General features: G+C 40.1%; 3 protein-coding genes across 3 annotated transcripts; all 3 read left to right on the forward strand.

The window, feature by feature from the left end:
- Nucleotides 1-21,264: 21,264 nt before the first annotated feature.
- Nucleotides 21,265-22,239, forward strand: LOC114651269 (putative gustatory receptor clone PTE03). Its single transcript, XM_028801211.2, has one exon. It carries the CDS (start codon nt 21,265-21,267, stop codon nt 22,237-22,239), a length of 975 nt encoding a protein of 324 aa, XP_028657044.2.
- Nucleotides 22,240-37,412: 15,173 nt separating this feature from the next.
- LOC127527680 (olfactory receptor 10A3-like) lies at nt 37,413-38,456 on the forward strand. Its single transcript, XM_051927253.1, has one exon. It carries the CDS (start codon nt 37,448-37,450, stop codon nt 38,408-38,410), a length of 963 nt encoding a protein of 320 aa, XP_051783213.1. The 5' UTR covers nt 37,413-37,447; the 3' UTR covers nt 38,411-38,456.
- An 18,525-nt stretch (nt 38,457-56,981) lies between these two features.
- On the forward strand, nt 56,982-62,183 carry LOC114651270 (olfactory receptor 10A3-like). The gene is made up of 2 exons (XM_028801212.2): nt 56,982-57,053; nt 60,689-62,183. The coding sequence occupies exon 2, from the start codon at nt 60,725-60,727 to the stop codon at nt 61,685-61,687; it is 963 nt and encodes a 320-aa protein (XP_028657045.2). The 5' UTR covers nt 56,982-57,053; nt 60,689-60,724; the 3' UTR covers nt 61,688-62,183.
- Nucleotides 62,184-72,089: the final 9,906 nt, after the last annotated feature.

Consider the following 72,089-nt stretch of genomic DNA (forward strand, 5'->3'; position numbering starts at 1 on the left):
CAGTGGTAGTGCTGCTGCTTTGCAGTAAGGAGATTGTGGGTTCACTTCCTGGGTCCTCCCTGTGTGAAGAGTGCTTTGAGTAATGAGAAAATTGCTATATAAATGTAAAGAATTATTATTATTATGAACTTTTCAAGTTAAAAGACGGCGGAGTCTTGTCAAGAGGTTTGGAGTAATTTTCACTTGTTTAATAATCAAGGCTGTACACATTGATGTTACTCACACATGGATTCATTTCCAAAAGAGAGCAAGTTAAATTTATGAGCCCACATAGTGGAACAAAATTTGGTGAAGCTGAAAAGAGATACATAAAGCAATTAAAAGGCTTGGCCAAGAATAAGATTAGCAGTGTCATGATGAAGAAAGAGATCAGACAACCAAAAGACAACCTGTAGCATCTGCTCTTTGTTTTTTTTTATAATCGGGTGAGAACTGTCCATCCTTTCCGAGATGATGCCAGCGATGTCTGCCAATTGAGAGTCCCGTTAAATGCTATCTTTCCCTGACCGCTCTCTCTCACTGAGAAAATACACCTTTATTTCCCTTAGTCCTCATGTGTATGCTCCTTAGACAAGTGTGTTTCCTCCTGAGAGCAGGTAAACCAGCCTGCACCTCCTTGAGCTCTTCATTTCACTATTCTATCTTTTCTCAACAGATCCTTTTCCTTGCTGGGTTCAACTATACTCATTGCAAACTTCTTCCTCCCATAGTAGTAGTTTGATACTGGCATGTTGGCACATTTGCCTGGAGCACTGCTGTTATAAAGAGTATCTCTTGTTCCTCCTTGAAAATCCAAGGTAAGTCATTCCTATTACCGTATATACTCACGTATAAGTCAGGTCTTGAAACCCGAAAAATTGATTGTAAAATCAGACCTCGACTTTTGTGCCCGTTCAAAAATGCAACGCTTACATTTTTTTTATTACATCTTCTTGCCTCCTCCAATCTCACATCAGTTTCTCAGGTGCATAGAAGTTTGTTGCAGCAGCACAGTTACCAATTTCTTTCGCTACTTCAACAATGTTTAATTTAATACCGGCTTCATATTTTGTTCTGATCGAACGCTCCATCGTAGATAAGGGATGCTCTTACGATAAAGGTGTATGAGGGTGTGAGATACAAAAACACAAATCAGTGCAAATGTTGCTTCGGAATAGTTCAGGTATTACCGTGTGGTCAAATAGGCACAAGAGAGAGAGAGGTCAGGAGCACACGCTGATACAGCGCATTGCCGCACCCACATACAAAAAAAGAAGCCGTGTGCTCCATGGTTACTCTCTCAGGTGGGCATTGGCATATCATAATCTCTTGAACCAATAGTGTGAGTTTTCCGCATTCGACTTATACGACCGACATTATAAAATACCAGAAATTATACAGTAAAATCAACTCCTGACTTATCCGCGAAAGAAGTTATTCGCGAGTATATATGGTAACTATTTAATCTAAGTTAAAGAAAGTTCGTTAAACAAATAAAATGAAAGCCTACTGACATTGCCCATCATGGTTAATTCCCTGGCTGGGGTTCAAATACCATTTTTATGTCTTTTTTGCACGTTTTTGATTTCTTTATTTAGGTTAATATTTTAGGTTAATTAGTTTAGATAGATTGATAGATCTTTATTTATCCCCAGTGGGAACTTGGCTTTTTACGAAAGTTTTTTAAATTAATAAATACATAAATAGATAGATAAATTAATATGTATACATACACTATTCTCTGAACACACACCAAAATGACTAAAAAGGAAGACAAATTGTAAAAGAAAGAAAACTGCCTTGGCAGTCCCAGTCTCGGTGAGGCCTAAGGTGGGCATATTGCTGTTTGATATAAAGGAGCCTCCATGGCATTCCTTGGCACACTTCTGCTGAATAATTTGTTGGCTGAAATTCCTCAGTGTTAGTGTGTCAGAAAGATGATGCTGTTCATAATAACACTCAGTTTTGTTTTAATTCTCTCCTACTCTAGGAGGTCCAAGGTACATCCCATAACTGAGGCTCCCTTTTAAATAGCTTGTTGATTCGGTGGGCCTCTCTTGAAGTGACACCACAATGTAGAAAAGGCCATCACCAAGATGTGAAGGATGTCACTTCCCACATTAAAGGACACCCAGTGTCTTAAGTAAGATGAGCCTGCTCTGTCCTTTCTCAAACAGTTCCTCTGTGTTATGAGACCCCTACGTACTTGTAGGAATTTCTTGGTTTTGCTGATGTTAAGGTGCAGACAATTCTTTTTGTACCAAGGGACTGTTCTCCACCTGATTTCTATACTCCATCTGATTCCCCTTATCAATACACCCCATAAGTGCAGAATCATCTGAGAATTTCTTCATGTGACATGACCTGCTGTTATATTTATAGTCTTAAAGGTGTACAAAGTGAAGAGTAAAGGAGACAGGACTGCTCCTTGTTGTGCTCCAGTATTGCTCACAGTTGTTGAGTCTCCCAAACTGTAGTCTGCCCAGCAGATCGTCTCTTATCCAGGACACCACAGGCTCTTCCACCTACATATCTCTGAACTTACTCCTTAAAAAGGATGGTTGGTATCTTCTTTTATATTCTGTGTTTTTTGTGGGTAGTTCCACTTGCCCATCACCATCAAGGGACTGCCCTCCACCCTGTAAAGGCTTAGAAAAACTCACAGTCTCTTGTGGTTCATTGTGAATGCGCTCGTGGTGTGGTGAGTTCCTTTAGTGCCATTCTCTGTTTTATAATATACAGGATTTTTGTGAATTTTTTTTCTTTCTTTTTACTTCATGTCTTGAATTTTGCATTGGGACCTTGGCATTGCCTGTTGAAGGCATTGCCTTCTGTTTCTTGGTGCTCCTCAGGGCTTATTTTTGTAAACAGAGCTTTGGTAAAGATAAATAATCTATTTTATAAGAGTCTTCATTTCCCTTGTGTGTCTACCCTGGTTCTGATGGTTTTATCCACACTAGTGGGAATTTTGAGTTATTGTTTGGAACCATCATGCTTAGGAACTCAGCTAGTCGGTGTTTCTCAAATGTTTTAGTGTCGTGATCCACTTTTCTTCATTCAAGTGTCTTTAAGAGCCACCAAGCGCTTATAAACCCCATACTAAATCGAGCACGATTGTCAGAGTGGATGGAAGGGTGGATCCTACAGTACTTATTGAATTCAGCGGGATTGTCAAAGCGTGGTTTGAATGTGATTGTCAGGGTAGCCACCAACTGCCATTATAATCAATTGCAACTTGCGACCGAGTGATTGAGAAACATCATAACATCAGCCTTACAAATTCTGGTTGGAACACCGGAAGAAAGATTCTTCACTGTGTCAAAACCAAAACCTCTCAGCCAACCCAAGTTCACTTGAGCCCATAGAGGCTTAAGATGTGGGGTGTCATATCAATTGCATGAGTTTGCCACAATCCTTTTGCTTCTTTTTTCATAATGGCATTAGATGGGGATTTGCTCATCTTGAACTTTCTACCCTCCTCACATTTATGTGTTACTTCTTCTACAAAGAATGCTGTTAATATTAGAATTACCAAAGCCTATGAAAAAACAGCAAAAGGAGCAAGAGACTGCTATCCCATCCTCCCCATCACTGCAGAAAGGGCAAAAAGCTCTCCCAGCTCAAGCCTTGTTTATCTGGGAGTGAGGTACCAGGAGCTGTAGAGGGTAAATAATAGATTGTTATTTGGAACACATGCATTTCATTCATGTTCCCTGTCTACAAAGATCTATGAAAGTGTAGGATGAAAGGAAATGCAAGTTGTTGAACACGTACTTAAAAGACAAACTTTTTCCATGTTTTAGTACTAACGACAAAATTTTGACATGAAGTATATAATGTGTGAAGACTGAAGTCCAAATATCAAATAAGCACTTTCACAAAAGGTATAACAAAACAAGTGCACCTTTATACAAGACTATAACCGAAGAAAAAGAAATCAGGTTAGTGTGGGTCATTGTCATGACTTCTTTGGTAGTACAGCAGTAAGAACTGTTGACTACTATTCAAAAGGTCATGGGTATGAGACTTTGCCGCGTACCAAAATAAACATTTTGAGTAGTGAGCTGCTCTTATTGTTACTATGTATATATATAATTCACTAAAGCAGCCGACCATGGCAGGCAAGACACAAGACAGAGCCCCGCCTGCCAACTCACAGAGCCCCGCCCACCAACAATTCACTAAGCAGCCGACCATGGCACACAAGACAGAGACCATTAGATACACACGACAGAGCCCCGCCCACCAACTCACAGAGCCCCGCCCACCAACTGTAAGATCATGGGATCCTTAAAAGAAATGTGAAAGTTTAAAAAACACAACAATAGAAAAACAATCAATCCTTTAAAACTGAGGTTAAAACACAATGCAGGAAGCAGTCTTTAAAAACCAATAAGCCCAGTGCTTCTTTTTCATTAGCGTCTCATCTGCTTCACCCATGCGGGCCCTGCAACAGGCGAGACGCTCTCTCAGCAGCTGACCTTCTCTGTGCCTGACAGTGACTTGGGATTCCCCAACGACCAAGGCTCTCACGTTGGGGACACCACGTCCCAAGTCCCGACTCCTGTCTCCCACCTTCCAGTCACTCCCGCTCTCTGAAGTAATCTCAGCGAAAGCGACCACAACTATTACTCCCCCGGGTGTCAGCCAAACACCCAGGCTATCTGCTCACCTGCCGTGAGCCTGCTCTTGCTTGCTCTACCGTACCGGCTTTCTCTTTCTCCTCACTCGCTCGCTCACTGCATAGGTGAGAAACGCCCACAGCACGACTGCACCCGGAAACCGCTTCAGCCACACTACCACACCCCTCACTATGCCGCGAGCGCGGTGATTATTTATTTAAAAATGGCCTTTTGAAGGGGAGCTGTGGACCCACTATACCACAGGAACACCTGTGACATTGCCTTCACATTGTTTTCCTTTTATTTCTGATCCCGTTCAACAACTATATGGCGACATCGACTTCTCAACTGTCACTCTGGAACAACTCCACACGCGAGCTATATTAAGCGTCACCAACGAAGACTCGCTACACCTTAATGAACAAGTGCTGAAACTTATCCCTACCGACGAAGTGACTTTTACCAGTGTTAACTCCATCGTCACAGACGATCCTGCAGATCAACTTTCATTCCCCGAAGAATTTCGTAATAGTCTTACTCCCACTGTCATGCCTCCGCATAAACTCAAAATTAAAATTGGTTCAGTCATCATGCTTCTCAGAAACCTCAGCTGCTACCTCACAAACTGTCCTTATTCCCCGGATATCCCTGACCCCATCAGATTCAAATTTGCCTTTTACTTTTACATGCAGACAATTTCCTGTTAGATTTGCCTTCGCAATGACAATTAATAAGGCACAGGGCCAAACTTTCAAAAAGATATGCCTGTATTTGCCAAACCCAGTTTTCAGTCACGGACAATTGTATGTTGCTCTCTCCAGAGTTCCATCTTTTCATTCATTCACAGTTGTATCCTCAAACCCACCCCATTTGGACAACTCTGTCTTTCAGGAAGTGTTCAGTCATCAATAAATAATTATGCGGCGTATGCTACGCCGCGGGTTGCCTAGTTATACAATAAAAACATACATTTGATTTGAGTCTGTAACAGCTGATGTAAATATATGGTACTTGTAAAGGTTAGGGTTTTTTTAATTCACTTTTATTCTCTCAGCCACGTTCACGCTCGCCCCAATCTGACACTGCTGTTTTTAAATAAAGACATACTATAACAGAGGTGAACTCAGATGAGGATGAGGGTTCTACATTGGAGAAAGAGAACAGAAGCCCCCATCCCCACAAGAAACGTCCACTCACATATAAGAACAACGCAGCTGCACCAGGCGTAAAGGTGAAAGATGGCACTGTTTGGATCTAGCAAGAGATCGGGCGTCATCCTGCCAGTCAGTCTGCCCCACACCTGTCCTTCAACCAAACTGCACAGCTTACAGAGCTCACCAAGGAATCATGCAAAGTCCTGTTTGTGATTATGTTTTGTGATGGTCTTTATATAAAAACATTTATATGTTACTTATATAAAAGCCAGATTGAATGTTATTTACCTAGATTTATTTATGTATCTTCCTACAGCGTAAAGTCACAAGTAAACTGTAGAGCTTCCTCTGTTTGATCGACACGGCCATGCTGACAAAGTACATGTGTACTGAAGTCACTTCAGCTGCAGGTGGAAGCTCCACACAACTGTCTTTATGGCTCTGCCTTTGTCCAGAAACGGTTTCATAAGCTTTATGACCTTAGTCTTGGAAAGTCTTTCTCCCGCGGGGCAACAGGGATCTTTTCCTGAATGAGATTAAACACAGTTGAGTAGGGTGCGACAGAAGCTTCCACCTCCTTGAAATGTTTTGTGACAGTCAGTAGAAAGTGACCCAGCTTAGTTTAATGTGCAAGATGATTCACGTGGAAAAGGTAGATTTTCATGATTAAACCATAAACTAATAATTTTATTTTGCAGCAGTACCAGGCACACTATTCTTAACCACTAAACACTTACGAGCGTCAATACACATAAGCCAGCCATGGCCTTTGAGGAGTCCATGCTGTTAATGAATCACGTTATCGCAAGACATTTGATCACTCCTGTGTTTTCTGCAGGGACTTTGCTTTAATGTAGTCCATAGTGATTACACTTCACTGTGTTTAGGTAATTGAGATGGGAGCTTTAATTAAAGCTGCAAAGCCCCACTGACTGCTGTGAAGACTATAAATAAACCTCATTCTAGTGGAAACAATTTCATTCTGAAGGATCCTTTCAGTGGGTAAGTACTGGAAACTATGGCAGAACGAACTTGGTCTTCACTGATTTGTGAATTATGTCTTTACTTGGTACAGAATATGCTGTAATAATATATTTTGATCACTCACATAGTTTTCAATTCAGGTATCTGCTGTTGAGATGTGTCTCAAGTGTTATAATTTTGAAGATTTAAAAAAATAAGTTGCACAGGTAGTATGTGTCTAGAGCAAACTAAACCACACAAATTATTCTGACTACAGCAAAAGAATAGCGATACTGTTTGCATGAGCCTTCACATGCTAAATGATTTTTGTCTCTTAATGTTTTTTCATATGGTTAGTCCTTTCTTTGCTAAAGAACAGACATCATGGTATTCTGTAGTGTATTTTTTTCATGCTCCATTGCCCATGATGCATTGTTTTTGGACTCTGAATTTCTTTAAGATTTCTATTAAGGTGGTTTAGATTTTAAAAGATTATGGAAGCTGTAACATGAATGACAGAATTAAAACAAAACTAAGTGCCATTTTGAACAATGCTGCACATCCTCCCTGTGACACACCAACACTGAGGACTTTCAGCCAATGAATTATTCAGCAGAAGTGTGTCACGAAACATGACTGGGGGTCTGTCATACCAACAGCAATATGCCTGCATAAGGCCTCGCTGGGACTGGGACTGTCAAGTCAGAAGTTATCTTTCTTGTAAAATGTTTCTTCCTTTTTAATCATTCTGGTGTGAGTTCAGAGCAAAGTGTGTGTGTATATATAAATTTATTTAATAATTTAGGCACTTATTCATATAAAAAGCTTCTGTAAAAAGCCACATTTCCCCCTGGGGATAAATAAAGATCTATCTATCTATCTATCTATCTATCTATCTATCTATCTATCTATCTATCTATCTATCTATCTATCTATCTATCTACTGTATATTATAAAGTGCCTTTCATTTCTATCTTTATTATATAGTGCCTTTCATTTCTATCTATCTATCTAGGCTGGGGGTCTGTCAAGAGGCAGGGCCTGTTAAAGCCCATTGCGGCACTTCCTGTGTGATTTTGGGCTATACAAAAATAAACTCTATTGTATTGTATTGTATCTGTCTATCTATTGTGGCCTGTAGGGTGTGTCACTGAGCCCCAAAACTCCAGAAACAACCACACACACAGACAGTCTGGGTTTCAAGTGAAGTTATTTTTATCTAACAAAGTAGCTTTCCACAGGTCTTGTTTCCTCAGTCACCACAATCCAATCCTTCCTTCCTTCAATACGCCGCACAGCACAGAGATGAATAACCCATCTACTGGTGTTTAATAAGAGTCATGAAGACCAAAAGAAGCTTTTGTTAAAGTCTTGTTACATAAGAGTAAATAAGTGATAGATGTTTTCTTACAGTACCTAAAGTGTTACCCATGCTTTAATTCTGCAGGCACCTGTCATTAAGTATATAAATAATAATCTCTAATAAAAAAGTAAATAAAAATCACTGAATGTGTCCATATTCTAAAATAGGAAAATGCAGTTGGATCCCCCGATGGTTAAGTGAAATGGAAACCCCTTATGAAAAAGACATATATGTAAAATATATATTTTTTAAATATATTATTACCTCTAAGAATATATTTACAATGTTATAAAACACTTCAAGGATAAATATATTACAGTATCTTGCAGTATACTAAAATGTGTTGTAAAATATGTCAGTCATTGCAGTTATTGTATGCTGCAATATAATTTCTAAAATATAAAAATGTATTTCTTAATTAAATTTTAAAACTAACAATTGTATATCATAAAATATATTTTAGGAACTATTGCAATATCCATCCATCCATTTTCCAACCCGCTGAATCCGAACACAGGGTCACGGGGGTCTGCTGGAGCCAATCCCAGCCAACACAGGGCACAAGGCAGGAAACAATCCTGGGCAAGGTGCCAACCCACCACAGGACACACACAAACACACACACACACCAAGCACACACTAGGGCCAATCTAGAATCGCCAATCCACCTAACCTGCATGTCTTTGGACTGTGGGAGGAAACTGGAGCGCCCGGAGGAAACCCACGCAGACACGGGGAGAACACGCAAACTCCACGCAGGGAGGACCCGGGAATCGAACCCAGGTCCCCAGATCTTCCAACTGCGAGGCAGCAGCGCTACCCACTGCGCCACCGTGCCGCCCTCTATTGCAATATATATTTTTAAATATACTGTAAATTCAAGTTATAATATTCTGTGTCATATATTTTAAAATGGATGTTCCAAGATACCTGTCATTTTTGTATACTGCAGTATATCCTATAGATATATTAAGCGGGCATTGACAATATCATCCAATAGATATCTCATTGGTCTTTCTTATACTGAGATCTATAAACCATATTGTGACAGTGCAACTTCTAAATGTATTATTAACCGAGTGTAAGTAAATAATAAGGTAGTAAATTTAAGCCTACATAGGCTGACACATCTGCCTAATGAGTTACGAGGAATTCAAAACAAATTGGAATTGTTGGAAGACAGAGTTTAGGTTTTTCCGGCAGGTTAAAAGTCATGAATGATCTTCCATGGTTCTCGACACAAAGCATATTGCATGTCTTATGTACAACACATTTTGAAATGTCTTTGTTATTAATAAATCTAATCTATATCTAATGTAATAATATATAAGCTGTGTTACACAGCTTTGCCTGAGAGAGAAAAAGTTTTTGGGCTCTGGTTATAGTGTCGAGAGTTAATCAGGTGCATCAGAAGTAAGTAACTGACTCCTTTTCTGTGAAGTAACTGACTCCTTTTCTGTACAGAATAATTATATATATGAAATACCCAGTGGAGCCCAGGACAGAAAATAAAGTTTTTTTTAAATTGTTTGAGAAAAATATAATTACGGAGCATACCATAAACGTTCCGAGTGTCAACTGGATGATAAAAAATATAATTACGTGACAGATTTATAACGTGACAGATTAATTTTTGTTTTGTGGTGTAGTAATAAGTTTTTACATGCAGAATTTTTGACGACGAAAAAAAAGTCAATTAAATTGATATTAGGTTGAATTAATTCTATCCTACAACATTGTTACAGTAAGAATAATGCAAGAAGAAAATATAGTTAACAAAAACAAATATTAAACGACAAATAATACTACGGATTTTTCATGATAAAATTCCGAGTGTCAACTGGATGATAACATACATACAAGACCGCAAGATTGTTACAGTCTGCTTTATATATAAGATTGTGGCTAATTGTTAGAAAGGTGTTCATTGGAGGGTGCTTTGTGGAATTAAAACTGTTTATTGTATTTATCTATCTTACTAAACCACACTTAATATATGCACGGCGGACACACCGAGGCACATGCGCACTGCGGCCTTGGCGCCTGCCCCAGAGTCCAGAGTCAAACGCATTGGCTTTCCAAAACGCGGCAGCTTCCCAGAGTCAGTAGGTGGCGCCCGAACAACACAACCTCTGAGCGCCCAAACAACACAACCTGTACAGTCAAACGCAGCGGCTTCCCAAAACGCGGCAGATTCCCAGAGTCAGTAGGTGGTGCCCAAACAACACCACCTGTAAATTAGACTTGCTCTAATCCACTGTACCAGTAATGTAGATCACATAACGGTCATTCAGTTTGGCGCCCGCCCCAGAGTCCAGAATCAAACGCAGCGGTTTCCCAAAACGCGGCAGCGCCTGCCCCAGAGTCAAACGCAGCGACTTCCCAAAACGCGGCGGCTTCCCAGAGTCAGTAGGTGGTGCCCAAATAACACAACGTAATGCACTGTGGCACCCGCCCCAGAGTCAAACGCAGTGGCTTCCCAAAACGCAGCGGCTTCCCAGAGTCAGTAGGTGGCTCCCAAACAACACAACCTGTGAGCTACACTTGCTCTAATCCACTGTGCCAGTAATATAGATCACATAACGGTCACAAACTCTAACCCAGCGGCTTCCCAGACTTAGTGGCTGGCACACGAACACCACAACCTGTAAACTAAACTTGCTGTGCTCCACTCTGCCAGCAGTCGGTGTCAGCAAAGGCAGAATCACGTCTCCACAAAACGAAACCGCTTTAGTACAGATATGCTTATTTAATTAAATGACATTTCCCCAGACGCACCCACCCTCCATGATATGTCATCCATCCAGATATCGGACGGAACAGAAACTGATTGCCATTCTTGGATTTCCGATTCGCTAGCGAATCGCGGGCTTACTTGTATTCTTATATTGTGGACTGTATTGCTGTGTCTGGGGCTCTCTGTCACCCCCTTGTGGTTACTAAGCATCAACTGGATGACAACATACATGGTTACATTCTGCTTTATATACATACTAGCTGTACCCCGTGGCTGCGCCCATATAGTAATGAAACAGGACAAACTTTAAAAATCAATAGACGTAGGCGCTGTACCTGATCGTGTTCAGCTCTGATGGGAGAGTGTTCCCAAACGTGGGGAGAAAAGCACATGGCCGTGATAACTCTGGCAATCAGCAGCTACCCTCTAAACCACACATAGCTGTGATCTCTCTCTCAAAAACATCAAACGTTACTCCTTAACAATCTGTAGATGATAATGTCTGTTGAACAAACAGGTATCGCTAGCTAAGCGGAGGCAAGGTGGCCTCCAACACGTGATGAGATGTAGACCAACTCGAACAGAGGCTGGCAAGTGAATGAGGAAGGCCCCGTCCCCCTGCTCTCAGCCCACAGCCACTCTGTTGGATTTGCATAAATACATCGGAACCGCAAGCAAACTATGGCACTTAGCTTGATGAGAGAAGTCGCAAAATCAACCAGAAAGTTGAAGCAAATTATAGAAAACAACCAGATCTAAATCTGTTAAGTAATTCTCTCATGAAAATCGGACAGACATACAGACAAAACGCACTTGGACTACGAAATTTTTTAAATTGTTTCTTAGCGAGCACCTATGGGCCAAGGGTAACCTACATTCCAAATTTCAAGTATCAAAGTCCTCATGGTTTGGACGATTTCGTGATGAGTGACTCAGTGGTATTTGACTTTTATATATATATATATATATATATATATATATATATATATATATATATATATATATATATATATATATATTTACCCAGGCGTCAGTATTATTTGTTTACTGGAGCTTGTCACTCCTAAACATGCTACGTACAAGTCCATGAGTAAAACATTTCTCTCGTTGATCAATTCTTGCTTTTTCTACTGACTTGGCGTTTGCTGATGGGTCATTACAAAACATCATTTTACAGAAAACTGTAGGCAGCTAGTAGAAATAATAGAACTTTTGGGATTCAATTTAATTTCTCCCTGTAGCAGATCCTGTAAAAGTGGTAGCGTCAGTCAGATTTGAATATAACTGTTTAATCTGTAATCTTGTACCATTGCAATATTTTGAAGGGTTTAGATCCAAACAATGTACCCTGAATTGTGGTTTCTTTTAACTTACTACATACAGTGTTGACTTTTACATGCTATACACATTTACAGTTGTGCGTGAAAGTTTGTGAACCCTTTAGAATTTTCTATATTTCTGCGTAAATATGACCTAAAACATCATCAGATTTTCACTCAAGTCCTAAAAGTAGATAAAGAGAAACCAGTTAAACAAATGAGACAAAAATATTATACTTGGTCATTTATTTATTGAGGAAAATGATTGAATATTACATATTTGTGAGTGGCAAAAGTATGTGAACCTCCAGGATTACCAGTTAGTTTGAAGGTGAAATTCGAGTCCGGTGTTTTCAATCAATGGGATGACAATCAGGTGTGAGTGGGCACTGTGTGTTATTTAAAGAACAGGGATTTATCAAAGTCTGCTCTTCACAACACATGTTTGTGGAAGTATATCATGGCACGAACAAAGGAGATTTCTGAGGACCTCAGAGAAAGAGTTGTTGATGCTCATCAGGATGGAAAAGGTTATAAAACCATCTCTAAAGAGTTTGGACTCAACCAATCCACAGTCAGACAGATTGTGTACAAATGGAGGAAATTCAAGACCATTGTTACCCTCCCCAAGAGTGGTCAACAAAGATCACTCCAAGAGCAAGGCGTGTAATAGTCGGTGAGGTCACAAAGGACCCCAGGGTAACTTCTAAGCAACTGAAGGCCTCTCTCACATTGGCTAATGTTCATGTTCGTGAGTCCACCATCAGGAGAACACTGAACAACAATGGTGTGCATGGCAGGGTTGCAAGGAGAAAGCCATTCCTGCCTGTCTGCAGTTTGCTAAAGATCATGTGGACAAACCAGAAGGCTATTGGAAGAATGTTTTGTGGACGGATGAGACCAAAATAGAACTTTTTGGTTTAAATGAAAAGCATTATTGTTGAAGAAAGGAAAACACTGCATTCCAGCATAAGAACCTTATCCCATCTGTGAAACATGGTGGTAGTAGTATCATGGTTTGGGCCTGTTTTGCTGCATCTGGGCCAGGACGGCTTACCTTTATTGATGGAACAATGAATTCTGAATTATATCAGAGAATTCTAAAAGAAAATGTCAGGACATCTGTCCATGAACTGAATCTCAAGAGAAGGTGGGTCATGCAGCAAGACAACAACCCTAAGCACACAAGTCATTCTACCAAAGAATGGTTAAAGAAGAATAAAGTTAATGTTTTGGAATGGCCAAGTCAAAGTCCTGACCTTAATCCAATTGAAACGTTGTGAAAGGACCTGAAGCGAGCAGTTAATGTGAAGAAACCCACCAACATCCCAGAGTTGAAGCTGTTCTGTACGGAGGAATGGGCTCAACGTTTAGTTGCAGTTATTGCTGCAAAGGGGGGTGTCACACCAGATACTGAAAGCAAAGGTTCACATACTTTTGCCACTCACAAATATGTAATATTCAATCATTTTCCTCAATAAATAAATGACCAAGTATAATATTTTTGTCTCATTTGTTTAACTGGTTTCTCTTTATCTACTTTTAGGACTTGAGTGAAAATCTGATGATGTTTTAGGTCATATTTATGCAGAAATATAGAAAATTCTAAAGGGTTCACAAACTTTTAAGCACAACAGTACATGTTCCATGGAATGAACTCAACACTTTAAAGCACTGTACAGATAAGAAGAGGTGAAAAGGAATAATATGGTAGACTATGTACGATGACCAGCTCTTCTATGTTCTGCCCATGAGCTGTGCAAGCGTTTAAAATGACAAAGGTGTGCCATCACTCCTAGCTTGTGTTGTACACAGGGCTTTATGGGGGCTGTACCAGCAGTTCTCCATTTCTGCTCTGTGAACATAGTGGCACATTGTGGTCTTACCTACAAGGGGACACCTTATAGTTTTCAACAAGAGTGAATACGTTTTACCGGCAAGCCACCCCCTCCCAACTCCCCTGTTCTTTGAAATTTAAGTATATAAGAGCAGTCAATAATCCAATCCGGCTTGAATTTGTGTGTATTTTATACCTCAAAATGAGAAGCTAGAAGAAGTCGACAGAATAGGGAGTACTCCATGTACCCAAGGGGTAACCACATCTTCTTTAAGTTTCACCTAACTTTTCTCTGTCCACTTCATATGTCATCTTCCATGCAGATCACCACCTTGTCTGTTTTTTCCCCTGCACTCACTGCAGCTCCATTTCTCTACGCGACTGCAGCCACAGATTATACCATGGCACTGTTCTGCTTGCAGCATTTATTTGCATGAACTGCATGCCCCATTTCTCTAGGCAACAATAGCTGAAGCGAAAAAAGGATATGCTGTTTATGAATACCCTATTCGCTAACGTTTTATTTCTAACAAATACAGAGAAAATAAAACAAAACAAAAAAAAACACGCATTGGCTAATTTCTTTTTTCTTTAACATCACCAAGTTTCAATTCAATTACTCAACGTGTTTCTGGGATTTTTGGGCATTTAATTTTTTTATTATAGGAGGGCTTTACCCCTAAATATTGATATGCTGAAATGTAGTTTCTTAGCTGATACGTACTGTACTACCACTCTGCCAAATTTGAGCTGTTCAGCATTTTAACTTGTAAGGTTTCTGAACCCTTTTAGGACCGCCAACCCAACGGGACAATACACCGAAGCACAACTGCCGCTTCTGTGAAGGACTGCTTGTCTGTTGCAGAGGCAACCACAGGTTCGCAGCGCAGCAGCATAGCACCACGGAAACAACTAAAAGCCGATCGAAATCACACTGTACGCGCCTGTCACCGATGGGTGATGCAAGGAACATTGTAAATGCAGGGAACAAGATTACTTGGCCACTGGCCTGGTCCCGACTCTGCCTGTTTGCTGTGTCTGTGTACAGTAGAGTGGTAGATCCTGCTACAATAAATATCCGAGCTGTTCCTGTTTCAAGCTAATAAAGCTATTTTAGCTAAAGTACTGAGCCTCAGCCTCGTGTTTTGGGGTGTAAGACAGGAACTCACGCGTCACAAACTAGTGTTTTTTGGTTGATTACTGAGTTGGTGGTGCAGTGGTAGTGCTGCTGCTTTGCAGTAAGGAGACTGTGGAAGATTGTGGGTTCGCTTCCTGGTTCCTCCCTGTGTGGATAGCGCTTTGAGTACTGAGAAAAGCGCTATATAAATGTAATGAATTATTATTATTATTGTTATTGTGAGTGGATAAGACGAAGGAAAATATGTTTCCTTATATTTCACATATAACCTTAACAATATACATTTCAACTACATACTGTATATGTTAGATTATATTGCAAGATTTCTGAGTATATTGCAATATATTTTATTTTAGCGAGGGACATAAATAGAATTGATTTTACTGGTGTGACATGGAATACATGCTTTATGCAGATGTGGAAAAGAACTCAGGTAAACATGAATGTTTGCACAAGGCTTTAAGGAGGAGTACTCCATTCTTTCCATCAAAAAAAAAAACTTTAATAAAAGTAATAATAATACATTTTATTTATATAGCATCATTCTCATGATAAAGGTGCTTTAAAACACTTGTGGACCACCGGGACCACGCTAACCCAACTCAGACAGGCAGACACAAGTTCCACACCAGCACACACGTTTTATTTACAGCTGGGGAGCACTTTTCTCTGCTCCCCACATCATCTCTCTCTCTCTCTCTATATATATATCCATCCATCCATTTTCCAACCCGCTGAATCCTATATATATATATATATATATATATATATATACAGTGGAACCTCTAGATACGAGTTTAATTCGTTCCAGCACTGAGCTTGTATAGCGAATTTCTTGTAACTAGAACAAACGTCCCCATTGAAAATAATGGAAATCCAGTTAATCCGTTCCGCATCCCAAATATATTAACATAAAAATCAATTTTCCTAACAAATAACACTGATAAATTATATATACTGTAGTCTACCTTTAATAAATAACACTGGTAAATAATATAACTGATTATTAAAAGAATCAAAACAGGTGTCCAAAGTGCAGTAGAGCATTCAATAAATCTTTAATCCTTAAAACAGTTGTGAAGTGGAGGTTTAAAGTACATAAGAATAACAATCCTTTAACACGAGGTTAAAACGTCAACAGGAAGCAGTCTTCAAAAAACAGATGACAATCCCCGGTGCTTCTTCTCTGTTAGCGTCTCACCTGCTTCTACCATGCGGGCTCTGCAACAGGCGAGACACTTAATGCAGCTGACCTTCTCTACACCGTCCTGCTTCAGCTGTTTGGCTCGCCTGTTCAGCTACACGCGAGCCTGTACTCGCTCGCTCTCTCGCACCGACTTCCTACTGCTGCGGATTCCTGCCTCCTCCTGCAACCTCCATTCTCTCTCCTCTCCTCTCCTCTCTTTTCTTTGACTTCTTCTCCCCCTTAACCGGCTCGCGCTTCTCTATATATGCGGGGAAGACATGGCAGCTGCTAATGTTACCACTTTTAATACAAAAAAATAAGGGACGCATACGTATTGATTCAAAACGGGACGCGCAATTTCATTCTCAAATACTGGACGATTCCGTATTTTAAAGGACGGGTGGCAACCCTGCCCAGCCCATCAGCCACAGGACAAATCATGGATGTGGGCAGTTTCCCACCTGTGCACTTAGGTGAGAAACGCAGACACCGCAGATCGCCCTGCGGCTCGCTACAGCTACCACGCCCCCTCGCTAAGCCGCGAGCTATACCCACAGCCTGGCTCGTGGCTCGTTACGTGAGCCAATGCTCGTATTTAGATCTGAATTTTTCGCTCATATTTTGAATTTCTCGTATACAGAGGTGATCGTATCTCGAGGTTCCACTGTATATATATATATATATATATATATATATATATATATATATATATAAAATCCAACGTCTGTCTGTCTGTTCACTTTTCACGAGAGAACTACTTAATGGATTTAGATCGGGTTTTTTTTCTATAAGTTGCTTGAACATTCCGGTTGATTTTGCAACTTCTCTCATCACACTAAGTATCATAGTTCTCTTGCAGGAGCGATTTATTTGCTCTAATCCGAGACAGAGGATGTGGGCTGAAGGGGGTGGGGGGAGGGGGGGGGAGGGGAAACTGTGACGTCAGGAGTGGGGAGCCAGGCGGGGCCCACCTTACTCACGCGCCAGCCTCCGTTCGAGTCGATCTTTCTCTGGCCACATTTTGGAGCGTACCTTGTCTCTGCTTATCTAGCGATACCTGTTTGTTTATTGATTTTTAAAGTTTTTCCTGTTTCACTACTACGCGGAAAGAGCCGCAGGGGACGGCTAATAGTGCATAAAGCATAGCATACTTCTTCTCTCTTCTCTCTTCTTTCTCTCTTTCTCTCTTTGTCTTTCCCCTACGCTCCTCCAGGAAAGCTTCATCCACCTCCTCCTGACTCTAGCTCCCCGAGTGGAGTGAGGCGGCTGCTTTTATGTTGGCCCTTGGAGTGTTCCAGGTGGCTCATTAATCAGACCCAGAATCACTCCCAGGTGTGGTGAAAGCCAAAAGTAGGGCTCTGCAGCTCCCCTGGTGGCTCTCAAGGAACCCAGCAGGGCTCTGCCAAACTCCAACTACCAGCGTGCCCTGTGGGAATCCATGGTGTCACAGTCGCCCAGGGGGGGCTGCCCTCTAGCATCCCAGGGAAGGTATTGCCTTGTAGATGCTCTCTCCCCTAGTCCTTCCATCCAGCTGGCGTCCCAACCAGGTAATGGCCGTGGCCACCCACCACACACTATTTAGTGAGATTAATAATTTGCAATTGAGAAATTGCCTGTGAAACAAATCTTAGTGATGATTTTCACAATACTATGCGAATTGAAATTTGTTCCGCTTATCGCTTTGCATCTCATTTCAGATGGTCATGGCTACTGCCTCAGAGCTCCAGGTTTCTTCTTTCACATGCCAGTTTAGCCAGAGTCTTTACATTCGGTCCACAACTTTGCAGTTTTTAACAAAATACTCCAGTTTTCCCTTATTCCTCAAAGATGCAAATGTAAAGTTGACTAGCAACTCACAACTGGCCCAGTATTCTTCAGCGTTTTCATCTTCTTTCATCACTGGTTGGTTCATCCATCCTTTGGGTACATACACACTACTACATTTAGCCTCTGTTTTCGCTTTTTGTCCACACTACCAATGAAACTGGAGACTTTTGATGGTTCATTGGGGGGCAAATTCATTGGGGGCTTCAGATCACAAAGCCAGTTAAACACACTTTTGTTTCATGTGAGATGGAAATCCACTTTTGGTGTATCTCAGCATAGAAGTGTATATTAGGGTTTACCTAGTTAAATCAACACACATGTGGTGTTTGACACTTGGTAATAATAGTGCTGGACAGATAGATAGATAGATAGATAGATAGAAAGATAGATAGATAGATAGATAGATAGATAGATAGATAGATAGATAGATAGATAGATAGATAGATAGATAGATAGATAGATACTTTATTAATCCCAAGGGGAAATTCACATACCACAATTATAAAAAATAAAATTATAATTAATAAAATTATATAAATTATATTAAATTTATAATTTTATAAAATTATAAAAAATAGATGACCACAATTTAAATGTCTTTGGTTTCTATAATATTTTGTTTGTATTATATTTTACATTTTTGTTTACCTTTTTTTATTAAAATAATTTTGGGTACATACACACTACTACATTTAGCCTCTGTTTTCGCCTTTTGTCCACACTACCAACTGGAGACTTTTGATGGTGCTCTCAGACCAATATATTTAAGAAAACGCTGGCTCATCATTGCAGTAAAGATGGGTGGAAACACTAACCCATCAAAAAACATCGAAAAATGTTAGTGAACATTATGCTTGTTGCATTGCTCATTTCTGTGCATCTAAACTGCATTTGAGATGAGATGTTTCTACACCTTGTTGGAGTCTACATTTGGACCAGTGACATGCACTGAGGTTCATGGCTGGTGAGGCACTGACTTCTTCAGAGTCAGATTTACAAATATAAGAATGCAAAAAAGTAACTTATTCACTATTCAGCTGGCAGCCAGCATGCACATTGACTACTGGTTATGTGTCATATCTCATCAGCATTCTTTACACACACTCAGATAGGTAAGGTACATATTTGGCTAATAAAGAACATTACATTTATAGTGGTGTGAGAGCGCATTTGCTCTGCACCCTCCCATTTTTTATAAAATTGAAAACCGTTTATGGTCTTCACCTTTATTTGTAAATAAAGTCCATATGTCTATCCTTCTCAAGGAAAATCTTGATCAGTTTCTTGTTAAAGTCCTCCTTATTTTACTTTAGTTTTAAAAGTCTTCCATTTTGGTAGTTAGTCAGAACAATAAATAAAAATGAACGGACTGCTGCAGTGCACTTGACTTTCTGATATCGCTAACTTATTGGCGTTTCTCTGTGTAGAGGAACAGCGGCAACGAGCACCTGTTAGGCTCACATGCACCCCCTTCAGGGCGGCACGGTACTCTTCCTCACCTTGTGCCTTTTCACTGTGGTTTTATGTCCGATCAGCAAGACTAATTATGTCACACACATTCATTAAAGATATTAGCCAGACTGTGGAAAGTCACAGTGTATAATAAACGTGTCTGCAAACATTATATTGGCGACATACAGAGAGACAGCAACAGGCACATGCCAATTGCAGGCATCAACCCCGTGTGTGAGGGAGAGCGCAGTCTCAGGTGAGGTGAGGCTCGTCGCTACTGCATCTCGCGTTTCTCCCTGTATTTGAACAGGAAATATGCAAATTCAGCAATTTTGACTAGGGGGGCGAGGGAAGGGGTAAGCAAGCGAAGTGCAGATCATACAGCAAAACAGCAGCAGCAAGCCAACAGCTGATTGAGCAAAGAGGAGTTAAAAAATGTATTTGTTTCCCATTGTATAACCGTTTAAGCGTGGTTTCAGAGGAGTGGATGCGTCTCCTTGGGATGCGTTCAACCCCCTCTTCACAATGGTGCGAAGCACAAGCAGGGGCGAAGCCCCCTAGTAAATATATAAATAAATACATAAATATACACACACACACCACAATATGGTCTGAACACCAAAATAACTAAAAAGAGAGAAAATTAATAAAGAAACATTCTGACTTGGCAGTCGCAGGCACAGTAAGGCATTATGCAGACGTATAACTGTTGGTATAAAAGAGCTCCAGTCATGTTTCTTGACACACTTCTGCTGAATAATTCATTGGCTGAAAGTCCTCAGTGTTAGTGTGTCACAGAGAGGATGTGCAGCATTGTTCATAACAACACTCAGTTTTGTTTTAATTCTCACTTTGTTATGACCTCCAGAGGGTTAAGAGTGCATCCTATAACTGACCTGCCCTTTCAATTAGCTTGTTAATTCAGTGGGCTTCTCTTGAAGTGATGTTACCAGCCCAGCACACCACACTGGCCATCACAGAGTTACAGAAGATGTGAAGGATGTCACGACCCTCATTAAAGGAATGCAGTCTCCTAAGGAAGAAGTGTCTGCTCTGCCCTTTCTTTTATAGTCCCTCTGTGTCTAGGATGTTAAACATGTGGACCCCCAAGTACTTGTAGGAGTGGACCGCCTCCATATCCACTCCTTGAATAGTGACCAGACATAGAGCATTATCTTCACATCTACTTGCTATAAAGGATTGCACAAACCATTTTCCACTGTTGCTGAATCATTTATTATTTTTGAGAATGACATTATCATCAGCATCCTTTTGTTGGATTACTATTTCATGGGCACCGTCATTGTATGAATTCTTTTGTCTGGTTCCAAAAATGTTACATGGTTGCCAGGTACGTGATGCGCTTGAGCTGTGACATTATGTAAGCCCTATTATACAAGATAGTGGCATGGCTCATGTTGTGTCCAATTTAGCTTAAAAATTGAAACTTAAACTGATCTGAGGAAAAATCCAGGTGGCCACAACAAAGTCAGGTGTGTTGCTCATTCAGTTTACATCATGATCCATACCAGAAAAAAAGCAGTTCAGGAAACAAGATGATGTTAAATTATTTTTGTAAAAGACAATGATCATACTATCTACTTTGTTTTAATTATTTTAAATTAAGATTTTTTTTCTCCTTTTCCCACTTTATAGGTATTATCACCTTTTCTACAAATAACTCACCATGTCCATTTCAAACTTCACTGATTTCAGAGTCCAGGAATTCATTATCTTTGGTTTTCCAGGATTCCAGGAAAGAGAAAACAAGAACACACTTTTTGCTATTTTCCTTACTGCTTACTTACTGATTTTACTTGGAAATCTTCTAATCCTCGTCATATTTGCATTTGACGAAGGTCTTCACATCCCCATGTATGTTCTAATTTCTAGTCTTGCTGTTGTTGACATCGCCATCTCCTCTACAACTGTTCCAAAAATGTTAGATGTCCTCAGTTTTGACAACTCCTTCATTTCCTTTGGAGGATGCCTTACACAGATGGGCTTCTATTTGGCCCTTGTCACGACAGAATCCTTTCTACTTGCAGTCATGGCCTATGACAGGTACTTAGCCATTTGCAATCCCCTGCATTATCCTTCTCTGATGAACAACAGGCTCGTTCTGAAGCAAATTGCTTGCTGTTGGACATTAGGAATAGTTGTTGGCCTGATTCTGGTTGGGTTAGCCCTACGACTGCCATTCTGTGGTCCTAATAAAGTGATTCACTGTTTCTGTGATCATTCGTCTGTGGTGAGACTGGCCTGTGCGGACATTGTGATCAACAACTACATGGGGTTAACTTTAGCAATGACTGTATTGTTTATTCCCCTCACCTACATCCTGTTTTCCTATATAAAGATAATTACATCAGTGCTGAAAATCAAAAGTGCTGAGGGTCGCCTGAAAGCCTTTTCCACATGCGGGACACACCTACTGATCATCAGTGTTTTTTTTCTCGCTGCTGCATTTGTCTACATCTCCTACAGAGTCCCTGGCACCTCTGCAGACGTGCGCATCATGGCCGCGGTGCTCCAGAATGTGACACCTCCTTTAATGAATCCCATCATTTACTGTCTAAGGAATAAAGAGATTAGGGGGAGCCTCGTGAAGACGTTTAGGAAGACTCGAATATTGCCAAACACCAGGAGCTTCACTTTCTAGGTGTGTTCTGCTGTTAATAGCATAGAATTTGGCATATTTGTGTGGTAAAACTCCTCCATTCACTTTGGAAATTTATCGGAATTCCATAAAAGAAACAAAAACTTTATAAATGACCTTCCAGAAATTCTATTTTTCTGTTGACTATTTATTTATTTATGTGCTTATGCTTTTATGTATTTGATACCAAAACCTTTTTTAATTGGTTTCACAAAACTATTGTCAGGTTTGTGAAAAATGTAGTTTTGTACTGTACATCTGTACCAAACACCACAATAGTGCATCTTGGGAACCATGGACAGCAGCCAAAAAAATATAGATATATGTTAATGCATACAGTATGTGTGTCTACAGGTGCTGGTCATAAAATTAGAATATCATGACACAGTTGATTTATTTCAGTAATTCCATTCAAAAAGTGAAACTTGTATATTAGATTCATTGATTACACACAGACTGATGTATTTCAAATGTTTATTTCTTTTAATGTTGATGATTATAACTGACAACTAATGAAAGTCCCAAATTCAGTATCTCGGAATATTAGAATATCAATTAAGACCAATGCAAAAAAAGGATTTTTAGAAATGTTGGCCAACTGAAAGGTATGAACATGAAAAGTATGAGCATGTACAGCACTCAATATTTAGTTGGGGCTCCTTTGGCCTGGATTACTGCAGCAATGCGGCGTGGCATGGAGTCGATCAGTCTGTGGCACTGCTCAGGTGTTATGAGAGCCCATGTTGCTCTGATAGTGGCCTTCAGCTCTTCTGAATTGTTGGGTCTGGCATATTGCATCTTCCCCTTCACAATACCCCATAGATTTTCTATGGGGTTAAGGTCAGGCGAGTTTGCTGGCCAATCAAGAACAGGGATACCATGGTCCTTAAACCAGGTACTGGTAGCTTTGGCACTGTGTGCAGGTGCCAGGTCCTGTTGGAAAATGAAATCTGCATCTCCATAAAGTTCGTCAGCAGCAGGAAGCATGAAGTGCTCTAAAATTTCCTGGTAGACAGCTGCGTTGACCTTGGACCTCAGAAAACACAATGGACCAACACCAGCAGATGACATGGCACCCCAAACCATCACTGACTGTGGAAACTTTACACTGGACCTCAAGCAACGTGGATTCTGTGCCTCTCCTCTCTTCCTCCAGACTCTGGGACCTTGATTTCCAAAGGAAATGCAAAATTTACTTTCATCAGAGAACATAACTTTGGACCACTCAGCAGCAGTCCAAAGGCGAGACGCTTCTGACGCTGTCTCTTGTTCAAGAGTGGCTTGACACAAGGAATGCGACAGCTGAAACCCATGTCTTGCATACGTCTGTGCGTGGTGGTTCTTGAAGCACTGACTCCAGCTGCAGTCCTCTCTTTGTGAATCTCCCCCACATTTTTGAATGGGTTTTGTTTCACAATCCTCTCCAGGGTGCGGTTATCCCTATTGCTTGTACACTTTTTTCTACCACATCTTGTCCTTCCCTTCGCCTCTCTATTAATGTGCTTGGACACAGAGCTCTGTGAACAGCCAGCCTCTTTAGCAATGACCTTTTGTGTCTTGCCCTCCTTGTGCAAGGTGTCAATGGTCGTCTTTTGGACAACTGTCAAGTCAGCAGTCTTCCCCATGATTGTGTAGCCTACAGAACTAGACTGAGAGACCATTTAAAGGCTTTTGCAGGTGTTTTGAGTTAATTAGCTGATTAGAGTGTGGCACCAGGAGTCTTCAATATTGAACCTTTTCACAATATTCTAATTTTCCGAGATACTGAATTTGGGACTTTCATTAGTTGTCAGTTATAATCATCAACATTAAAAGAAATAAACATTTGAAATACATCTGTCTGTGTGTAATGAATGAATCTAATATACAAGTTTCACTTTTTGAATGGAGTTACTGAAATAAAATAACTTTGTCATGATATTCTAATTTTATGACCAGCACCTGTATGTACAGTGCTTTCAGAGGGTCTTCAGACCCCTTTACTTTGTTCATATTTTGTTATGTTGCGGCCTTTAAATAAACACTTAAATTCATTTTTCCCTTGAATGGCAAAGTAAAAACAGGATTTCAGAAATTTTTGCAAATGTATTAAAAATAAAAACCTGAACTATCAGATTAACAGAAGCATTCGGACCTTTTACTCAACACTCAGTTGATACACCTTTGGCTGCCATTCCAGCCTGGATGTGACCAACTTCTCACACCTACATATGGGGATTTTCTGCCATTCTTCCCTGCAGATCCTTTCAAGCTCTGCCAGGTTGTATGGAGATTTTAAGTGGACAGTTGTTTTCAGGTCTCTCCAGAGATGTTTGGTTTGGTGTAAGTCCAGGATCTGGGTGGGCCACTCAACAATATTCATAAAGTTTGTTCCTAAACCACTCCTGTGTTGTCTTTGCTTTGTGCTTAAGGTCATTGTCCTGTTGGAACATGAAATTTTAGTTCAGTCTAAGGTCTAACGTGATCTGAGCAAGATTGCATTATGGATAACTCTTTATTTAGCTCTGTTCAACTCTCAATCAACCCAGTCTCTAACAAAAAAAAACAATCCCACACCATACATCACCATTGGAACAGTATTTCACAGGTGATAAGCAACGACCAGTTTCCAGGGGGCCTCATGTATTAACGGTGTGTACGCACAAAAATGTTGCGTACGCCCGTTTCCATGCTCATATTGCGATGTATAAAAACTAAACTTGGCATAAAGCCATGCACATTTTCACGCCAGGTCAATCAAATGCGTACGCAAGTTCTCCACTCAGTTTTGCAAACTGGCGGCACACAGCATCAAAGCAGTGCTACTGTTCCTATGTGGTTTCCCTTTATTTTTTAGATTTACATCCCTGACATGGCTTTATCAAATACCCTGAAATTAACTGCATATCGTTTATTAGTTTAAGGCATCTGATTGTAATCAACTTGTAACCATATAATGTTGCACAGAATGGCCAAACTATACCAAATACTATAGCTGCTTTAGTATTGTCACTGTCAGTGCACCACTGAGTATTTAACCCACGTAACTGAGTGTGGAATCACAGCTCTACAGCAGCTAATCATAAAGCTCTACCGCAGATTGTGTCAAGAACTGGAAGAAATATCGGGATACAGCTTCTAACACACGCTGCTTCAGCCATGCACACAGTCTATTTGAACTTCACCCATTCAGCAAACGCTTTAGAGCCTTTCCTGTAGGGACTTCGCGGTTCAGGAACAGTTTCATCCCAAGAGATATAAACGCACTCAGTCAGTCCATCAAGTGCTCCCAGTAGAACTGTTTGTACTTATAAGTACAATTACCTCACTGTAAACTTGCATTACAGTTGTAATATTGCACAAACTTTATATTTAATCACCTTCTTTCACAAAGTTGTCTTGTAAAAGTGAGTGGGTTCACATTTACATAGATGTATGTACTTGTACTACTACCCACACCTCCCACATTTCATTCCCACAATTTATTTTATTTTTGCTAACTTACAGCGGCTGTAATAAAGCTATTTAAAAAGTTATTACAAATTTCATTTAGAGAGCTGGTTTGTTTGTCAGCAGTGTGTGATCCAATAGTGATGCAGTTGCGGACACCTCTGCCTAGCCGGGCCCTAGGATCTAGTTGCGAATAAATTACTAAAAGTTATGCTAGACAGGAGGGGCCCACCTCAGGGCGCTGCACAGGGGCCTTCAATAAGCTGGCTACGCCACTGGCGGAACACATAGTTATATTCTACGCACAGGGACATCCACCGTAGCTCTTTGTCCTATTAAATTCTGACCATGCCTCATGCATTTGGACAAGTTTAATCATACACTTAAACCTCTATTTTCAAACTATTTGCTTTATACTTCACCATTGAAGGAACCTTTCTAACAACTGAATTAACATTTTTTCATGTGATGACTGGCACCTTGCACACATGTCTAAATGTTTTGCAGAGTAGAACTAAACAGATAAAAAGCGTATAATTCATTTTGCCAACATTAGAACAATCTAGACGAGAATAGGCCATTCAGTCATGTCTATTCTTAATCTTCTTTTGCTTAAACTGCAAAGTCTCAGCTCTTTTAATCTTTCCTCATAACTCATCCCCTGTAGCCCTGAATCAGCCTAGTCGCTCTTCTCTGGACATTTTCTAGTGCTGCTATGTCCTTTTTGTAGCCTGGAGACCCAAACTGCACCCAGGACTCCAGATGAGGCTTCACCAGTGTGTTATAAAGCTTGAGCAGAACCTCCTTGGACATGTACTCCTCACATCTAAGCGCTATATATCCTGACATTCTGTTAGGCTTTTTAATGGATTCTGAACACTAACACAACATGACTAATACAACTAATTGTTGGGCCAATTCAAAGTGAATATTATCTAATCCTATATGACCCAAAACTAAATCATTTGTAAAAGAATAAAAAGAATAAGAATTTATATTTCATTGTGAGAAACTGGCTTAAATTAAGGGAGTGCAGGTTTACATATGTGGTTGTGATAAGTATCATTTTCATTTGAGGATTTGTCCCAAACAACCAAGAAAATTGTATAAGATACAAAAATATTGAAAGGACAGAATTGAATGGTGTAGAGAAACAACTGGTGAGTGTAACTGCAAGCACTGTAATTGTTAGTGCAGCAGGTACAACTGCTGGTGAGCACTCACAGTGTGCCAGTATTGTTTGAGTGGGATTATAAGCATGAAAGAGGAGAAATGAAACAGTGGCAGTGAAAGTTCCTCCAACAATGAAGGACATTTTCAAAGGTATTCTCTGTGCAATTCCTTAGGAGTTGTCAAGGCTTTTGAACACTGCATTGCTCAGGCCTGTATTTAAATTTTTTTTCAATTTAATGCTTAATACTTGTGTGTGTACAGTACTCAAGTAGGTGAATGTGTGTAGGCCCACAGAGTCAATATGAACGGTACTGAAGTCTTGTAATCTTGAAATATTAAAATTTGAAATGTGAAGTAAATATATAAAGAAATTGCATAGATTTGGATTGGAACAGAAAAGTAATTCTTTTAGTGAGTTTAAATAAGTACCTGAAGAATTTCTGTACTACAGTGGCGCAGTGGTAGCGCTGCTACCTCGCAGTCAGGAGACCTGGGTTCACTCCCTGCGTGGAGTTTGCATGTTGTCCCCGTGTATGCGTGGGTTTCCTCCGGGTGCTCCGGTTTCCTCCCACAGTCCAAAGACTTGCAGGTTATGTGTATTGGTGATGCTAAATTGTCCCTAGTGTGTGCTTGGTGTGTGTGTGTGTGTGTGTCCTGCGGTGGGCTGGCACCCTAACTGGGGTTTGTTTCCTGCCTTGCGCCCTGTGTTGGCTGGGATTGGCTCCAGCAGACCCCCGTGACCCTGTATTAGGATATAGTGGGTTGGATAATGGATGGATTTCTGTGCTGGTGTTTAATGAATTGCTTTACTTTTTCCCTTTCTGTTAATAAATATTTTGCAATTTTGTACTTTATGCTGTTGTTTTTTTGGACTCTGCATTTTCACTTGGCACTGAAATCTACTGTATTAGTAAAGTAGGTAAGAGTTACTGAAGCATTTGAGAAGTCTTCTTCTTCTTTCGGCTGCTCCCATTTGGGGTCACCACAGTGAATCATCTATCCCTGTCTTCTTTTACATCATTTTCTGCCACACCAACTGCCTTCATGTCCTCCCTCACCATATCTATAAACCTCCTCTTTGGTCTTACTCTTGCCTGGCGATTCCATCCTCAACATTCTTTTCCCGATGTTCTCCTCATTTCTCCTCAGCACGTGCCCAATCTTAATCTCAATTTAGCCTCTCTTACTTTGTCACCAAACTGTTTCACCTGTGTTGTCCCTCTTATATACTCATTTCTAATCGTGTCTACCCTTGTTACTCTGAGCGAAAATAGTAGCATCTTCAACTCTGCCACTTCCAGCTTGTCTTTTCGTCAGTGCCATCGTTTCCAAACCATACAACAGAGCTGGTCTCATAAATGTCTTGTAGACCATCCCTTTCAGTCTTGCAGGTACTCTTCGTGGCTTGCACCACCACCATCTACTCAAAGTACCATGATGTTCCAACAATGATGGATGGATTAAAAGCCAGCAGTCTGTATGACCATCAGCATCAAGTGATTCCGTGAGAACACTAACTACAAAGAGGACTGTTTCATTTATGTTAGGTAGAATGCCCAGAGGGGACTGGGCGGTCTCGTGGCCTGGAACCCCTACAGATTTTATTTTTTCTCCAGCCTTGTGGAGTTTTTTTTTTTGTTTTTTCTGTCCACCCTGGCCATCGGACCTTACTCCTTTTCTATGTTAACTAATGTTGTCTTATTTTAATTTCTTATTTTGTCTGTTATTTTTCTTTTCTTCATTATGTAAAGCACTTTGAGCTACTTTTTGTATGAAAATGTGCTACATAAATAAATGTTGTTGTTGTTGTCTTCTATTACAAATCAGTCCTGTCACCCTTCTCCATCAGTCCACCCTGCCTGCACTCTCCTCTTCACCTCTCTGCTGCATTCTCTTTTGCTTTGGACTGTTGAACCAAGTATTTAAATTTGTCTGTCTTCACCACCTCTGCTACTTGCAGTTACATACTTCCACCACCTCCCTATCTATCTATCTATCTATCTTTCTCCTACTGACTCTCATTCCCCTTCTCTCCAGTGCATACCCCCACCTCTCCAGGTTCACCTCAACCTCCTGTCTACTCTCACTACAGATCACAATGTCATCTGCAAATGTCATAGTCCATGGAGACTCCTGTCTGACCTCATTTGTCAAGCTGTCCATCACCACTGCAAAAAGGAAAGGGCTTAGCGCCAATCCTTGATGTAATCCCATTCTCACCTTGAACCAGGCTGTCATTCCTACCGCATACCTCACCACAGTCATACTGTCCTCATACATATCCTGCACCACCCTCACATACATTTCTGCTACTCCCGACTTCCTCATACAGTACCATGACTCCTCTATGGGCACCCTGTCATATGCTTTCTCTAAGTCCACAAACACACAATGCAGTTCCTTCAGACTCTCTCTATACTTCTCCATCGACACTCTTAATGCAAACATTGCATGGGCATGAGACCATATTACTTCTCACAGATCGCTACCTGTCCTCTCAGCCTCGCACCCATCATTCTTTCTCATATCTTCATGGTGTGGCTGATCATTTTCATATCCCTGTAGTTACTGACACATCTCCCTTATTCTTGAAAACTGGTACTAATATACTTCTCCACTCTTTAAGCATCTCCTCACTTTTCAAGATTTTGTTAAACAATCTAGTTAGAAACTCTACTGCCATCTCACATAAACATCTCCATGACTCCACTGGTATATCATCCAGGCCAACTGCTATTCCACTTTCCATCCTCGACATAGCTTCCATCATTTCAGCCTTGCTGATCCCTGGGACTTCATGATTTACTATCTCCACTTCATCCAACCTACACTCTCATTTTCTATATTCATAAGTTCTTCAAAGTACTCGTTCCACCTTTTCAACACACTCTCCCCACTTCTCAGCAAATTTCCATCTGCATCCTTTATTATCCTGACCTGCAGCACGTCCTTACCCACTTTGTCCCTCTGCCTGGCCAATCGGTACAAGTGCTTTTCTCCTTCCTTTGTGTCCTACTTCTCATGTAGCTTGACATACATTTTTTCCTTAGCCTTCACCACCTCTCTCTTCACCTTTCACCGTATCTCTTTGTACATCTGTCTGCTTTTGTCATCTCTCTAGTTATCCCAATTCTTTCCTGCTAACCTCTTCCTCTTTATGTAGTTCTTCATTCCACCACCAAGTCTCTTTGTCTTCCTTCCTCTGTCCATACGTCACACCAAGCACCTTCATAGCGCTCTCTCTGTTACCTCTTCAGCTATGGTGTTCCAATCATCGATCATGCTTTAACTAACATCCAGCACATGTCTGACTTCCTCCCTGAATTTCACAAAATCGTCTTTCTCTTTCATCTTCCACCACATGATCTTTATTTCCATCCTCACTCTCTAACTATTTTACACCTTGAAATTCATTCTGCATATCACCAGGTGATGCTGTCTAGCTACATTATCCCCTGCCACCACCTTATAGTCTCTAATCTACAGTCTCTAATTCACATTGCATCTCCTACATAGGACATATTGTGTGCACCTTTCTCCACTCTTTTCCATCACACTGTGTTCCTCCTTCTTCCTAAATTACATATTCACCACCGCCATTTTCATCCTTTTTGCAAAGTCAACTACCTTCTGCCTTTCTACATTTCATTCTTTAGCGCCATACCTACCCATCACCTCCTCATCCCCACTGTTCCCTTTGTTAACATACCCACTAAGATCCTCTCCAATCGCCCCTTTTATCTCTTTCAGTATACTCTCCACCATTTTGTCGAACTAACTCCAGAAATCTTCTTTCTCCTCCTTCTCACATCCCACTTGCGGAGCGTATGTGCTGATGACATTTAACATTACACCTTCGATTTCCAACTTTATGCTCATCACTTTGTCAGACATTCTCTTTACCTCCAAAACAATCCTATCATAGTCTCCTTTACAATTACCCCTACCCCATTTCCCTTCCCGTCCACACAATGGTAAAACAGTTTGCATCCACCTCCGATGCGTTTGGCCTTACTCCCTTTCTACTTGGTCTCCTGTACACACAGTACATCTACCTTCCTCCACTCTATCGTATCAGCCAATTGTCTCCCTTTACCAGTCATAGTGCCAACATTCAAAGTTACGACTCTGAACTCCACACTCTTTCCCATCTTCCTCTTCCTCTTTGAACCTGCTTTCCCCTTTTTGTTGTCTTCACCTTCTTCATCCAACAGTAGTACAGTTTCCTCTGATATCTTGCTGGTCAGCAGTATCGGTGGCAGTCATTGGTAACCCGGGCCTCATCCGATCCAGTACAGACATTCTGTTTCTTATCTGCATGTTTGATTTGGCACACGATTTATGCCAGATGCCCCTCCTGACGCAACCCTGCCCAACTTATTTGGGTTAATACTTCTTCAGGAATGCTGGAGTATAAAATATTATCTATTTGTTAAAAATGTTGCACAGAAAAAGGGATTCATCAGTTGATGGGGTGAAATCAATTAACAGACTGGCACAATTAATGTTTAAATGCTATTAATGTTTAAATCCACGACTGTTCTTAAGAGGAGTCCAAAGAGGTGTACCACAGCCCTCATCAATGCAATAAGTATTTATGAGCACACGAACCCTACCACTGATTTCAACGAAAAGTGTTATTCAGCGCAGCATAGATTTGGCACATTGAAACCCTCATTCCTAAAGCCCTTAGTAAGGTTTTCCAGAACAGGTGATGCTGGTGAACTTCACGATCACAGCCTGGTGATGGCATCGTCCAAATCTAAGATGTAAATAATTTGAACACCGCAAAATACCAATGTCTTTTAGGATATTCCAGTCCAACTATTTCCTTGGTTTTCCTCCTGACATGCAGTGTGAATTGTGGGACCTCCTATACAGAGGTGTGTGCCTTCCTAAATGATATCCAATCAATGCAGTTTGCCACAGGGGGACTCCAATCAAGTTCTAGACACATGTCAAGGATAATTAAAGCAAACAGGATACCCCTGACCACAATTTGGAGTGTCACAGCAAAGGGTCTGAAAACTTACAAATGAGATATTTCAGTTTCAGGTTTGTAATAAATTTACAAACCTTCCTGAAAGCATGTTTTCACTTTGTAATTATGTGTTATTGAGTGAGGGTTGATGGGCAAAAATGGCAAATTTATTAATTTAAAATTAAATCTACAACACAATAAAATGTGCAGAAAGTGGGGAGTCTGAATACTTTCTGAACTGTCATTGTATACATTAATTCTCAGATATGTATACATTTATAATCCTTTTTAAACTGCATGTGTAAAGTCCCGTAGAGTGATAATTTAAGAAAACGAAGTGATAATTTAAGTAAAGTGGATAAAACCGTGGCTAAGCTGTATTTATGCTACTTTAATATTACAGATACAAAGTGTGCAGTATTAGATGATGAGCGGTGTATCCCCTTTGTCTAAAGTAGTGTCAGCTTCTTTTGTCTCTAGGTGGTTATGAATTGTTTGGTTTATCGTTCCATTCTTATATTTTCCACAGGGACCCTGCCTTAATGGCGTCCTTAGTGGCAGAGTAATATCACAGTAATTAGACTTGCTTCTTTAATTAAGCTGCTGTTTTTTCTATTTTCTTTCCTTTTTTATACTCTTGAAAAAGCATAAAAAGTGTCCACTTTTACATTGCATCGTGTATGGCTTTTGAGGAGATGCTGGGGGACAAAAGACTGGTATGTAGATTTACTAATATTATGAGATGGAATTGTGTTGTCTTACTGTCAGAAAAAGCAAAGCACAATGAAAATGGAAGAAGTCATCATAGGTTTTTTTTTGTTCTTTGTAGCATGTTGGCCTAATTTATAAGTCGAGGCTTTCCTGGTATTTAACAATCTGCATGTAACTGGTGGCTAAACACTCTGCGACAGATGTAGCCCTCAAATTCAACAAGCACACGCACTCTCAGAGCCTTTGCTGTGTTAGTGGCATAATGATGACAGCACCTCCACTACGTGGAGTAATCCTTTATCTTTTAGTTTTATGTTCACTTTTAACAAAACAATACTTCATTATTTATAGCCATGTGGGCTTATTTCACACACACACACAACAAAACAGAATTATATTTGCTTGTATTCTTGTGATTTTTGCTTATCTATTGATAATCTTAACTGGTCTTAATCTATAATAAAAATAACTTTATTTGTCCCTGTGAGGGAATTTTACTGAATCTCTTTAAATAAATAAATATATATATATATAGGAGCGGCATGGTGGCGCAGTGGTAGCACTGCTGCCTTGCAGTTAGGAGACCCGTGTTCACTTCCCTGGTCCTCCCTGTGTGGAGTTTGCATGTTCTCCCCGTGTCTGCGTGGGTTTCCTCCGGGCGCTCCGGTTTCCTCCCACAGTCCAAAGACATGCAGGTTAGGTGGATTGGCGATTCTAAATTGGCCCTAGTGTGTGCTTGGTGTGTGGGTGTGTTTGTGTGTGCCCTGCGGTGGGTTGGCACCCTGCCCGGGATTGGTTCCTGCCTTGTGCCCTGTGTTGGCTGGGACTGGCTCCAGCAGACCCCCGTGACCCTGTGTTCGGATTCAGCGGGTTGGAAAATGGATGGATGGATATATATATATATATATATATATATATATATATATATATTTACACATATATATATATATACATCCACACTATGGTCTGGACACACACCCAAATGACTATAAAGCAAGAAAATAAAAAAAGAATTATGCAGACATATTGCTGATTGTATAAAGGACCCCCAGCTGTGTTTCTTCACACACACACACTGCTTAATAATTCATTGGCTGAAACTCCTCAGTGTTGGTGTGTCAGAGAGAGGATGTACAGCATCATTCATAATGGCACTCGGTTTTGTTTTAATTCCAACCCTTGCTACAACTCTCCAGGGGGTATACATTTAACCTAACCCCAATGAGAGTAATAAAGGGGTATTGGAAGTCTGAGACCTTCTAATTTCCCCTTCAAACCTTATAAAAGCTTCAAAACCAAAAGTGTGGAGTTTCTCTGAAAATAAATTTTAAAAAATGTTAGGGTTTTATAAATCACTTATTTCACATTTTACTGGGATTGCAGGAGAATGGGTTTAAAAAATAAGTTCAGAAAAAGGGTCATCATTAGGAGGTTTCCATTATAATTTAGCCTGCTCTACTCTTGACATGAGGTGCTTCTGCCTTCTGTGTTCTTAGCTGCAGCTGCAGCACTCGCAAGTGGCAGGGTGGCATGAAAGACATTCGGCTTGGCCGATCTCCACTCCCTTAAAATAAAGAAAATGCTGCTTGTAAATTGTGAGGTTTCTTTTAAAAAAACATAAAATAAGAAAGTGACCAAAAGAAAGAAATTTTAACTGCTGTCGAAGCTGGCAACAGCACCACAATGGCAAATTGGCAGGTTTGCCTCTCTCGTACAGCATGACAATTCTTCAGAAATACAAGGTGGCATGATTTCTGGTTGTAAATTATGTTACATTTATAATGAAATTAGTCTATTTAAGATATTCATATCCTCAGTGCTACGATTCACTAACAGAACCACCTGATTATTGTGGGGTATTTCTTACACTGCCTAACCCAAATCCAAATTCACAGATCACCTTCATTGCAAGGACTGATTAGCGCTGCTGCCTCTGGTACTTTCATTTTTCACCAACATCTCTGATTTCTGCTATACCTTCTGCTTCTCATTGGGAACTCGAATTGGAACAGTGTGGGTCAATGTACTCTATGAAGGATTAGGATGCCATTCACGGTTGGTTCTGTCTTGAGTCTGATTGGACAGAAGACACACCAGATTTTTAATTTAATCCATTCACTTGCAGAACCCTTAAGTCCATTTAAAGGAAATGTTCTTCTTTCTTAGCCTTTATTTCGTGGCACAAGGTTTGCTTTTTTGGAATATCACTGCCTATTTGCTCAGGTTAAGGGTGTCTTCAGTTGTCGGATATGTTCTTTCAGTTGATTGAGTCATCATTTGTGTGCGTCCTTTATATATATATATATATATATATATATATATATATATATATATATGGGCAGCACGGTGGCGCAGTGGGTAGCGCTGCTGCCTCGCAGTTGGGAGACCTGGGGACCTGGGTTCGCTTCCCGGGTCCTCCCTGCGTGGAGTTTGCATGTTCTCCCCGTGTCTGCGTGGGTTTCCTCCGGGCGCTCCGGTTTCCTCCCACAGTCCAAAGACATGCAGGTTAGGTGGATTGGCGATTCTACATTGGCCCTAGTGTGTGCTTGGTGTGTGGGTGTGTTTGTGTGTGTCCTGCGGTGGGTTGGCACCCTACCCGGGATTGGTTCCTGCCTTGTGCCCTGTGTTGGCTGGGATTGGCTCCAGCAGACCCCCGTGACCCTGTGTTCGGATTCAGCGGGTTGGAAAATGGATGGATGGATATATATATTGATACATACACACACACACACACATATATATACATATACTATATCCATCCATTATCCAACCTGCTATATCCTAACTACAGGGTCACGGGGGTCTGCTGGAGCCAATCCCAGCCAACACAGGACGCAAGATAGGGAACAAACCCCGGGCAGGGTGCCAGCCCACCGCAGTATATACTATATATATATATATATATATATATATATATATACTAGGGGGCTTTGCCCCCTGCTCACTTCACTCACCAACCCCTTCGTCCCCCCCCCGCCAGTGCTACACGCTGTTGTAAAGAGGGGGGCTGAACACATCCCAAGGTAACGCAGCCGCTCCTCTGAAACCCCTCTTAAACGGTGATACAATGGGGAACAAATACATTTCTTTTTAACTCGTCTTTGCTCGATCAGCTGCTGGCTTGCTGCTGCTGCCATGCCATGTGATGTGTACTTCGCTCGCATACCCCTTCATCCCTGCCAGTGCTATGCGCCATTGTAAAGAGGGAGGCTGAACACAGACCAAGGAGACGCAGTTGCTCCTCAAAACCCCTCTTAATCAGTGATATTTTTTCCTACTTCCATTATCTCTAACCTGCTCTGCATGTGCATCATGGGACTTGCTTCCAAAGGTTGTAAGTATGACGTGACTTGTCCATCTCGCAGGAAGTGGAAGTGTCTCTCTGTCACTCTTCAAAAGATCTCTGTTCAAAAGATTATGTCTCGTCACCGGAAGTGTCTCGACGCAAGATTTTTTTATATATATATATATATATATATATATATATATATATCATTATTGGGTGTAGTATTCTTTTAATTGGAAGTGAACAAAATTTAATTAAAGGAGTACGCCAAACAAAAATTATTTTTTTCGTTACTTACCCCATGTAGTTTGTACTAAAATTTCTTAATCTCATGTTTTCACAGATTTCAAATGTAATCTGACATAATGGACACCTATGAAGGCCAGCTTTGGACTATAGCAGAAAATGTGAAAAACACCCATGAAGAAAATCTTAAATTACTTGTATTGCATAATCTTCATGTCAAGTCATCCAGTCGTAGGCTCACAATGTGCTAAATGCACACCTGTTTTGCTAAATTATTGCTTCAGGAAAATCCGAGCAGAGGTTCACACTAGAATGAGCTTTTCAATTGAAGGTAGGTCTCTTGACCAATGAATAAGCGTGAGAGGTGGGTCTTTAATTTAAAAGCTTGAGCCTCCTCTGTATGCACTCCTCTGATTTTCTAAAGGTAGTTCCTTAACAATATTTTAGTAAAAAAAATAAATGCGTTTCGCCTGTGGTGAGCATACTAGTGGAAGACTTGAAACGTGGATTATGTGACATATGGAATGTGGTGCTTTTTTCATGTATGTTATTGATACTGTTTGCTGTGGTCCAGTGTTGGTCTCCATATATGCCCAATCTGTAAGAAAGTTTGTTATTGTTAGTTTCCATGAAAATATGGAATTCAAATATTTTTCTCAACTATCGCTGGAATCCATATGGGCAAAATAACATGTAAAAATGTATCAGTTTTTATTGGAATATTCCTTTAAGTAATAAATAAATTTAATTTCATAGTCACATGACATTGTGCTCCACTTTTTGGCTTTGCTAGCTCATGGCTTAAGATATCCAGGCTCAAATCTCAGTGCCCTCATTGTCGTTGTAGACATCAAGTGGCCTGGCATACGTGAGTGTGCCACATGAGTAGATGTTTCCTACCTGATGGGGAATGAGAAATGAGCTGTCTATGACACTCAATTAGAACAAGTAAGTTCAAGCAATGAAAGGATAGATTGATGTTCCTTTAGTGGCACTTTTTATAACATTAATCCTGTAATAGATAGATAGATAGATAGATAGATAGATAGATAGATAGATAGATAGATAGATAGATAGATAGATAGATAGATAGATAGATAGATAGATAGATAGATAGATACTTTATTAATCCCAAGGCAGTAACATACTGATAAAGAAAATATTAAATTAAAGAGTGATAACAATGCAGGTATACAGACAGACAATAACTTTGAATAATGTTAACATTTGTGTTAACGTTAATGTTTACTTTTATTTAATAATATCTGAAAAAAAATCAAAGTAATACATATTGTACTTTTTAATTTTTTTTCTTTTCCTTTTTTTATTCTTTCATCTCTTAGGCCAATAGAAAACACTTTGGGGAGTGAATTCCAAAAACCAGCATGTCCAGCTGGAACCAGTCAAATTTCCGAGTTCCGGAATTTATTCTTGTTGGGTTCCCCGGTTTCCAGGATAAAGAAAGCAAGAACATCCTGCTGTCCATCTTCCTGATGATTTATCTTCTGATTCTACTGGGAAACGTTCTCATCATTGTCATCCTTTCACTGGACGAGGGTCTATACATTCCCATGTATTTGCTTATATTAAATCTTGCTGTTCTAGACATAGCAATCTCAACTACGACTATCCCAAAATTGATATCTGCCCTTCTCTTTAATGACAATATCATTAGCTTTGCGGGATGTTTTATTCAGATGGGTTGCTGGTTAGGTATTCTGACTGCAACTTCTTTTCTTCTGGCACTCATGGCGTATGACAGATATTTAGCCATTTGTAGCCCTCTGCACTACCCTGCCATAATGAGTAACAGTCTGGCCATGAAGCAAAGCCTTTTTTGTTGGTTAGCTGGATTAGTGGTTGGTGGGTTCCTAGTTATTCTGGCTCTGCGACTACCATTTTGTGGGCCAAATAAAATAATCCACTGCTATTGCGATCATTCGTCTGTGCTCAGATTGGCCTGTGCAGACACTGTGATTAACAATTACCTGGGTCTGGCGATTGCCTTGTGTATATTGATTTTACCCTTGCTGTATATCTTCTTTTCCTACTTTAAAATTGTCATGGCAGTCATCAAGATCACCACCTCTGAAGGACGTTTGAAAGCCTTTTCCACATGCGGGACACATCTGCTCATCATTTCTGTCTTCTTCCTCCTGACTATCTTCATCGCATTGTCCTACCGAATTCCTGGCATATCTGCAGATTCACGTATCATGGTGTCTTTGCTTCAGAGTGTAATCCCTCCTTTAGCAAATCCCTTTATTTACTGCTTCAAGTCAAAAGAGATCAGAGGCAGCCTGGAGAAAACTGTCAAGAGAAGCACAATATTACCAAGAAGGTCCTGAGCGGCACTTTCAGGTGTCAAATGCCCAGCTCGGCATCCTTGGGGGGGGTATGGGGTGGTTTGGACTATGTCATATTGCTGGTAGTAATTCAATCTGAATGTGAGAACTCTCCACATTTAAATAAAAGGAACTGGGGGATCATAAACACCTGAAACAAAGTGTTCAGAGGGTGGGAATGAAGCAGAACGGGCTAATAAATGGAAGAAATTAACAATATCAATGTTTTTATTTTCATAACGTATGACATTACACAAATCCAGCTGTTTGCTCACAGCTTATATTACATAGCTGTTATACTTTCTAAATATGTCAATGTGAATCATGTACTGTGCACCCACAGTTAGCTAGAAATGTGAAAATTAACTGTTATAAATAAAGACCACTTTAGTAATTTGTAGTGACCTGGGGCCTCATGCATAACGCCATGCGTAGAACTCACACTATAATGTGACGTAAGCACAAAAGCGGAAATGTACTTATGCACAAAAAAATCCAGATGCAGGAATCTGTGCATTCGCCAACTTCCATGTTCTTCCTCTCCATAAATCCCGATCAGCATGAAAAGTAACGCACGTGCACGCGCCTGTTGTCCCGCCCCAACTCCTCCCAGAATTACGCCTCTTTGAATATGCAAATCAATAAAAATAGCCCTTAAGCTCAGCCTTCTGTTAAAATACAATGGCAGAAGCACGGGGGAAAATATAAGAATTTCAGCGAATACCAAGTGAAGGCAAAGAAAAACATACTATTTGTTGGTTTAAACAGTGATATAATCAACAAAAGGAAGTTGATCGAGTGACAGAGTGTCGGAGAAACTCGAAAACTCAAGTTCACAAAGTCACACAGTGCCCGAAATAAAAAAGAAGTTGTCACACATCAAAGTCGCTGTGAAAAGGCGAGTTGTAGCCCACCGTCTGAGTGTCATATGAAAGCTTATTAGGGCACAGACAAAAAAAATAGGCACACAGTGGGGAAAAAAGCACGAAATGTCAACTTTAATCTTGAAATTTCCACTTTAATCACGTAGTTGATTTTGCCATTAAAGTAGAACATCATAAACTTCATCTTTAAATCGTTTAATTTACTTGTTTCTTAAATCCCATCGTAACTAAAGTTGCACGTTACACACTTTGTTTTGTATTTGATCTTCTATGTGCTCTATGTGTGATTGAATCACTATGTGCTTCTTAAAAGGGCTTTCTCTTTCTCCGACAGAATCCATTGCATTCATGATATTACAGCTCTCTGAGTAATTAAAATACTGAGATGTATATGTGATATCTTTTTCATGATGATAGGAATGAAAGCATGTTGTTAAACATGGGAACACGGTGGTGCAGTGCTTGTTCATGTCTCACGCAAGATGCTTGCTGCGCCATGTGTGACCTTCAATGAAATAATTTATCACAGTAATACTGTCTCTTTCAAATGTACTAACCTCCAATTCTTGTCCTTACTTTTCTTTCTCCAAATACCCAATCGCCACACAATCAGCTCTGTAATAGACGTTAAGCCATTTGTAAGCTTAGAACGATGATTCTTCAAAAACTTTAAGGAACATTGAAATATCTTCGTAGTACGTGTTTAATTATTCTATCTATCTATCCTACCAGTGTCGTGCCAGCCCAGCAAGAATAAAGCATGAGATATAGAATAATCCATGAACTAGCCAGCACTGCGGCACCGTGTCGTCACATGTTTGATTATTAACAATATAGATTATTTAAATGAAGTTAAAGTTAGGGCGGCACGGTGGTGCAGTGGTAGCACTGCTGCCTCACAGTTAGGAGACCTGGGTTTGCTTCCTGGGTCCTCCCTGCGTGGAGTTTGCATGTTCTCCCCGTGTCTGCATGGGTTTCCTCCGGGTGCTCCGGTTTCCTCCCACAGTCCAAAGACATGCAGTTTAGGTGGATTGGCGATTCTAAATTGGCCCTAGTGTGTGCTTGGTGTATGGCTGTGTGTGTGTGTCCTGCGGTTGGTTGGCGCCCTGCCCGGGATTGGTTCCTGCCTTGTGCCCTGTGTTGGCTGGGATTGGCTCCAGCAGACCCCCGTGACCCTGTGTTCGGAGTCAGCGGGTTGGAAAATGGATGGATGGAAGGAAGTTAAAGTTTTATCTGTATAATATAATCAACATATTTTGCTGCATTTCATCTTAAAAATGATACCGTCATCATATGTAAATACGCGCTTTATAAAGTGACTCAGGTTGTGCAATTTTACAGTGAGGTAATTGTACTTATAAGTAGAAACAGTTCTACAAGGAGCACTTGATGGACTGCTGGGTGCGTTTAAAGTTCTTGAGGTGAAACTGTTTCTGAACCGCGAGGTCTGTACAGGAAAGGCTCTGAAGCGTTTTGCCATGGCTGAGGTAGTGTGTGCTTGATGCTGTATCCCGATAATTCTCTTTCCGATCAGCTGCTGCTGTGATTCCAAACTCAGATACAGTGATATAAATACTCCGAGTGGTGCAGTGAGAGTAATATGGAAAAAGATGATCCGCTGTGGCAACCCTTAACGGGAACAGCTGAAAGAAGAAAAGAAGGTGCAGTGAGAGTAACAACGCTAAAGCAGTTATGGTATTTGGAATACTATGGCTATTCCCTGGACCATTATATTGCTGCAGGTTAATTACAATCAGATGCATTACACTAATAAACAATATGCACTTAGTTTCAATGTATTTATAAAGCCGTGTCAGGAATGTAGATCTAAGAAAGAAAGGGTAACCACACTAGAAAAATAGCACTGCTTTGACGCTGGGTGCCACCAGTCTGCAAAACCGAGCAGAGAACTTGCATACGACAAGGTATGAACTACCGTGGAAATGTGCGTGGCTTTACGTCAAGTTAAGGTTTTATACATCGTGATTTGAGCGTGGAAACGTTCGCACGTAACATTTTTGTGTGTACGCCCCATTTATACATGAGGCCCCTGGTCATTTGTATATTAAAATGTTGCTTTGTTAATTAGAAAAACATTGAAGAAAATTTGAATTCCTAAAATATTAAAATACTAGGGGGCTTCGCCCCATGCTCACTTCGCTCGCCATCCAACATGCCTCACCCAACCCCCTCCTCCAGCCTGCACTTCGTGCCAGCCTCTTCACGTCTCTGCCGCTTGCATATGTGGATTTTACTTTCACAAAACAACAAGTCTTTTAATTCTCGCCAATATGCCTCTTCATTGGGAAGAAATACTACTTTTCCCTAATGGCAACACGAATTAGACAATCTACAAGTCTCCAACTTAAAGTTTAAATCGGAACAATATATTCGATCTCTTTTCGCTGTTCCGTTATTTCACCGAGTAATAATTTCAGTTTGTTTGCGCTAATGCAATCTTTACTATAATTTTTTTGAGACTTTTGAATTTTAGTACTTTCATTCTCTCTAATCTGCTCTGCATGTGTATCGCGCCAACGTTTTTGAACCTCTTTACGACGTTCTACTTTGTCATCTACTCTTTGTCTTTTATTTCCAACCCCAGGTGTGGTTAAATCTCTTGGTACAAAGTCTCATCTTGTGGGACTTGAAAGTATCTCTCTGAAAAAGTCCTGTCTCCGTCCCAGGCTAAAAAGTTTAGTCTCGTCCCAGGATTTTTTATATAATAGAGAGACAGGAAATATATTTAATGTTGGACTGCACTGTGGAACAGTAGTTCGTGCTGCTTCTTCATGGATCCAGTCTTCTGGGTTCAATTCCCATTCAATCTCATTGTATAGCAGGAATTGGCACATTTTTTCCTCTGGTTTTTGTTCCACATCCTCAAGGCAATGATATTTGGTGTTTCAGAATTGCCCCCACACCAGTGTGTTCTTAAGGGTGTGCAGGAGAGACAGACAGCTAATCCAGGTTCAGTTTTTACCTTGTGCCCAGGGCTACTGAGAAAGGCCGTGGATCCACACAATCCTAAAATGGATTGTAAGATTTGAAAAGATGTTATGTTTTGTTATAACACCTTACAAAAAGTAAATTCAGTATACAGTGGAACTTCGGTTCACGACCATAACTCATTCCAAAACTCTGGTCGGTCATGAACCGAAGTAATTTCCCCCATAGGATTGTATGTAAATACAATGAATCCATTCCACACCATACGAACTGTATGTAAATATATATTTTTTTAAGCACAAATATAGTTAATTAAATCATAGAATGCACAGCGTAATAGTAAACTAAATGTAAAAACATTGAATTACACTGAAAAAACCTTGAACAACAGTGAAAACTAACACTGCAATAGTTTGTGATATAGCGCTACCAACCGCTGGCTAAAAACACTTTTTTTTTAATGAGTTTTAAGCACAGGGAAAAAAATGAACATTTGAAAAAATCCGTAATTTAATAAACCACCAAGAAAAGTAACATTGCAACAATGCACGCTATGAACCGATCGCTGTAAACAGAAGTGAAAATAAAATCAAGCCCAGTGCATTCTTTAACTGCCTTCCTACCTTATGCGTCTGTCTCTCTCTCGCGCTGCCTGCGTGTGTGCGTCTGTCTCTCTCGCGCTGCCTGTGTGTGTGTGTGTGTGTGTGTGTGTGTGTGTGTGTCGTGCTCTCTCGCTCTCTCTCTCTTGCTCGCTGCACAGGAAATGCACAGGGAGAGACTGAACATGTACAAACCGAAAGGAAAACTGGGATGTTCATATACTGAGTGTGTGGTCATGAACCGAGGAAAAAGTTTGGCGAACTTTTTGGTCTTAAAACGATTTGTACGTGTACTGAGATGATCGTGAACGAGGTTCCACTGTATTGCAATATATCACAAAACATGTAGACATCTTTTCCATATAATGTTAAATATATTATAATTGAAGTAAGTATTTTAACAATGACACAAGCAGAAATCAAAAAGTTTGGGACACTTTCATAACTCCAATATATTCTGAGGAAAAAACAAGTGCAACATGACATATGCGATATGTCTTTTCAGACGGGAGTTCAAGATCAGACTGAGGTTATGTGGAGTAGGAGGTGCTTATATGGGATCGAGGCAGGAAAATGCGAATCTAGGAGGGCGTGTGACGCAAGTGACATGAGAGGTGGAACATCTTCTGTCCTGCACAAGGAGAAAAAGAAAAGTCATTAGGCAACAGCGCCAGCCCCTGGTCTGGAGGAGAATTACCATCATCAGAGCACTTCAGCTGTCCCCAAAATACACACATGTGAGAGCATATACTGTCACGCATGTGTGCATAGAGGACAGCTGAAGGGCTCTGGTGATTGTAATTCTCCCTCCGCTCCAGATGTTGGTGCTCTGTCCTAATGCCTTTTCTCTTCCTCTCTTTGCGGACCAGAGGGTTGATGGCTATACCACCACTGATGTCACTTCTGGTGTCTGTCCACCTAGAGCCATCTCTTTCTACTGGAAGGACCTAAGACGGGAAGATCCACAGTTTTGTTCTGAACTCATATATGGGAAAAGTCTCAGCAATTGTTGCATGTTTCCTTTACTTTATATCTCACTAAATTATACAGGGTTTACAGTGTACCACTCTTTATCATAAAAGACATAATATTATAGGAGAAATTTAATAAAATATACATATTCCTTAATATACAGTGGATTAGGAAAGTATTCAGACCCCTTCACTTTTTACACATTTTCTTATGTTGCAGATTTATGCTAAAAATCTTCCCATTTTTTTTTCCACATCAAACAAAACTCAAAATCCAGAGTGACAAAGTAAAAACACAATTTTAGAAATTTTGCAACCAACCCTGAGACCAGTCACTGCTCATCATCTGCTCAATATCATTCCATGGTGGTAGCAGCATCATGCTGTGTGGTTGTTTTCAAAAGGTAGGAAATAGCAGATGATTCAGGGTTGAGGGAAAATTTAACAGAGCAAAGTACAGTGTGACGTGTGAGTCCCTGTCTTGCACCCCAAAACATGAGGCTGAGTCTCAGTACTTTAGCAAAACTTTCTTTATTCTTCTTGAAACAGGAACAACATGGTTATTTATTGTAGCTGGACCTACCACTCTCCTATATACAGACACAGCAAGCAGGCAGGTGACCAGGTTAATGGCCACGTAATACTGTTCCCTGCATTTACAATATTCCTTGCATCACCCATCGACAGCAGGTGCTCATAGCGCGACCATGATCATTTAGGAATTTTTTTCGCGGCGAGCTGCTAGAGCGCTGGGAGCCTGCAGTTGCCCTTGTGGCTGAGATGCCTTCTTCCACAGACGTGGCGATTGCACTTCAGGACACTGTTCAGCATGTTGTCCAAGTCATCCTGTTGGGGAGCCCCAAAAGTGTTTAGAAACCTTACAACAGAAATATCCCTAATGAAAAAATACTCCAGAGCACTCTGGATCTCAGAATGAGCTGAAGGTTCACCTTCCAACTGGACAATAACCCAAAGATTAGACAAGACATGAGTGGATTAGGGACAACTCTTGGAATGTCCTTGAGTGGCCCAGCCAGAGCCCAGACCTGAACCCAATCCATTATCTCTGAAAAAACTTTGAAACAGTTGTCCACTGATGGTCTCCATCCAACCTGACAGAACCTGAGAGGATATGCAGATAATAATGGTGGGAAAATCCCCAAATCCAGGTATGTGAAACATGTTGAATCCGACCCAAGGAGAGTCTGAGATGGAATTGCTGCCAAAGGGGCCTCAACGAAGTATTGAGTACAGAGTCAGAATATTTCCATCAATGGGGTATTTCATTTTTAATAATTTTGCAAAAAAGTTCTAAAATTCTGTTTTCGCCTTCTCATTCAGTGGTATTGAGTGTTACTTGGTTTAGCACATGGCTGCCACTTAAAAAAATGTGAAAATAGTGAAGGGGTCTGGACACTTTCTGAATCCACAACATATTTCCAGCATGTTATGTATGAGACGCATTATGCTCTGCTCCCAGCCCAACCCGAATGTTTCTGAAAGATCTGAACCTGAAAAAAATTAATCACAGACCTCCCAGTGAATCCAGTTTATTCTGGACTCCTTGTAGCTCCCTATAACTCATTCAAGTAGGTAGATGTGTCAGGATAAGTAAGTCACAATGTATCTAAATGTGCTAAAACATTTACAGTTAGCGTGAAGTTTTCCAAAATGTCGAGGAAAATAGTAAACAAAAAAAGTGTTATATTGCTACAGATTTGTTAAATGTGTATCTCTTCAACGTTAGTTTCTGGAGGTGAATAAATCTACTGTCACGCTGTTTGTCTTTTATTTTTTTTTTTTCTTTCTCAGTGTCTACCACCATCTGGGCAAAAATTCCCTGAAGCTTGGTGGAAGGAAGAAAAACAGTGAGGTCCACAGAGGTTTCTGCAGGAACACTCTGGGAAACTCTAAAGGCCTTCTTAAGAGGCCAGACTATTTCATATCTTTCCCATAGAAATAAATTAGAAACCAAGAAAGTGTCAGAGCTAAGAAATGAAATTACTAGAATAGATGAAGAACAAGCCAGGCGTCCAAGTGAAGCTCTTCACAGGATAAGGCAGGCCCTGCATACAGAACTTAACATCTTAACAACTAAAGAAACTGAACAACTTATTTATAAGTCTAGACAGCATTACTATGAACACGGAGAAAAAGCTAATAAGCTTTTAGCTCAACAAATTCATAAACAAGAAGTTCACAATGCAATACCAGTAATCACCAACAAGAATGGAGAAGAAATCATCGACCATAATAAAATAATGCACACATTTAGAGATTACTATAAGTCTTTATATTCCACTGAGCCCAAAGAAGACAACACGCAATCTAATGCATTTCTGGATAATTCACAAATACCACAAATAGATGCTTTAAGTGCTGAGGAACTGGATAAACCTCTAACGCTAACAGAATTACTAGATGCTATAAAGTCACTACAAAGCGGGAAATCATCAGGCCCTGATGGTTACCCCGTAGAGTTTTATAAGAAATTCTCCACTCAGCTAGCTCCACTCTTATTGGCAACATTTACTGAAGCTAAAGACCACCAAATACTACCTCAAACATTTCGACAAGCATTAATCACCGTCTTTCCTAAACAAAATAAGGACTTGTTACAATGTGCATCATATAGACCAATTTCACTCCTGAATAATGATGTTAAGATACTCTCAAAAATCCTAGCTAGAAGGATGGAGAAAGTGCTGCCCTCGGTAATATCACAAGATCAAACTGGATTTATTAAACGCCGACATCTATCTTCAAATCTCCGACGCTTGTTTAATGTTATATATTCACCAGCAAAATCAAACACCCCAGAGATATTACTATCATTAGACGCTGAAAAGGCATTTGACATGATCGAATGGAATTACCTTTTCACTGCATTGGAGAAATTTGGGTTTGGCCCGAATATTTGTGCTTGGATCAAACTACTGTATACCAGTCCAGAAGCTTCAGTTTGTATTAATAACATTTGCTCAGACTACTTTAAACTAGAACATGGTACCAGACAAGGATGTCCCTTGTCGCCACTGTTGTTTGCAATCGCTATTGAACCACTGGCGGTTCACTGCCGAAATTCTCATCAGATAAAGGGGATTGTCAGAGAAGGACTGGAACAGAAAATTTCTCTATATGCAGATGATATGGTCTTATATATATCGGACCCAGAAAACACTGTCCCTGCTGTTTTAACAGCACTAACAGAATTTCAAAAGATATCTGGTCTTAGAATTAATCTGAATAAAAGTATACTCTTTCCAGTGAATTCACAAGCATATAATATTAGATTAGACACCCTACCTTTTACCATAGCAGATCAGTTTAAATACCTAGGGGTAAATATCACAAGTAAACATAAAGCTCTTTATCAACAAAATGTTGGCGTCTGTATGGAAAAAATTAAGCAAGACTTGCATAGATGGTCAACCCTTCATCTCACTCTAGCCGGAAGAATTAACATTGTTAAGATGAATATCCTTCCTAAACTTCTCTTTTTATTTCAAAACATTTCAATATATATCAATAAATCGTTTTTTAAACAGTTAGATTCAATAATAACCTCATTCATTTGGAACTCAAAACACCCACGTATCCGAAGAGCGACCCTACAAAGACCTCAGGCAGAAGGTGGCATGGCTTTACCTAATTTTCAGTTTTATTACTGGGCAGCAAACATACAAGTCATAAAAACCTGGACACAAATAAATGAACATACACAGGCTTGGTCCGCAATAGAAGTAAAATCCTGTAGTACTTCTTTATATTCCCTGCTCTGCTCTCCAATAAATGAAAGTTATCGCAAATATACTAATAACCCAATTGTGCTTTACTCACTCAGAATATGGAACCAAATTAGGAAGCATTTTAAGATGGAAAATCTTTTATCAGTGGCACCTCTGCAAGAGAACCACCTCTTTCAACCTTCGCAAGTATATCCAGTTTTTAATACCTGGAAAAGTTTTGGGATTAAAATGCTCAGAGATCTTTATATAGACAACATATTTACATCTTTTGAACAATTTCGTTCAAAATTTAACCTCCCAGCTACACATTTCTTTTACTATCTTCAAATTAGGAATTTTGTTAAACAGAAATTGCCCTATTTCCCCCACCTTGCACCCTCCACAATGCTGGAAAAAATACTGCTCAATTCCGAGGAAACAAACACTATTTCCGCAATATATAAAATTTTATTAGAGTCCCTACCTTTCAAAGATCCAAGAGGACATTGGGAAGAAGATCTCTTAATCAATATATCAGAAAAGGAGTGGAAGGTAGCAAAGCAGAGAATTCACTCGAGTTCTATATGCGCAAAGCATAGAATTATTCAACTAAAAATTATATATCGAGCTCATCTGTCTCGCTTAAAACTGTCCAAAATGTTTCCAGGCCAGGATCCAACCTGCGAGCGCTGCAACCAAGCTCCTGCCTCACTGGGTCACATGTTCTGGGCCTGCACCAAACTAACATCATTTTGGACAAAAATTTTTAAGTGCCTCTCAGACAGCATTGGGGTCACAATCCCTCCTAACCCACTAACAGCTGTGTTTGGTGTCCTTCCAGATGGACTGGAATTGGAGAAGGACAAGCAAACGGTGATTGCATTCACTACACTCTTGGCACGCAGACTTATTTTGTTAAATTGGAAGAATCCTAATTCTCCTCTTATAAGTCAGTGGGAAACCGATGTTTTATATTATTTGAAATTGGAAAAAATCAAATTTTCAGTTAGAGGATCTGTACAAAATTTTTTCAAAACATGGCAGGATTTAATCAATATTATTTTAGAATAAGTGAATTAACTATTATTGCATTTAACTCCCTTCTCCATCTCTTATTTATATAGATATTTACTTCTCCCCTTTTGTCTAATGTTGCCTTATTAAAAAGCTTAAAGCAATTTTCCTTTAGCTGAGCTCTCCTTCTCAGGGGTGGGGTTTGATTTGTCTTCAAATTTGTTGGGTTATAAATTGATCTGTTTGTATGGAATGATTACAATGAAAATTAATAAAATAAAAATATTTAAAAAAAAAAAGAAAAACAGTGAGGTCCTGTCCTTGATGATGTCTACACTTACTGACATCCTTTTTTTTTTTCGTTTTTTGTATCGTAGGCATAGAATAGAATAGCCAGCGCGGCTTGGGTGGGCTTTTGGTGGTGGAACCGAAGGAGTGTGACCATCTCACCCTTAATATAACTGTTGTCACACACGTGTGCATGGGAGGAAGCTAAAGGGCTCAAAAGAAGGTAAGTTCCGGTTGGACCAGGGGGTGGTAGAGTGCACTGATCCTTTCTCTTTTTTCCCTGCAGACCAAATGTGGGAAATTCCACCTGGGCCCTATGACGTTATGTCCGGTTCCAACCCCAAAGCCGTCACTTCAGGTTCCACCCACGAAAAAACATCACTTCCAGTTCCATGCCAAAGACGTCACTTCCTCCCTTTCGACTTTAAAACTGACTTGTGTGTACCATAACCTCAGTTCTGTTTTGGACTCTTGTCTGTAAAGACGTTTTTCAACAAAATATTTGAAATTATATGGGAGGATGACCCAAGCCCTCTTAATGTGTCAAGACTTGATTATCCTTATTTACAGTACTTATTGTTTTTCTTTGTTTATACTGGCTACCCTTTGTAAAGCATTTTAAATGATAATTTGTATTAGAATAAATAAATAAATAAATGTTGCCATTGTTACAGAGAGCTTCTCAGACTTCATGACTTACTTTTTGTCCTGACATGCAATGTGAATTGTGGGACCTATACACAGGTGTGTGTGTCTTTCTAAATGATGTCCAATCAATTCCGTTTCCCACAGGTGGACGACAATCAAGTTCTAGACAAACGTCAAGGATCACTAACTCTTTGAGGGCTGAATATTTTTTCTAAAAAACTCAGTTTTATGAAAAGCACACACAGCAATAGTTTCACACTTAAAAAAACATTAAACGTCTGTCGCTGCATGCTGTGACTCCTGTTGCTGCCTATTTGTGATTCCTGACGACTGCGCAGGGGCAACACAATGGCTGCCCTGAAAGAGTTAAAGCAAATGTGATGTACAGTGCCACAGCAAAGGCTCTGAATATCGTTATGAATGAGTAATTTCAGTTATTGATTTGTAATAAATTTACAAACATTTCTGAAAACTTTGAGTGTAAATTAATAGGCTAAAATAGCAAACTCATCCATTTAGAATAAAATCTACAACACAATAAAGTGTACAGAAAGTGAAGCAGTCTGAATAATTTCTGAATCCCCTGTCCCCAATATAGATTTGAGTGTCAGCTGCATAATGATGATAATCCAAACCATACTTTCCTATTATTTGCATAGAACAGAAATACAGTATACAATATACAGGTAGGAGACCCCCATATGAAATTCACATGTAGTGGTAATTTGCCCACCCAGACATTACCAAAGAAAGAAAAAAAAATTTTTTAAGTATCTGCATTTTTTGAAGAAAGGAGGATAGGAAAAGAAACAAAGAGAGGAATTTATCTTTCTTGTTCGGCAGATGAGAAGGCAAAACAACGCTTCTGCGAGCGTTTTAAAGGCGCAACGTGGCAGGGTGCTGACAGTACAGCTGCAGGTCACAGGCACAGATGGTGTAGCAGCTCGTTACCACACACTGCTGAGGTATGAAAAAAAGAAGTGTGAAGTATTTAGTTTAGTTTACCGCAGAAAGTGAAAGGGATCCCGGAGGTTAATCTAATCATGGGATTACCTTCAATACAGAACCAGAAAGTGCGTGTGTGTATGTGTGTGCATTTACATGACTTGGGTTTGTGGTGCATTTTCTGCATAATAATAATAATAATAATACATTTTATTTATTTGTAGGCACCTTTCTAAACACTGAAGGACACCGAACAATAGATAAAACACACATTATACTGTAAACAAAACTAAAAATGCAAAATTTAAAACCAGACAGAGCAATTGAAGTCAAAGAGAAAAGGCAGTCTTAAACAAATGAGTTTTAAGTTTAGATTTAAAGTGAGAATGATTCAGTATTTCTAAGCTCAGATGGTAGTGAGTTCCAGAGCTGGCGAGCAGAGCAACTGAATGCTCTGCTCCTCATAGTGGTAAGATGGATGAAGGGGACAGTCAAGTGGATGGAGGAAGAGGATCTGAGGGTACAGGAGGGAATGGCAACATGGAGGAGGTCAGACAAGGTTGTGGAGAGCCTTTAACAGAAGAATTTTGAATTCAATGCGGAACTTAACTGGAAGCCAATGAAGTGTATGTAAAACAACTTTTTCTCTTTGTAAATATTTTTTGTGGATCGTATTATTGGATGGACGGTGTTATTTTGTAGTACCTGTCTGTTTGAATTTTTATTAAGGAAGAGTGACCATTTTTGTGTATATACATTTATTGTTTGTGGGTTTTTTTTCATTTTGAGACTTGTCATTCTCACTGTAAATATAATACAGTTTGGCTATTTTTTTTAATATTAATTATTTGTGTCATGTGTATCAGTTGCGGTGAGGACTGTGACACTATTTGATGTGCAGCTGTAATTAAAAACCCACTCGTGTTCTGAATGCCACCCTTTTTGTGTCTGGACCTTCCTGTCTAATATTTATGATCCCAGTCGGTCCTGAATTTCAAAAACACTCGATGTGTAGCCTGGTGCCCTCTTTTCCCACTACACAGAGTGGCACACATGTATGAACCACTTTGTTTCTTCTGTCTGTTTGAATAAATCAATGTCTTTTTGTGCACTTAACATCTAATTAAATATCTAGTATGTGAATTTCCCCTTGGGATTAATAAAGTATCTATCTATCTATCTATCTATCTATCTATCTATCTATCTATCTATCTATCTATCTATCTATCTATCTATCTAGTCATTTGTAAAGTTCGTATTTGTACCTACTTGTCACAGTACTCTGTGGCTGTGTTCAATGAAGAGCTCTGTACAAAAATGATACTAAAAGTTGCAACAGCACTCCATTATTATAATACATCATGTTTTGCTTGTTTAAAAAAACAGACCTTCAAACTGATTCATGTACCTTTTAACATCACAAATACAGGCGGAGAGTAGCATATTTCTTAGTCTAAAATTATACAGTCATATGAAAAAGTTTGGGAACCCCAAACTACCTGGCCTTTCTTCTTGTTCCTCCTGCCCATGTGTGCCATTGATCACTTTATTAAATATACAGTATATATATATATATACAGTCATATGAAAAAGTTTGGGAACCCCTCTTAATTCTTCGGATTTTTGTTTCTCATTGGCTGAGCTTTCAAAGTAGCAACTTCCTTTTAATATACGACATGCCTTATGGAAACAGTAGTATTTCAGCAGTGACATTAAGTTTATTGGATTAACAGAAAATATGCAATAAGCATCATAACAAAATTAGACAGGTGCATAATTTTTGGCACCCCAACAGAGATATGACATCAATACTTAGTTGAGCCTCCTTTTGTAAATATAACAGCCTCTGGTCCTCCTATGCCTTTGATGAGTGTCTGGATTCTGGATGGAGGTATTGTTGACCATTCTTCATACAAAATCTCTCCAGTTCAGTTCAATTTGATGGCTGCCGAGCATGGACAGCCTGCTTCAAATCATCCCATAGATTTTCAATGATATTCAAATCAGGGGACTGTGACGGCCATTCCAGAACATTGTATTTCTCCCTCTGCATGAATGCCTTTGTAGATTTCGAACTGTGTTTTGGGTCATTGTCTTGTTGGAATATCCAGCTCCTGCGTAACTTCAACTTTGTGATTGATGCTTGAACATTATCAAGGGCCCCAGTCCCTGAACTAGCCACACAGCCCCACAGCATGATGGAACCTCCACCAAATTTGACAGGAGGTAGCAGGTGTTTTTCTTGGAATGCGGTGTTCTTCTTCCGCCATGCAAAGTGCTTTTTGTTTTTACCAAATAACTCCATTTTTGTCTCATCAGACCAAAGCAGTTTGTTCCCAAATAAATCTGGCTTGTCTAAATGAGCATTGGCATACAACAAGCAATTCTGTTTGTGGCGTGAGTGCAGAAAGGGCTTCTTTCTCATCACCCTGCCATACAGATGTTCTTTGTGCAAATTGCGCTGAATTGTAGAACGATGTACAGATACACCATCTGCAGCAAGATGTTCTTGCAGGTCTTTGGAGGTGATCTGTGCGTTGTCTGTCACCATTCTCACAATCCTGCCCATATGCCACTCCTGTATTTTTCTTGGCCTGCCAGACCTGCTGGGTTTAACAGCAACTGTGCCTGTGGCCTTCCATTTCCTGATTACATTCCTTACAGTTGAAACTGACAGTTTAAATCTCTGAGATAACTTTTTGTAGCCTTCCCCTAAACCAGGAGACTGAACAATCTTTGTTTTCAGATCTTTTGAGAGTTGCTTTGAGGGTCCCATGCTGTCACTCTTCCGAGGAGAGTCAAAGGGAAGCACAACTTGCAATTGACCACCTTAAATACCTTTATAGGTGCTGGTCATAAAATTAGAATATCATGACAAAGTTGATTTATTTCAGTAATTCCATTCAAAAAGTGAAACTTGTATATTAGATCATTCATTACACACAGACTGATGTATTTCAAAAGTTTATTTCTTTTAATGTTGATGATTATAACTGACAACTAATGAAAGTCCCAAATTCAGTATCTCGGAAAATTAGAATATTGTGAAAAGGTTCAATATTGAAGACACCTGGTGCCACACTCTAATCATCTAATTAACTCAAAACACCTGCAAAAGCCTTTAAATGGTCTCTCAGTCTAGTTCTGTAGGCTACACAATCATGGTGAAGACTGCTGACTTGACAGTTGTCCAAAAGACGACCATTGACACATTGCACAAGGAGGGCAAGACACAAAAGGTCATTGCTAAAGAGGCTGGCTGTTCACAGAGCTCTGTGTCCAAGCACATTAATAGAGAGGCGAAGGGAAGGACAAGATGTGGTAGAAAAAAGTGTACAAGCAATAGGGATAACCGCACCCTGGAGAGGATTGTGAAACAAAACTCATTCAAAAATGTGGGGGAGATTCACAAAGAGTGGACTGCAGCTGGAGTCAGTGCTTCAAGAACCACCAGCACAGACGTATGCAAGACATGGGTTTCAGCTGTCGCATTCCTTGTGTCAAGCCACTCTTGAACAAGAGACAGCGTCAGAAGCGTCTCGCCTGGGCTAAAGACAAAAAGGACTGGACTGCTGCTGAGTGGTCCAAAGTTATGTTCTCTTATGAAAGCAAATTTTGCATTTCTTTTGGAAATCAAGGTCCCAGAGTCTGGAGGAAGAGAGGAGAGGCACAGAATCCACGTTGCTTGAGGTCCAGTGTAAAGTTTCCACAGTCAGTGATGGTTTGGAGTGCCATGTCATCTGCTGGTGTTGGTCCATTGTGTTTTCTGAGGTCCAAGGTCAACGCAGACATCTACCAGGAAGTTTTAGAGCACTTCATGCTTCTTGCTGCTGACGAACTTTATGGAGATGCAGATTTTATTTTCCAACAGGACCTGGCACCTGCACACAGTGCCAAAGCTACCAGTACCTGGTTTAAGGACCATGGTATCCCTGTTCTTGATTGGCCAGCAAACTCGCCTGACCTTAACCCCATAGAAAATCTATGGGGTATTGTGAAGAGGAAGATGCAATATGCCAGACCCAACAATTCAGAAGAGCTGAAGGCCACTATCAGAGCAACATGGGCCCTCATAACACCTGAGCAGTGCCACAGACTGATCGACTCCATGCCACGCCGCATTGCTGCAGTAATCCAGGCCAAAGGAGCCCCAACTAAATATTGAGTGCTGTACATGCTCATACTTTTCATGTTCATACCTTTCAGTTGGCCAACATTTCTAAAAATCCTTTTTTTGCATTGAAGCACTGACTCCAGCTGCAGTCCACTCTTTGTGAATCTCCCCCTCATTTTTGAATGAGTTTTGTTTCACAATCCTCTCCAGGGTGCGGTTATCCCTATTGCTTGTACACTTTTTTCTACCACATCTTGTCCTTCCCTTCGCCTCTCTATTAATGTGCTTGGACACAGAGCTCTGTGAACAGCCAGCCTCTTTAGCAATGACCTTTTGTGTCTTGCCCTCCTTGTGCAAGGTGTCAATGGTCGTCTTTTGGACAACTGTCAAGTCAGCAGTCTTCCCCATGATTGTGTAGCCTACAGAACTCGACTGAGAGACCATTTAAAGGCTTTTGCAGGTGTTTTGAGTTCATTAGCTGATTAGAGTGTGGCACCAGGTGTCTTCAATATTGAACCTTTTCACAATATTCAAATTTTCCGAGATACTGAATTTGGGACTTTCATTAGTTGTCAGTTATAATCATCAACATTAAAAGAAATAAACATTTGAAATACATCAGTCTGTGTGTAATGAATGAATCTAATATACAAGTTTCACATTTTTAATGGAATTATTGAAATAAATCAACTTTGTCATGATATTCTAATTTTATGACCAGCACCTGTATATCTCCTGACTGGGCACACCTGTCTATGAAGTTCAAGGCTTAACGCGCTCATCCAACCAATTTGGTGTTGTAAGTAATCAGCAATGAGCAGTGACAGGCATTCAAATCAGCACAATGACAAGGGGGCCCACATTTGTGCACAGCCAGTTTTTCACATTTGATTTAATTTCATACAACTAAATACTGCTTCACTAAAAATCTTTGTTCAGAAAACACCCGAGTACTCCTAGGAAATGAAAGACACACCCTCAACCCTCTGCAGTTTGCATATCAGGAGAAGGTTGGAGCGGAGGATGCCATCATCTACATGCTACACCGATCCCTCTCCCACTTGGACAGAGGCACTGGTGCTGTAAGAATTATGTTTCTAGACTTCTCTAGCACCTTCAACACAATCCAACCTCTGCTCCTTAGGGACAAGCTGACAGAGATGGGATTAGATTCATACCTAGTGGCATGGATCGTGGACTATCTTAAAGACAGACCTCAGTATGTGCGTCTTGGGAACTGCACGTCTGACATTGTGGTCAGCAACACAGGAGCGCCACAAGGGACTGTACTTTCTCCGGTCCTGTTCAGCCTATATACATCGGACTTCCAATACAACTCGGAGTCCTGCCATGTGCAAAAGTTCGCTGATGACACTGCTATCGTGGGCTGTATCAGGAGTGGGCTGGAGGAGGAGTATAGGGACCTAATCAATGACTTTGTTAAATGGTGTGACTCAAACCACCTACAACTGAACACCAGCAAAACCAAGGAGTTGGTGGTGGATTTTAGGAGGCCAAGACCCCTCATAGACCCCGTGATCATCAAAGGTGACTGTGTGCAGATGGTGCAGACCTATAAATATCTGGGAGTGCAGCTGGATGATAAATTAGACTGGACTGCCAATACTGATGTGCTGTGCAAGAAAGGACAGAGCCGACTATACTTCCTTAGAAGGCTGGCGTCCTTCAACATCTGCAATAAGATGCTGCAGATGTTCTATCAGACAGTTGTGGTGAGCGCCCTCTTCTACGTGGTGGTGTGCTGGGGAGGCAGCATTAAGAGGAAAGACGCCTCACACCTGGACAAACTGGTGAGGAAGGCAGGCTCTATTGTTGGCATGGAGCTGGACAGTTTAACATCTGTGGCAGAGCGAAGGGTGTTCAGCAGACTCCTGTCAATTATGGAGAATCCACTGCATCCACTAAATAGTATCATCTCCAGACAGAAGAGCAGCTTCAGCGACAGACTGCTGTCACTGTCCTGCTTCAATGATAGATTTAGTTATTGTCTGTTTTTCACCTGCATTATTATCATTCTTTAATTTCATATTATTTATTGTATCATTATGCTGCTGCTGGAGAATGTGAATTTCCCCTTGGGATTAATAAAGTATCTATCTATCTATCTATCTATCTATCTATCTATCTATCTATCTATCTATCTATCTATCTATCTATCTATCTATCTATCTGTTATCTTTTTTGTTGGAAGTAGAGTCAATTATTATGCAGGCTGAGAGAGATTCCCAATCTTTTTCATATGACTGTATCAGTTAGCCTCCTGGGAGCGTCACATCCTTTAGTATGTTACATCATTTGTATAATTTCCTCAGGGACTCTCATTTAATGTCATCCTTGGTGGCACAGTAATGGCACAATAATTAGAGCTTCCTCGTTAATTGAGAGACTCGTCCCTTTAAAAGTGTGGAAAATGCTTAAAATGCACCAGATGTGAAGATGCACTCATGGCTGATTTTCGTGAGAGACACTGGCAGACAAAAGGCAGGTATGTACATTTGCTTCTTTGCAAGATTCTCAAGTTACTCTTCTTACCTGGCAGAGAAGACAGGTCATGTAATATACAGTATAATGGAGTTCATAAATGTGGAAGAAATGTCTCTCTGGTGTTTAGCTCTATATGTCATTGGAGGGGAGGTAATGGCCACGAACAACATAAATTATATCTAAAGTGAGTGTGTGACACTCATTTCTAAATTCATATGTAAGGAAGAAGAAATAATGTTGTCTGCTTCAGGGAAAAGCATGTAGACGGGATAGCACTAGACAAAGATGTGAAGGATGCAGGAAAGCAAAGTGAATTTTAACTTGTGGTGGCTCTGAGGCTAGGGATCTGCACTTGCATTCGGAAGGTTGCTGGTTCGAATCTTGTAAATGCCAACAAAAATGGACTGTGCTCTGTTGGGCCCTTTAGCAAGGCCCTTAACCTGCAATTGCTGAGTGCTTTGAGTAGTGAAAAGTGCTATATAAATGCAATGTATTATTATTTGTCCACTCAGGGAAGGAGGAGAGGTTTAATTTGATAAATCAATCATCGGTCTTGTCTTCATCAATGCCGGTAATTGATTACATAATTCAGTAAGGCTCTTACTTTCTTTGTTATCTGTCTCACTCTCCGGCCATTAGACTTATATCAAGGTAACTGAAGCACACTCTTTTTAAGTAACAGAATAATATAATTAATTTTTAAGAAAGCATTTGATATCAGAAAGCATTTGATAAGGTGCCACATGAGAGGTTGGGCATCAAATTAATTCAGGGTGATGTTTTTAGATGGGTGCAGAATTGGCTCAGACACAGGAAGCAGATGATGATGGTGCGAGGAACCTCATCAGAATTGGCCGATGTTAAGAGTGGTGTCCAGGAGGTGTCAGTGCTGGGGCCAGTGCTATTTTTAATATTTATAAATGATTTAGATAGGAATATAAGTAACAAGCTGGTTACGTTTGCAGATGATACCAAGATAGGTGGATTAGCAGATAATTTGGAATCCGTTATATCATCACAGAAGGACTTGGAGAGCATACAGGCTTGGGCAGATTTGTGGCAGATGAAATTTAATGTCAGTAAATGTAAAAAATTACACATAGGAAGTAAAAATGTGAGGTTTAAACACACAATGTGAGGGCTGAAAATCTAGAGTACACCGTATGAGAAGGATTTAGGAGTCATAGTGGACTCTAAGCTATCAACTTCCCGACCGTGTTCAGAAGCCATTAAGAAGGCTAACAGGTTATATAGCACCTTGATGTGTGGACTACAAGTCACAGGTGGTTCTGCTCAGGCTTTATAACACACTGGTGAGGCCTCATCTGGAGTCCTGGGTGCAGTTTGGGTCTCCAGGCTACAAAAAGGACATAGTAGCACTAGAAAATGTCCAGAGAAGAGCAACTAGGCTGATTCCAGGGCTACAGGAGTTGAATTATGAGGAAAGATTAAAAGAGCTGAGCCTATAAAGTTTAAGATAAAGAAGATTAAGAGGTGACATAATTGAAGTGTTTAAAATGATGAAGGGAATTAGTCCAGTGGAGTTCATCAAGAACACGGGGACACAGTTGGAAACTTGTGAATGGTAAATTTCACACAAACCTTAGGAAGGTTTTCTTTACACAAAGAACGATAGACACTTGGAATAAGAGACCAAGTAGTGTGGTAGACAGTAAGACTTTAGGGACTTTCAAAACTCGACTTGATATTTTTCTGGAAGAATTAAGTGGATAGGACTGGCGAGCTTTGTTGGGCTGAATGGCCTGTTCTCATCTAGATTGTTCTAATGTTCTAATTGGTAACACAAGGATTGTAGAAAGAGGATAACTGCACATATAAGACATGACACAAAAAGACTAAACAGATACACATATAACTCAGAAGAGGCTGACTGTTGACTTGCTATTTAGAGTTCTAATTTCATTTGGCACAGTTTTATGATACCAAGTCTTTAGATATGGTGGTGTGGAATTTTTGCTTATGTTGCTGCTCCCGGTTCAAGTGGAGGATTCTTCTTGCCCTGGAGTGCGCTCTTTCTCTTTGCCACATCATCCTTTGTCTGTGATGTGCAGGATTTTCCTCAGTTAAGCCCTCTGCAGTATCATTTGATCTTAATAGGGGAAAGCCTTACTCTGTCTGGCATAAGAATTTAGGTATTAAAGTTCCCTCCTTGAAGTAGTAACTGCTTGTCAGCTGGATGGGCTCAATGCTCACGCTTGGCAGACTGGATCTCAGTGCAAAGAGAGTGCCAGTATGCATTTCCATCAATTTCCTAATCTCAGATCTCAAGCCAAGCAGAAGTGGTGAAGAAATGCATCCATTTTATTGTTTTAAATGCCTGTTTTGAGAGTCTTATCGTTTTTAAGCTAATTTTTTTAATTTTGTTTATCATATATTTTTTTTAAATAATCTTATTTATTTTATCCATTGTTTTGAAAATGTCCTTTATCAGAGGAGTATTGTTTGGTGAAGCCTATATTGTAATACTGTAATATTGTACGGGGATTAATACCTTTCAGGCATTCTTTGTGTGACTTTGGGCAATATAAAAATATATTGTTGCTGTTGTCATGCCTAGTAAGGACATATAAGGATGAGATGCATGGGTTGTCCACAGCTGGCATACTTGTCCTTGAACCTGGGACATCGATAGTCTGGAAACAACACAGACTTGGACAAATGAAGACACAGTACAGAACAGTAGAGGTGGTGCAAAAGTACATTTTGCTTTTATTCTCAAACAGTGTTCAAAAGTGCTGTGCAGTTCAAATAAATAAATACATAATCCATAAAACCGGCATTCCATGAAAAAGATCAAATGTTCAATAAATAATTTCCAATTTTTAACATTCAAGAGTAAAATGTCATCGGTATCAGGTTCCCTGCCCAGTGCATCTTTATTCCTCGTCTCCCCAGTTCACCCTTTCGGGTCTTGAATCCAGGCTGATAGTTCTGGTCCCTCTATCCTCACTCTCATGCCGACAACCATCCTTCTGCATCCGTTGGACACTCGAAACCGGGCCTTTGTCTTCCTTATGGCCTCCTTGGCATCTGCAGGATCCTACTAGATGGCTCCCCTCTCCTCCGACCCCTGGAGCGTCGGTCCCTTTGCTGCCTCGTGGGGCCACTGACCACTAGCATCCTCCACACTGTGCTGGTTCACTGTTTCAATTCCTTCTTTCTCATACTCTCTTCTTTTCCACAGTTCCCCACCCTAACCTACCCAGGCTCACTTTTTATACACCTGTGTGTGCAGCACCCTAAATATGACCTGTGGAGTGCTGATGTGGAACAGCTAAGTTGACCACGCCAATTACCAAGCATTCACCTTGATTCTACACTGAACACTTTGTGTCCATCCAGCTCCACTGCCATGTGAACGCCCCCCACAGAGCCTGAGCCTCACTCTTTTAATTTAAAACCTCACACACTGCCACAGACCCCTAGCTCACATCACCACAGGAGGTAAAATGGGCCTTACCTCAGGCGACATTAATTATCGTATCGATCCTCCCATTGACTACTTTCTACTCCAGTGGTGTGGACTCGATTGCATGAAGAAACTTCACTTTACTAACAGTGAAATGTTAATATTCTGCTTTAATTTTCAACTTATTTTTTACTGTTTCATCCCAGACAACCAGCAGAGAGGACTGAAGACAGAAGACCAGCATGTCCAGCTTGAACCAATCAAATTTCAGAGTGCAGGAGTTTGTTCTTTTCGGATTTCCTGGGCTACAGGACAAAGAAAGCAAGAACATCCTTCTGGCCATCTTCCTGGCTGTTTATTCTCTGATTCTACTTGGCAACATTCTCATCATTGTAATCCTTTTACTGGACGAGGGCCTATATATTCCTATGTATCTGCTCATTTTAAATCTCGCCATACTAGATATTGCAATCTCATCTATCACTGTCCCAAAACTGTTAACCGCCCTAATGTTTAATGACAATATCATTTCTTTTGCTGGATGCTTTGTTCAAATGGGATGCTTGTTAAGTTTTCTTTCAGCAGCCTCGTTTCTCCTGGCACTCATGGCGTATGACAGATATTTAGCCATTTGTAACCCACTGCATTATCCTGCAATGATGAATAACACTATAGTCATGAAGCAAAGCCTCAGCTGCTGGGCAGCTGGATTATTAATTGGCATTTTCCTAGTTTGTTTGGCTCTGCGGCTACCATTTTGCGGGCCAAACATAATAATTCATTGCTACTGTGATCATTCATCAGTGGTCAGATTGGCCTGTGCGGACACGGTGATTAACAATTACACGGGTTTAGTTATATCCTTGTCTATAATGATTTTGCCCTTGCTTTATATCTTCTTTTCCTATATAAAGATCATCATGTCGGTAGTCAAAATTACCACCTCCGAAGGCCGTTCAAAAGCCTTTTCCACATGTGGAACACATCTGCTCGTCATTTGTGTCTTCTTTCTACTGGCTGTCTTCATTATCCTCTCCTACAGAGTCCCCGGTGTCTCGGCAGATGCACGCATCATGGTATCCGTGCTTCAGAGCGTAATCCCTTCTTTAGCCAACCCTATCATTTACTGCTTGAGGTCCAAAGAGATCAGAGAAAGTTTTGGGAAAACTCTCAAGAAGAGTAAAATACTGCCAGGTGGTTTCTAAAGCGTGAAGTGTAATAACCTTTTAGTAAACTTGAATTAGATGTGCACTGTAGGACAATAGACGTGAATAGCAGTTCAAATACAGAAGTAAGGCTGAGCAATACAAACAAAGATATTGAGGCTGAGATATGATATTAATTGCCCTTGAGGTAATAAAGAAATCACTTGTCTGAAGTCATCAGTTGGACTGTGTACATCAAATTGGCCAGAAATAAGTCGTCAAATGACCTGTGTCCATTATTTATTTACAGTACATGTAGCTTATGTCTTATCTCAGTCCACAGTCTTAGCTACCATTCAATCAACATCCATTCATCTTTGTAGAATCCACCATCATGTCAAACAGCAAGCACACTCCATGAAATGTTTTTTTCTTGTTTAACATATGTAGCATATCAACATTTGATCTTCATTTCAACAGTAACGTTAGGTAAACACGACGTAGCTAAAATAATAACAATGAAAACTAAACTTTGCGATAATTTATTCAACAAAAAATTAACAGATATGCCATTTCCTTCTATGGAAAAAGTACAGTAAGTCCTCCCTTAAATAGCTGGTATTCAAAATGGCAAAGATTTAAATGGCTCCCCACCACATCGCCTGCTTTAAGTGAAATCTTCACTGGCAAACCCGTACATAGAAATCTGATAACATGAGAGAGGAGTCAGGACTGGGGTGGGCGAAATATGGAGGCGTTTGATACAAACCAGTGAATTTTCAAATTGAGAAAGTCAACAGGGATGTTTGATTACTTATAGCTATTTAGCTATTTCAGAAAACATGTAACAGCTGGGCTGTACTAGCAGGCTTTATCTATCTACCAGTAATGGCACACTGCACGATAAAGCGCAGTAAATACACTTGACTTAAGCATTCCTAGTTTTCATACTGTTTCTCTGTATGTTTAGCATTTGTTTGCTCAGTGATTGATGCGATTGCTGAGCAGATCTTCTTTTCTCCACCCTAGCAGCCCACTTCTTTTCTTTTTTCATCGGCATCCTTTCACGTTAAAACTGATTAAGTCAGTGTTTATGTTGCAATTACTTAGTACATTTTACCTAATTTTTCACTTAAGCTGGCACTTAAAATAAAAAGAGAAATAACCTTGGAGGTCAATCATCACCCCAAAAGCAGATAGTAGACGTCACGTAGTATATGTGTACCAAATTTCAGGTCAATAGGTCAAACGGTTTGCGAGCTACAAGTGACTTAAAAAAAGTGACTCTATCTATCTATCTATTATATAGTGCCTTTCACATCTATCTATCTATCTATCTATCTATCTATCTATCTATCTATCCATCTATCTATCTATCTATCTATCTATCTATCTATCTTGCATGTAATGTTTCTCTAAACAAAAATGAAGTTTAGATCATATTATTAAATTACCACTGAATCTTTAACTGTAATCTGTATTTAAACCACCAGCCTAACAGGTAGTTTACGATGATGGTGACAATCTAAATATAATCTGACCAAGATAGCTCCATAGCTCCATAGCTTTGTGCATTGCACAAAGGTTACTGAAATAACCTGAAAATCTTAATATATTCACAAAATTCAAAGAAATTGAACTAAAATGATTATCTTTAAACACTAATCCATGATTCCTATTTACTCATGTATGCAAACAATGCAATATAACATTCCAATCAATAAACAACTTCTGAGTTTTTCTAAGACTGAGATATGACATGAAATGTCATTGAGGTAATAAAGAAATCACTTGTCTGGACTGTGTTCATCAAATTAGCCAGAAGTCAGTCAGACTATGGAGATTCTTTTTTAGTCTACCAAGTGCAAATAGAGAGTGTTAAACAACTGAGAATGATATTTGCCAAGTTTTAACACAAGTTTTAATGTTAACCCATGTGAGAGGTGCTTATAATTTGAATTAAATTCTCCTTTAGCAATGCATTCAGTCTAGAGTTGCTGTGCTGTTGCCATTTTGATTGTTTAATTTTTTTTTTTGCTGCATCTATATGTCCAATGCTCTACCAGTTGGAGGATTATTATTATGATTATTATTAATATTATATTGTTATTGTTCGATTATTATCTGTGTTGTAGGCTATGATTTTTGCCTAAACACAATCCCATTTATGACAAGTAGACACCCATGAAAACAAAGCTAAAACTACAAACGTGCTCCTGAACAAAATAATGAAACGAGAATGTTTTCTGTAAAGAGAGCCTCTAAGAAACAGAGTGTGGTGCATCCTGAGATTTGGAAGACCACCTGTAATAGGCTTGTGTATGTCGTCAGATATTAAGACCAAAAATTATTAGTATGTAATAATAATATAGAACAATTTAAGAAGGTTAAAGGGAATCGGGCAGTTATATTCAGTCGCAGTGTTTGAATCTTAAAAGACTTCTCTCAGTATCTTGTGTTCTGCTCTCAACCTGAACTTGTTGGTGCGGCCTGGCGTGGACAAGTTGGTAGCTGTTTGAAATCTTCTGAACTTGTAGATTTTCTTCCAGACAGTGGATGCTTTATGTCCAGTGGTTTGCAGATCTTGTAAACTCCCTTCTCAAACCCATAGGCACCTAGAACCATCTTTATGATGGCCTCAGAGATCTTTTTCGATCTCATCATGGTGATAACACGCACTTCATCAACAAGGAGCAAACCAAGCTAAATGTCTGAGGCTTATATCAGATATGTGCTGACAAGACCCTCTCTAATGATCTTCTAATCATTTGTACTAGATTCTGATTTGAGGTATCTGAGGTAGTGTTAAATTTATGGGTATACTTATTTTTTTCACATGTAAAATTTTCCTTTACGTTTATTTAAATTATACAGTGAACTATAAAATTTAAACATAGCATGGTGTTTTTTGTAATATATCATCTTCACCTAAAGATACAGTTTAAATGAAGATCCATTCTTGATATGTCCACAAAAAAATAACTCTTTGGGTCTACTAACTTTTTCACATGACTGAAGGTGAATAGGATTGGTGAACATGTTGGGCCGAATGGCCTGCTATCGTCACAGTTGTTCTAATATTCTCTTAATCCTCTTTTCAACATGCAATAGTACAAGATTCCATTAGAAAATCTCCATTAAAATCAACTTTTTTGTCCCATATGAGTTCATCTCTTCCCCACCATATTTCTTATTTTATAGCCTTTCATTTTTTCCACTATTTTCTCAAAACCTTTTGGTCTTACTATATCATAATTTACCAATTCCTGTGTTACGTGCTGATTTATAAAATTAGCAGTCCTTAACTGTCCACATGCTCTTTCCCATATGTGTTGTTCCACCCAAACTCCCATCATGCATGTACAGGATATTCATATGCCTTACAGGAAGGGTCTGCAAGTTCAGCTCTGGAGATTCATCATGACTGCAAGTCTTTGTTTCAACCCAATTTCATAACTAGAGGCCAAACATGCCTGATAATAGAACTTGCTATTCAATTCCATGGCTTTCATTCTGCCATGCCAGCTCCTTCTTAGTTTGTCGATTTTGCCTTTCCAAGAATATCATCCCAGTGACTTCTGGCTCAGAGGAGGGGAGTCAATGAGTAAAAGTTCTCTTCACTTCTTCTCTTCCATATCTGGAATGCAAAAGTATTCAATTTCCTTTAAAGTCACCGTAATTTTCTGCATATTTGTCCATTCAGTATTTTAATGTGAACCCTTCTGCTGTAACTATACATTCCCAAAGTCCAAATAAACCATTTTCTATAGATATTTAAGTGAAGAATAAAAACTCCAATGTAAGTGTTTGCATACAGTAAGTTTTTAAACTTCTGTGCTTTGGAAGCTCCAAATTTATACAAATGAAAAATTAATCACAAAGGACACAAAGGTGACAGTCATTTGAAAGTCACAATTAAATATATTTAGGTTCTACTTATGAGTTTATCTCTCTGGGTATAAAAGCATTGTTTGTAAAGACCAAACAAGCACCTTGAGCATGGGAAAGGAGCTATATAAATAAAATGTATTTTTATTATTATTATTAATAATCACTGCAAGGACAAAGACAAAGGAGCATCTGCTGATGTGAGAAATAAAGTAATTGAAATGTACAAGGAAGAAAATGGGTACAAAAAAATATCGATGAGTCTTATTGTCCCGTTAAGCACTGTTATAGCCATCATCAGAAAGTGGAAGGTTCATCACAGCACCCCGGCTCTCACTAGAACAGGCCGTCCCTCAAAATTAAACATCTGAGCGAGACGTTGACTGGTGAGAGCAGTAACTAAAATTCCACCTGTCAGTCTCAGAGGTCTGCAATGCTCTTTGGCTGACACTGGAGTGAAGGTGCAGGGGGTCCACAAGTTCAAGAGCTCTCCATTAAACAGGCGCCTCTATGGGAGGGGAGCAAGAAAGAAGCCATTCATTAAGACGGTCCATATAAAAGCATTTATGGCATTTGCTACAAAGTTTGAGAAAGACCCAGTTAAGATGTGGGAGAAGGTTTTATGGTCAGATGAGACCAAAAGAGAATTTTCTGGCCAGACTTCAAAGAGGTATGTGTGACATAAAACTAACAGTGTCCATGACTCAAGAAAAACCAAACCTACAGTGATATATGGTGGTGGCAACATCATGCTATGGGGATGCTTTTCATGTATTGGGACTGGGAATCTTGGCAGAGTTGAAGGGACGATGGATGGACACAAATACAACACAACATCGCAGGAGAACTTGTGCCAGTCTGCTTTGAACAGATTCATCTTTCAACATGACAATGACCCAAAGTGACACAGGAATGGCTGAGAAACAGAAAGGTAAATGTGTTGGAGTGGCCAAGTCAAAGCCCAGGTCTTCACCCTGTTGAGAATCTGTGGCACTGTTTGAAAACTGCCGTGCAGAGGCGCCATCCCACCAACCTAGAGGGTCTCTAGAAATTCTGCCAAGAAGAATGGGGAAGAATCACAATGTGCAAAACTGGGACCTACATACACACCCAAATGAATGAAGGCTGTTATTGCAGCAAAAGGCTTCTCAACAAAGTATGAAGGTGTGGGGCTTGAATACTTGGGCAAAGACCAACTTTGGAGTTTTTCTTCTTCAATTAAATATCTACAGAGAATTTGACTTTGGAAATGTATTGTTACAGTAAAGAGTTCACATTTAAAGTACTGAATGGAGAAATATGGGGACAATTTTTTATCATGCTAAAAATTATGATGACGTTCAAGAGGTTTGAATACTTTTGCACACCACTGTATTTTCTTCAAACATATACTCCATGATGAACTCCTACACCTCAAGCATAAATGATACCAAGTGAGGCAGTGATGTGCCAACTCCTTTGCCACTCACATCTCATTCTTTATTGGCAGCTGGTTAAGAAAACAAAAATCAATAAGAAAACAGAATGCAGCTATGTAAGGTCCCGTCCACACTATGTTTTCATTTACAAAAGCAGGCATCAGTCTCCGTCTTTGCCCTTTGTCTACACCACCCCGGAATTCTCAGATCCCGAAAATGGAGAAGGTTGAAGATACCCTCCAGAGTGGTATACTGAATATACGTCTGAAAATGCTGCCTCTGTGTTGTAATGTGGACAGATGAATACGCTGATTTTTGAAAATCACATTCTGATTGGTTTGTGCTTATTACGTGGCCTTTCCCTGATTGGACCATGCTCATTACAATGTCTTATTTCCTGATTGGTCACCCTTTGCAGACCCTTCATGGGCATAGAAGAGTTGCTCGTTCTCTTGCTTAACTGTATCTATCTAAATTGCATCCTGCACAGTTTGAGTGCTGCATATGTGCACAAAAGGCAAATAATTTCCCAGTGTGGCAGATGACCAGGGACCTTGCCCCACCGGGATGCCTGGAACATGGAAGGACCGGAAGAGGGGCAATATATTCCCCTGGACGCAAGAGGTCTGCCCCCCTGGATTCCATGTGGGGGTCCGTGGCCGCCACCAGGGGACGCCTGGATGGTTCCTGAGCCAAAGACAACAGCACTTCTGCCACACCAGGAAGTGCTGCCAGAACAGGAACAATGTATGCCCGGATAGTGCTTCCGGGTACAAGGGCAGCACTTCTGCCACACTAGGAAGTGCTGCCGGAAAACCATCATGGAGCACCTGGAGCACATCTGGGGCGGGATAAAAGGGGCCGCCTCACTCCATTCAGGGAGCCGGAGTTGGGAGGAAGAGGATGGAGCTTGCGAGAGAGGAGTGGAGGCGGCAGAAGGAATGTAAAGGACTGAGTAATTGTGAGAGTATTGTGGTGGTTGGTGTTGTGTGTGAAGAAAAGAAGAATAAAAGTGTGGTTTTTGGGCATCTGGCTGTCTCAGTGTCCGTCTGAGTCCAGGCTTCTTTTACACAAGTCACTATAGTTCTGCAATAAATCCAGTGGCTAGTGGTGCTATCCCTTCAAGGACTTTTTCGCCAAAGCAGACATGCCCGTTGTAAGTGAATGTCTATGTCACATGCATTTTCGTTTTTTTTTGTGTGAATTGTGATACAGGGGGTCCTTGGGTTACGACACAGTTCCGTTCCTACAACTGTGATGGAACCCGAATTTTGGTGTAAGTCGAAACACACCCTAGCCTAAGTCACTTACCTATCCTAACACATTTGCAAAATCATAGTCTAGAACATAAAAACACAACTAAGCCATAGAAAAAGGAAAAGGACATAAATATACTGTACTGTACACTGTACTGTAGTAACAGAAAAAATGAGTGTAAAAAAAATCCTTACCTTTATTCCTTCTCACGTTTCAATTTTTTAAAAGTTTTTATGGGAGTGAACGTTGTAAACTCGAAACGCTGTATGTCGAGACGTTGAAACCCGAGGACCCCCTGTACCTTCATAAATGATGTGAAAACGCTAGTTTGGACAAATATCATTTTAGTTTAAAAATGCTTTTTTTAAATGAACATGTAGTAGTGTGGACATAATTAAATGAATGAAATTAAAGGAAGGCGAGGTAACTAAAATAAAGTATAAAAATGTTTTACTTGAGCAATAATTGTCTTCAGCAGTTTTAAATTCTAAATTAAGCAATGGCCTCCAGGTCCACACTTGTGAATCTCTGCCTTACAGTCTTCACCTGGATATTTGAATATTTTAGTCAGTTTTCTATATAGAATGTCAAATGCTTTATTAGCACATCTTGTGTACTCAGGCAATGTATATTTTTATTAGCTACAATACCTGTCAGAGACAGGTAATAGTATAATTTACAAATATTTGCTATCTCTTGCCCTGCGTGTACTTTCAGTGTCTTCCCTGTTCACACATGTTGTCACACACGCGTGATTAGGGGGCAGCCAGAAGGACCGACAGAGCACATAAACTCACCGGACTGGAATCTAAGACGGAGTACTAATTCTTCTCTCCTAAGAACATACAAATCCCAGTACGTGAATTCTACGGCAAAACCCGATCCCATCCTAGGAAGAACTTCCGCATTCCTAACTGTCCCTCCTTGATGACTTCACCTCTGGTCGCCGCTTTATGACATTACCTCCGTTATTCTCTGTTCACGTCATCTTCTCCCTGCACCAATTTCCGGTTCATTTGTCATAAATTCAGCAGTTGTCGAATGTATTTTGCTACTTTGACAGTGCTGTACAAAACAGTAATCACCTTTGGATCACCAACGGTATATGGGGATGGTTCCCCAACCCTTAATCTGTCTCTCTGGTCTCTTTTCTTCACAATGTGTATGAACGTTTCTTCACCGGCACTCCCTCTGTCACTTCTGTTCTTGTAATGCCTGCTTTTCAGACTTTGTCATTAATTTCGATGTGCCTTTCTCACCTCCTGTCCGGTTTTATACTCCCTGTACTTCGAAGGCGACTCTCTCAGCATGCGCCTTTACTCCTCCACCTGTATTCCACACTTGCATTTTCTCTTTGGTCACGTAACAAACACAAAACCAATCACACCAAAGCCAAACTGACCGATCACACCAAAGCAAAACTGACCAACAACACAAAAGCCAAACTGACCAATCAGATTGCTATGAGTGACTGGACACACAAACCTTATATAGAAGATGCCTGCCTTGTTATTTCATTTTATATTCCAATCACATCAAATTAACTGTAATTAAAACCAATAGCAGAATAGAAATATACACAACAAGCCAATCAAGTTTACAGATCGTAATACATTAATAGGAGGAGCAGATAGTGTAGAATCAGATGAAGCATTCCAGGAAATGCAAGGCAAGAAATGTTAAACAAATAACTAAAACAGAAACATGTTTCATGTTATAGTAATAATTGACAAAATGCCGACCTGAAGTGTGTAATGTATGAAGACTGAAGTTCAGATATCAAATAAACAACACTTTCACAAAATGTACTGTATAACAAAGCAAGTGTGCTTTTATTCAAAAATATAACAAAAGAAAAATAAATCATTCAATTTACATGTTACTGGCAATATGTAAAAACTGAAGACCAACCAACAATCGACAGAGACCCGTCTGCTTGGCTGGTGCAGAGGTAAGAACTGCCGCCTCATGATCAAGAGGTTAACGGTTCGAACCCGGATTCTTCCCGTTTTGAACAGTGAGCTGCTATTATTATTACTATTATATAATAAAAACATATATTTGATTTGAGTCTGTAACACCCGGTGTACATTTTTGCTACCTATAAAAGATATCGCTCAAGGGATATAAGCATATGCACAAACGCTGGTGAGTCATGTCTTCTTGGTATCTTGTTGTCACTTGAAATTTTTGTTATTCAGTTTTATTCTTGAATAAAAGCACACCTGTTTCATTATACCTTTGCAAAAGTATTTACGTTATATTCCAGTAACCACTTGAATGACATCAAATCTGTCTCTGCCTCTCTCGCGCATGCACATACACATTCATGCATGAAAACACCATTATTTGAGAATGCTATGTCATTTGATCATAAATTGTCATTTGAACATGGTGTTTTTTTTCCGATCTTGCCCAGTCTCCTTGTTTTGGCCCATGGTTCTGAGAATTCAGACAGACTTCTTTTGGGGCACATACACTATCAGCATGGCACTGACAGATCTAAACACTGGCGTGGCGAATTGCTCGTGTACTGAAGTCACTTTAGCTGCAGTCCCATTTTACTGATGATGCCAAGCAGAGCTGTGTTGTGGTGCAGCAGTCCATTAGCCACTGAAAGCAACAAGAAGAAGTTGCGTGCTGTTACAATTCTGCCTTTGTCCAGAAACTGCCCCATAACCTTTATGGCCACAGTCTCAAAGTTTTTCTCCCATGAGACGACTGGGATTTTTTCCTAAGTAAGGAGTGGCATTATACGCACACTTTGTCTCCAGATCTGCCACAATGTAAAACTTTATGCCAAATTTGTCAGGCTTGGTTAAGATGTATTACAAGAAAGGACACAGTTGCTCATCAACAGTAATATGTTGCCCTGGGTTGTAACTCAAAACACAGCTCTCAACAAAACGTTGCCAGATGTCAGAGATCGCAGCAAATCTGTTGTTTTTTTCACATGTTCTGCACGGGTGTCTTTGTTGTCAAAGCATAAATGCTGCATGATACTCTGATAGCAGTCACGGGGCATCATATCTTTGATTGCCGGTACAACAAATAGTTCTGACCAGGCATCAACCAGAGCATCAACTGTGATCATCACTGCTCTTGTGAAAAGAATAGAGATAAACACCATCAACTCAGAGAGGGAGAGGCAAGTTCGTTGTTCTATGTGAATGTCACTGACAGAATAAAACTGAATCATAATAAAAAAATCAAATCAAATGTATGTTTTTATTATATAATAGTAATAATAATAATAATAATAGCTGCTCGCTACCCAGAACAGGGAGAACTGGGGCTCAGTCCCGCAAGCTCTTGATTACAAGGCAGCAGTTGTTACGTCTACACCAGCTAAGCAGACACATTGGTCTTCTGTCAATTGATATTTGGGTTTGGCTTTTGTAATCAGCATATAAGTTTAATGTCACTGTGCTTTGTACAAAAATAATTTTATAAATCCACTCACATGTACAGGCCAGATTTAGCACACATAGGGGCTCTCAGTATTTAGAACTGCTAGGCAAGCATTTGAAAAGAGAAGGAGACAACTACGAAAATGGGCATTATATTATTTCTGTCTGTTAGAGGTGAAATTTAATCCTCTCCTTGCCTTGTTTGGAACCTAAGTAAGGGCCTGCACATGGAGAAAACAGTATAAAAGACTTGGACAGCAGACAAAAACCTCAAAGCCGATGGACTGATGGACGATTACTTCATCCGTCCTGAAAACCCTTCCAGCGCAGCGACGGAAAATGGCAGACTGTATACATCGAGATCCCACCTTGATAAAATTATTGTCATTTGGCTTCCTCCGTCTGTAATGCCTCGTAAATCGTCAGTAAAGAAAGCTAAGTTCTTTTCTCTAATGTGATTTCTTACCGCCATATCACTATGGGAGGGAT

Source organism: Erpetoichthys calabaricus, chromosome 4 (genome assembly GCF_900747795.2).
Source record: "Erpetoichthys calabaricus chromosome 4, fErpCal1.3, whole genome shotgun sequence".
NCBI lineage: Eukaryota > Metazoa > Chordata > Cladistia > Polypteriformes > Polypteridae > Erpetoichthys > Erpetoichthys calabaricus.

Excerpts from the sequence above, each read along its gene's own strand:
- LOC114651269 (XM_028801211.2), top strand. The coding sequence starts at position 21,265 with ATGTCCATTTCAAACTTCACTGATTTCAGAGTCCAGGAATTCATTATC.
- LOC127527680 (XM_051927253.1), top strand. The coding sequence starts at position 37,448 with ATGTCCAGCTGGAACCAGTCAAATTTCCGAGTTCCGGAATTTATTCTT.
- LOC114651270 (XM_028801212.2), top strand. The coding sequence starts at position 60,725 with ATGTCCAGCTTGAACCAATCAAATTTCAGAGTGCAGGAGTTTGTTCTT.